The sequence below is a fragment of the Bubalus kerabau genome, chromosome 3, assembly GCF_029407905.1.
Source record: "Bubalus kerabau isolate K-KA32 ecotype Philippines breed swamp buffalo chromosome 3, PCC_UOA_SB_1v2, whole genome shotgun sequence".
Classification (NCBI taxonomy): domain Eukaryota; kingdom Metazoa; phylum Chordata; class Mammalia; order Artiodactyla; family Bovidae; genus Bubalus; species Bubalus kerabau.
In genome coordinates, this window is record NC_073626.1 from 132,904,471 (window position 1) to 132,976,559 (window position 72,089).

At 42.8% G+C, this 72,089-nt stretch overlaps 1 long non-coding RNA gene across 3 annotated transcripts; it reads right to left on the minus strand.

Moving 5' to 3' along the window:
* Nucleotides 1–12,713: 12,713 nt before the first annotated feature.
* Nucleotides 12,714–53,498, minus strand: LOC129646567 (uncharacterized). 3 transcript variants are annotated; one of them, XR_008712031.1, is made up of 5 exons: nucleotides 52,929–53,491; nucleotides 52,131–52,327; nucleotides 35,885–36,015; nucleotides 34,626–34,872; nucleotides 12,714–12,959 (listed from the first exon to the last, which is right to left on the minus strand). It is a non-coding gene; the product is annotated as an uncharacterized LOC129646567 (long non-coding RNA). The 3 variants fall into 3 exon arrangements; XR_008712030.1 differs by lacking the exon at nucleotides 12,714–12,959 and adding an exon at nucleotides 37,413–37,505 and having other exon boundaries at nucleotides 32,979–34,872; nucleotides 52,929–53,498; XR_008712029.1 differs by lacking the exon at nucleotides 12,714–12,959 and having other exon boundaries at nucleotides 32,983–34,872; nucleotides 52,929–53,493.
* Between the last annotated feature and the right edge of the window lie 18,591 nt (nucleotides 53,499–72,089).

A 72,089-nucleotide genomic window follows, 5' to 3' on the forward strand; every position in this document is an offset into this window, starting at 1 on the left:
CCAACCCAGGGATCAAACCCAGGTCTCCTGCACTGCATGTGGATTCTTTACCAGCTGAGCCACAAGGGAAGCTAACAAAGGATAGTAAAGAAAAAGTCTTCTCAAGTGGCAAATCTAGTAAGTATAATTCCTGGCACTAGGAAAGGTTGTTTTCAGCAATTAGTTGATGGTCAAGGAAATGGCAGGACTGACTCTCCTAAGGAGTCTAGTTTGCCTGTAGCAGTATTGCAGCCAGTTTGACCGCTGTAACAACCTATCACAGACCAGGGACTCAGACGACATTTATTGCACACAGTTCTGAAGGCTGGGAAGTCTGAAATCTGGGTGCCAGCCCAGTTAAGACCTGCTTCCAGGATGGCAGATACCAGCGTCCTGCTGTGTCCTTCCAGATGGAGGAACAGCAGGAGAGCTGGAGAGGGTGAGGGCATCCTATAAGGGTGCCCATCCTGTCATGAAGGCCTCACCTTGATGGCCTTGAAGGAATGGTCAGAACGCATCACCCCAAAGGATGCTCCCTTGGTAGATTGAATGTTTTGAGCTGAAGACATGTGAAAAGTAGCAAATGTAGCCATAGGCTTTCTCCGAATCCTTTTGATCTGTCCAAAAACCAAGCCTCCTCCAAAAGGAACACAATTGTCACAGATCCCCTCCCTGGAAGTTTCATCAACTAGGGAGAGTTGAATTCTTACAGAGGAGGGAACCAAAAGTTACACCATACCAAGGCAGACTGTGACAAACCATCACACCTCCATCAGTGCTTCCAGGGCCTCGTTCTTCTCCCCTGAAAATCACTTGCTCTCCTCTCAGTGGCTTCCATCCTTCCTCCCCTTCCCCTATTAAAATAGTATATAAACTCTCAAACCACACTGCTCTTTTTGTTTTCCTGTGATGCTTGAAGCACATAGTATTAAAAATTAATAAGCTTGCATACCTTTTATGCCTGTTGTAAGTTTATTTTGTAGACCCAGCTCTCAAACCCAGGAGGATAGAAAAAAAATCCTTCTTCCCCTATAGCCTCAGTTCAGTTCAGTTCAGTTCAGTCGCTCAGTCATGTCCAACTCTTTGCGACCCCATGAATCGCAGCACGCCAGTCCTCCCTGTCCATCAGCAACTCCCGGAGTTCACTCAGACTCACGTCCATCGAGTCACTCCCAATGACCCTCTTTCCAAATGCCACTACATGGGGTGTTACGGCTTCAACATATAAATTTTAATGGGATACAACATCCAAATCATGGCAGGCAGAGTCCCTCTCTTACTTACCTTCAGGGATTTGCCAGACCCTCCCACCCCGACACCTCTACCACACTCATGGTCTGTTTTATAAGTGAAATTTATGGAGGACTAGAGTAAAATTCTGTAGAGGACACGTATAGGTGGCACAGGTTCCATCCTTGTGGATAACACAAGAAAAAGTACTGAGAGGCACTTGACAAGCCTTCACCTCTGACCCCCCATAACAGAGTTCCACGATCCACTGTGGATCTTCCAGTGCAATCCTGCACAGTGTTTCTTAAAACTTTGAATGACTTGCCCATATTTAAAAATCAGAAGACATAACAGAAGTACCTGGATTTCTAGATTTGCTTGAAAAATTAGGAAAGCCAGAAACTCTGGGCATTTGTCCCTCCTGACCTGCCAGAAGCAAGCGATGGCTGCCATCTTATGGGGTTCATTCCCCTATCTGACTCCAGCCTGCCCTCCCCCGATCACTTTCCTCACTGACACCCTGTGTCACCTGTTTGTTTGTTTTATTGGAGTATCATTGTTTGACAATGTTGTGCTAGGTTCTGCTGTACACGAAGTGAATCAGCCATATCTATAGACATATCCCCTCCCTTCTGGATTTCCCTCCCATCTAAGTTACCACAGACTTCTGCAATATATAGCAGGTTCTCATTATTTATTTACTTTATACATAGTAGGGTATATATGTCAATCCCAATCTCCCACTTCATCCCACCTCCTCTCCTGCTTGGTGTCCATATATTTGTTCTCTATGCCTGTGTCTCTATTTCTGCTTTGCAAGTAAGCTCATCTCTACCATTTTTTTTCTAGATTTCAAATACATGCATTAATGGATGATATTTCTCTTTCTACTTTTGACTTGTTTCACTTTGTATGAGAGTCTTCAGGATCCATCTACATCTCTTAAAATGACCCAATTTTGTTCCTTTTTAATGGTTGAGTAATATTCTGTTGATTATATGTGTCACATTTTCTTTATCCATTATTCTATCAATGGACATTTAGATTGCTTCCATGTCCTGACTGTTATAAATAGTACTTCAATGAAATTTGGACTGAAGTGTCTTTTGAATTATGGTTTTCTCAGGATATATGCCCAGGAATGGAACTGCTGGGTTGTATGATAGATCTTCCCCTTCACGGATCACTCTTGTCGGGGCAAAAGGGCTTGCATAATTCAATGAAGCTATGAGCTCTGCTGTGCAGGGCCACCCAAGATAGATAAGTCATTGTGGAGAGTTCTGACAAAACCTGGTCCACTGGAGGAAAGAATGGCAAATCACTTTAGTATCCTTGCTTTGAGAACTCTATGGACAGTATGAAAAGACTCCAATATGCTACTGGGGAAGAATGGATAATTATCTCCAGAAAGAATGAAGAGGCTGGGCTAAAGCAGAAACAAAGCTCAGTTGTGGATGTGTCTGGTGGTGAAAATAGTCTGATGCTGTAAAGAAAATTATTGCATAAGAACCTGGAATGTTAGGTCTATGTGCATGCTAAGTCGTTTCAGTTGTGTCTGACTCTTTTCAACCCCATGGACTGTAGCCTGCCAGGATGCTCTGTCCTGGTAATCAAGGTAAATTGTAAGTGGCTAAGCAGGAGATGGCAAGAGTAAACATTGACATCTTAGGAATCAGCAAACTAAAATGTATGGAATGGGTGAATTTAATTCAGATGAACATAATTTCTATTACTGTGGGCAAGAATCCCTTAGAAGAAATGGAGTAGCCCTCAGAGTCAACCAAAGAGTCTGAAATGCAATACTTGGATGCAATCTCAAAAATGATAGAATGATCTCTGTTCATTTCCAAGGCAAACCATTCAATGTCATAGTAATCCAATTCTATACTCCAACCACTAATGCCGAAGAAGCTGAAGCTGACCAGTTCTATGAAGACCTACAAAATCTTCTAGAACTAACACAAAAAGATGTCCTTTTCATCATAGGGAATTGGAATGCAAAGTAGGAAGTCAAAAGATACCTAGAGTAACAGACAAGTTTGGCCTTGGAGTACAAAATGAAGCAGGGCAAAGGCTAACAGAGTTTTGCCAAGAGAACACACTGGTCACAGCAAACATCATTTTCCAACTATATGAGAGACGATGCTACACAAGAACATTATCAGATGGTAAATACTGAAATCAGATTGATTATATTCTTTGCAGCTGAAGATGCAGAAGCTGTATATAGTCAGCAAAAACAAAACCAGGAGCTGACTGTAGCTCAGATCATCAGCTCCTTATTGCAAAATTCAGGTTTAAGTTGAGGAATGTAGGAAAACCATGTGACCATTCAGGTATGACCTAAATCAAATCTATTATGATTATACAGTAGAAGTCACGAATAGATTCAAGGAATTAGATCTGGTAGACAGAGTAGCTAAAGAACTATAGACAGAGGATCATAACACTATAGGTGGCAATGACCAAAACCATCCCAAAGGAAAAGAAATGCAAGAAGGCAAAGCGGTTGTCTGAGGAGGCTTTACAAGTAACTGAGAAAAGAAGAGAAGTAAAAGGCAAAGGAGAAAGGGAAAGATACACCCATCTGAATGCAGAGTTCCAGAGAATAGTGAGAAGAGAAGAGAAGTCTTTCTTAAGTGAACAGTACAAAGAAATAGAAGAAAACAACAGATTAGGAAAGACTAGTGATCTCTTCAAGAAAATTGTAGATACCAAGGGAAAATTTCATGCAAAAATGGGCACAATAAAGAACAGAAATGGTAAGGACTTAACAGAAACAGAAGAGATGACAAGAATACACAGAAGAACTTATACAAATAAGATCTTAATGACCCAGAAAATCACAATGATGTGGTCACTTAGACATCCTGGAGCATGAAGTCAAGTGAGCCTTAGGAAGCATTACTATGAACAAAACTAGTGGAGATGACAAAATCCTACATGAGCTATTTAAAATTCTAAAGATGATGCTGTTAAAGTGCTGCACTCAATATGCCAGCAAATTTGGAAAACTCAACAGTGGTCACAGGACTGGAAAAATTCCAATCCCAAAGAAAGGTAATGCCAAACAATCTTCAAACTATTGCACAATTGCACTCATTTTACATGCCAGTAAGGTAATGCTCAAAATTCTTCAAGCTAAGCTTTAGAAGCATGCAACCTGAGAATTTCCAGATGTACAAGCTGGATTTAGAAAAGGCAGAGGAACCAGAGATCAAATTGCCAACATTCATTGGATCATAGACAAAGCAAGAGAATTTCCCCCAAAAATCTATTTTATTGACCATGCTAAAGTCTTTGACTGCATGGATCACAACAAACTGTAGAAATTTTTTCAAGAGATGGGAATACCAAACCAACTCACCTGTCTCCTGAGACACCTATATGCAGATCAAGAAGCAACAGTTAGAACTAGACATGGAATAGTGGACTGGTACCAGATTGGGAAAGGATTATGTCAAGGCTGTATATTGTCACTCTGCTTATTTAACTTATATGCAGAGCACATCATGTGACATGCCAGGCTAGATGAATCATAAGCTGGAATCAAGAATGCCCCGGAGAAATATCAACAACCACAGATATGCAGATGACACCACTCTAGTCGCAGAAAGTGAAGAGGAAATAAAGAACCTCTTGATGAAAGTGAAAGAGGAGAGTGAAAAACCTGACTTAAAACTCAACATTAAAAAAACAAAGATCATGGGATCTGGTCCCATCAATTCATGGCAAATAGATGGGGAAAAAATGGAAAGAGTGACAGATTTTATTTCCTTGGGCTCCAAAATCACTGCAAAATGAACAATGACTGCAGCCATAAAATTAAAAGATGCTTACTTCTTGGAAGAAAAGCTATGAAAAATCTAGACAGTGTATTAGAAAGCAGAGACATCATTTTGCCAGCAATGGTCCTTATAGTCAAAGCTATGGTTTTTCCAGTAGTTATGTACAGATGTGAGAATTGGATCATAAAGAAGGCTCAATGTCGAAGAACTGATGCTTTTGAATTGTGGTGCTGAAAAAGACTCTTGAGAGTTCCTTGGACTGCAAGGAGATCAAACCAGTCAATCCTAAAGGAAATCAACTCTGAATATTCATTAAAAAGGCTGATGATGAAGTTTAAGTTCGAATTCTTTGGCCACCTAATGTGAAGTGTATACTCATTGGAAAAGAACCAGATGCTGGGAAAGATTGAGGGCAGGATTAAAAGGGGGCAACCGAGGATGAGGTGGTTGGATCATATCACCAACTCAATGGACATGAGCTTGAGCAAACTCTGGGAGATAGTGAAAGACAGAGAAGCCTGGCGTGCTGCAATCCATGAGCTCACAACTTCGCAACTAAACAACAACAACAGATGGTAGTTCTCAGGATTTCCCAGGCAGCACAGTGGTAAAGAATATGCCTGCTAATGCAGGAGCTGCAAGAAATGTGGATTTAATCCTTTGGTCGAGAAGATCCTCTGGAGAAAGAAATGACAACCCACTCCAGCATTCTTGCCTGGAAAATGCCATGGACAGAGGAGCCCGGCAGGCTTCAGTCCCTGGGATCTTAAAGAGTCAAACACTACTGTGCATGCACACAAGCAGTCAGCACAAGCATGGTAGGTCTTATCTCTGCCTCTACACTGTTTCTTGTTTAAAATAGAGTTAGACCAGGAGGTCTATGCATTTCAAGAAGTTTGGAAGAGATTATGTTACTTCACGGAAGGAAAGATTGCTCCTAGGTGATTAACAAGCAAATAAAATCTGAGCCAAAAGTGTACAGGTGAAAATGCCATTGTAATGTGAATAGTGTTTGGCTCTTGTATTCTACCCAGGTCACTCAGTTTGATGCTGACTTGGCTCTGAGGGGTGTTTGGTCCTGCATGAGCTGTTCTAGAATGTTTATTATCCTGGCCACCAATAATTCAAACTCAAGGTCAGCATTTAGTACCCAAATCAGGGGATTCTGTACTTTTTTTCACAGAAGTTGAACCCTTGGATCTATGTTCTACATATGGAAAATTAAAACATGAAGATTTTTATGCAAAGTAAAGATCCTGCTTTGTGTGGCTTGGAAGTATATGGCAAGGAATGTCTAATTCTCTGTTCTAAGAACTGAAACAAAAAGTTTCTCCAGGAGGTAGAAACACAAAATATTGTAGAAAACAGTAAATATCCTAGAGGTACATTTTCACTAGTAGGATCTGGTAGGACTGAATACAAATTCATGCATCTTATTTATCAAGCAGTGTTGACCTTCTCACCTCAATGTGATCTCTCTCCATTTCTAAACAAATGAAGTGTATTCATTTTATTTTCACCTACTAACCTGTGCTTTCCCAACACCACTCAACTACTTCATAAAAATAAGTACATCCCCCCAAACCAGCCATGAACTGCCAGGAGGAGGTGGAGGAGGCAAGAGATAAAAGTTTCTAAAAGGTCCAGAGTGTAGTAACAGCTAGGTCTGGTGTTTAGTATGCACAAAGTGTGTGCTAAGTAACACAGCATGTGCTGAGGACGTATTACGTAACTTAACCCTTGTAATGTCTTATTTCACTCTTTAGTAAAAGAGGAGGCACCAACCCAAATAGGCCATCAGTGCCTCCCTATTCCTCAAGGAAGTTCAGCTCTGCAACACCTCAGGGCCTTTGCACCTGCCACCTCTTCTCTTGGGAACACTCTTTGCTCAATCTTCAAATGACTGGTTCCTTCCCTACTCAAATGTCACCTCCTCTTAGTCTGTCTTGCCCATTGTGCCTGCCTCCCCATGCCCACCTTCCTCAGATCACCATGTTACTCTTCACAGGTGTCCAATGAGTGTCCATTGGTTTGAATGACTCTTGACTCTCAATCTCCACTGGTTTGGGGGATTTTCATGTAACTTTCTGCTCAGGAAGTTCTCTGAACTAAAATAATAACAATAATAACCTGAACATCAAGTTCATATTTACCAGTTCAAAATTCAAGGTTTTTGTTACTGTTCAATTGCTAAGTTGTGTCCAGCTCTTTGCAACCTTATGGACTGCAGCATGCCAGACCTCCCTGTCCTTCACTATCTCTCAGAGTTTGCTCAAACTCAAGGCCATTGAGTCTTCTCTGACACCACAGTTCAAAAGTATCAATTCTTCAGCAATCGGCCTTCATTATTATCCAACTCTGTACATGACTACAATGGCACCCCACTCCAGTACTCTTGCCTGGAAAATGCCATGGATAGAGGAGCCTCGTAGGCTGTAGTTCATGGGGTCGCTAAGAGTCAGACACAGCTGAGCAACTTCCCTTTCACTTTTCACTTTCATGCATTGGAGAAGGAAATGGCAACCCACTCCCGTGTTCTTGCCTGGAGAATCCCAGGGACGGGGGAGCCTGGTGGGCTTCCGTCAATGGGGTCGCACAGAGTCGGACACGACTGAAGCGAATTAGCAGCAGTAGCAGCAGCAGTACATGACTACTAGAAAATCCATAGCTTTACCTACATGGACCTTTGCCAGCAAAGTGATGCCTCTGCTTTTTAATATGCTGTCTAGGTTTGTCATAGCTTTTCTCCCAAGGAGTAAGCGTCTTTTAATTTTATGGCTGCAGTCACCATCCACACTGATTTTGGAGCCCAAGAAAATCAAATCTTTCACTGTTTCCACTTTTCCCCCCAAATATTTGCCATGAAGTGATGGGACTGGATGCCATGATCTTAGCTTTTTGAATGTTGAGTTTTAAGCCAGCTTTTTCTCTCTCCTCTTTCACCTTTATCAAGAGACTCTTTAGTTCCTCTTTATATTCTGCCATTAGACTGTTATCATCTGCCTATCTGAGGTTGTTGATATTTCTCCTGGCAAGAATATCATTTCTCCTGATATTTCTCCTTGATTCCAGCTTGTGATTCATTCAGCTCAGCATTTTGCATGATGTATTCTGCAAAGTTAAATAAGCAGGATGAATTCAAGGTACTCTGCTGTCTAGGGTGAGTAGGTTCTTCCAATGTTATTATCCACCTGAATCTACCTCATTAGTCCACCCACCCCAACTATACAAGTGAAAGTGAAAGTGAAGTCGTTCAGTCATGTCTGACTCTTTGCGACCCCATGGACTGTAGCCCACCAGGCTCCTCCGTCCATAGGATTCTCCAGGCAAGAATACTGGAGTGGGTTGCCATTTCCTTCTCCAGGGGAATCTTCCCGACCCAGGGATCGAACCCAGGTCTCCCGCATTGCAGGCAGACACTTTAACCTCTGAGCCACCAGGGAAGCCCATACAAGTGAAATTGGCCTTAAATATGCCTCCCAGGGATGGAGGAGCCTGGTGGGCTGCCATCTATGGGGTCGCACAGAGTCCGACACAACTGAAGTGACTTAGCAGCAGCATGCCTCCAGGACAATACAGAAAGAATAGTGAAGTCTAGGCAGGTATATGGTATGGGAAAGGGTCCCTCAGCTCTTCAGCCACAGGGATTTGGGTAAAGACAGCTGAGCTAACTATGAAAATGAGGGTAGTGGTGATGTAGTAGTCTTGGAGTTGGGGTGGGGGCAGGGGTGCTGATGGTTATGGTGGTAGCAATAGCCTTGGTGTTGGTGTAGGTGTTGCTGCTGATGATGGCAAAGTGGTGACTTGCCCAGCTTGGGGCTGGAATAGGGTATTGACAATGGTGGTAGCAGTGGTGATGGTTGGAGTCTTGGAGTTGGTATGAGTTATAATAGAGGTGATAGTGGTGCATGAAGTCAGCAAAGGAGGCAGTGGGACAGGCATGGGAGGGATAAGGGTGATGGGCTTCAAATTTGGACTGTTTGCACCAATCCCCATGTTTTTGAGCCACCTGGTTCTCCCACCCCCACAAGTTGCCACCTAGATCACTATCCAGTCAAGACAACCCAGGGGTACCCCCCCAATTCAAAGGCCTTTAGTGATCACTTCGATGCCTTGGTATACTTGAAATGACTCAGGATGTATTGGTCAAGGAACACACATAATTTAGATGTGAAAAACCTATGACTTTCTGGAGGTGCTGACCAACACACAGCATTACAGATACAGGTGCCAATCCTCAGGGCTCCACAAACCCCACCTCCTCTCAAGCTTACTTCCATCAGGCAGTGTATAGAGAAGTCAGCCAAGGCATGAAACTGCTTGCTGTGCACTATTCCATGGCAACTGAACAGCAAAGTATAAATAGCTCAGCTAGCATGGGTAACAGCTGACCGGAAAAAGCAGCAGAAGTGGTTGGTAATCTGGTGGTGGAATCTTAGGCCTGAGAATGTCACCCCAAGTGCCCTTAAGAGAAGGAGATGCCCAGATATATAACGAGGGAATCTGCTGGGCAACAGAAGGAGGTGAACATGATAAAAAGTGGGGCTTTAAGGGACCTATCTGAGATGACTAGATTCAGTCAGGAAGTACTAAGCAGATCAAATCAAATCAAATTAAGTTACACCCACACCTATGGTCAATTAATCTTCAATAAAGAAAGCAAGAGTTACACAATGAAGAAAAGACAGTTTCTTTGGCGTGTAGTGTTGGAAAAGCAGACAGCCATATGTAAATCAATAAAGTTCAAACACACACTCACACCATACACAAAAATAAATGTCATGTCTTAAAGACTCAATTATAAGACATGACACCATAAAATTCCTAGAAAAGAATATAGGAAAAACATTCTGTAACATAAATCTTAGCAATATTTTCTTAGGTCAGTCCCCAAGGCTATAGAAATAAAAGCAAAAATAAACAAATGTGACCTAATCAAACTTGCAAGCTTTTGCACAGCAAAGGAAACCATAAACAAAACAGAAAGACAATCTACAGAATGGGAGAAAATACTTGCAAACAATGCAACAGACAAGGGATTAATTTCCGAAATATACAAACATCCCATACAACAACAACAACAAAAACAACCCAATCAAAAAATGATCAGAAGACCTAAATAGACATTTATTCAAAGAGACATACAGATGATCAATAAACACATGAAAAGATGCTTGACACTGCTAATTATCAAGGAAATGCAAATTAAAATTACAGTGAGGTGTAACTTCACAAGGTCAGGATAACCATCATTTAAAAGTCTACAAATAACAAATGCTGGAATGGGTATGGTGGGAATGCACACTGGTGCAGCCACCATGGAAACAATACTGAATTTCCTCAGAAAACTAAAAATAGAACTACCACGTGATCTTTCAATCCCAGACCTGGGCATACAACCAGAGAAAATTCTAATTCAAAAAAATACACACACCTCGATGTTCACAGCAGCACTATTTACAGTAGCCAAGACTTGGAAACAATCTATATGTCTATCAGCAAATGAATGAATAAAGAAGATATGTATGTATATACAATGGAATATTACTCTATCATAAAAAATAATGAAATACTGTCATTCAGAGCAACATGAATGGAGGCCTAGAGATTATCATACTAAGTGAGTAAGTTAGACACAGAAAGACAAATGTGATATCACTTATATGTGGAACCTAAAAAATGATACAAGTGAGTTTATTTACAAAACATAGACAGATTCACATAGAAAACAAATCCATGGTTATCAAAGAGGAAGGTGGGTGGAATGATAAATTAGGAGTTTTGGACTAACAGATGCACACTACCATATACAAAATGGATAAACATCAAGGACCTACTGTATAGCACAGGGAACTATAGTCAGTATCTTGCAATAACTTATAATGAAAAAGAATATGAAAAAGAGTATGTGTATATATAACTGAATCACTTTGCCATATATTAGAATTTAAGGCAATATCGTAAATCAAATTTCCATAATAAAATAAAATTTAAAAAAATTAAATCACTGCCAACCTCAACCACTTAATGAAGAGGGAAGAAGTGTAGGAAAGAATATGAGTGATCAAGTTTTAGACATTTTTTGGCAGGGGTGTGCAGAGTCTGCAATCATTTATTCATTCTTTAATTGATTTATTTGTTCTTTCCACCTACATTTCATTCTCACAGACATTTTCTTATTTCAGTTGCTCAATAAATTTAGCCCTTGGCTACCTGTTCTAGGAAATGGAAACAGGACCTAGTAAGAGGCAAGAGCATCTGACTTTAAACTGTGAAGCAGATGTAGAGAATGTCCACCCAGGGGTGCAGTTTGTGAACACGGTAGGAAGTCAGGGGCTTGGGAAAAAGCTACTAGGTAGGTTTCCTAAAGCTGAAAAGCATCAGACGTTCCAGCTGAATGTTGAAAACACAAAGAGGCGAACACGGATGTGAGCAGGGAGTTCAAGGTAAATGGCAGGGGCTCAGGTAGGACCTTGAGAGCAGCTGGCACTCTGGGCAGAGGAAAGGGGATAAAGGCTAGAGATTCACGTCCTGAGCCCGGGGTCTGAGCTCCGCCCATTCGGCCCTGCCAATCACCCCCTCTGCCCTTCCCTTTCCGGATCCCTGCCCCCTCGCTGATGGGTCGTGCTGAGGAGGCAGGGTCTGGGAATCATGGGCTCACAGGGAAATTTTCAAAATTGTCACCCCAGATTCTAGTATCAGAATCCCTGAAGTGGGCTTTGGCAGGTCAGTTTTGGGGAACGACCTTAGGGCAGAATGGTTCTTAAGACTCGGGTGATTAAGAAGTACTGCGCTAAAGAAACATGGAAACACCTAAAAAGACAGATGGAGGTCGTCTCAGGACGCAGTCCCGGTGCTTATCACCCTTGACTCTCAGATCGTCACCTAGACCCATGCCTGACTGTGTGGGTTTCAGCCTCGGCAAGGACCACCGGTGTGCCTTCTGAACTCCTTGGCTGGGCCTGGTTTCTTACAGAGAAGCAGCCTCCATCTGAGAGGCCATAGGATCGGCCATTGGCTACAGCTCCCCACCTCTAAGAGCTTCTACTTTTGCCCCCTCCGAGCTGGTACCCACCACAGACACACCACAGCCTCCATGTAGGTAAGGTCTGCGGGGCTGCATGCAGTATCTTGCAGTTGTCACACCTCTGCCCAGGTCACACTTGGATCTTGTCCCTTGCGACCTCAGGAATATTCTGCCCTGGAGCCCACTCTGGACTCAGTTACATGTCCTAGGAGACCCTGGAGGTGGAACCAGAGGGCAGGAAGTGTCAGTGCCCAGAGCCTTGCTCTTGATGGAGCCAACAGGACTTTCTGGGAGGAGTAAAATTCAAGTTCCACCCCATCTCCCCTGTAACCCTCAAGGTCTTCAGTAAAATGGGCTGGTTTCACATTGAGATCTCCAGTGTCCCCCAACTCCAGAATCCCTGGTGAAATGCAAAAAAAACTGCAGTCGTCGGGGCTGTCAGCACTTTTTCAGTTGGCTTTTGGCCACTGAGTGAAAGTGTTAGTCACTCAGTCCTGTCTGACTTTTAGTGATCCCATGGACTATAGGCTTTGCAGGCAGATTCTTTACTGTCTGAACCTCTCCAAACAGAGGCAGGCTCTTCAGTGGTATTTTTAGCTATGCTGTAAAGCCTAAATCCTCTTTTAAAAAAAGAGAGAGAGAGACAGAGATGAGCCAACCAGAGGTTTACTGCAGAGTTGTGTAGAGACCATCTGCCCCAGGGTCAAGGACATCATAGGGGACACCCAGGACATGTATGAGAGGAGCCAGGATTGGACATCAGGACAGAGGGCCTCAGCTTTTCTTCCTGACATTGCATTGGGGCCCTGGAGACTCAGGGAGGGGCCTCAGAGCCGCAAGGACAATCTGTAGCAGCAAACAGTGCACATCGGAGAAGACCCCAGGGAAGGGCTTCTGGAGCATAGAAACTACTGTCTGTTGGTTTCTTGATTGAGCTGGAAAAAAGAATATATGCACATTGTTAAAAATTTTAAGCTATTAATTGTGCCCAATGGCTCAATACAGCAGGAGACACGGGTTTGATTCCTGAGTCAGGAAGATCCCCTGGAGAAGGAAATGGCAATCCACTCCAGTATTCTTGCCTGGGAAATCCCACAGACAGAGGAACCTGGCATGCTGCAGTCCATGGAGTCGAAAAGAGTTGGACATGACTTAGCGACTCAACAACAACAAAATGACTCAGCACTGCCACCTGAGAACACTGCCTGATAGCTGATTAAGCCCCTGATTCACCCATGATCCCAGGGAAGCACCTGGGGGACCCTTTCTTCCATCCATGGAACCAGTGGCCTTCTCTGTCTCAGTGGACCAGACAGTCAGTGTTGCAGCAGTTCCCAGATTCCCATGGAGTCTGGCTGTGATGGAGAATGCTGAGTTCTCAGTACCCCTATTCCCATAAAAGGATGTTCCCCGTTGTTGTGAGAACTCCATTCTGAATCCCAATATACAGGACACAGAAATGAACCTTGCAGGGCTGCAGGTATGTGGGATGTGACTGGGGGCCTGTTGTCCACCCATCCTCCCCACCTTGGTCTCCACAAGCACAGTCCTCTTGGCTCCAGTGGCAGAGAATGGCACACCCCACCTTCCCATGCTGTCCATAGAGTCCTGGGTGCTAGAACCAGACTTGACCAATGACATGTGTTGGGACTTCTGCTGGGGCCTCCTGGGGAAGGAGGTTTTCTCTACTAATTAAGAGTGGCTGAAAAGGAGCCCTCTCTGCTGCTGCGTGGAAAGGCTGTCATCTTCCCTCAACCACTGGGGAAGCATCATTGGCAGGGAGAGGATGGCTGAGGGGGAAGATGAAAAAGGTCTCCAAGCACATCTGGAGCCATTGCACAAACCCTGGGGCCACTCTTGGCTGTGTTTCTGTCAAGGCATAAGGTACAAATCCTTCTTAAAGCCGCTTGTAGTCGGGCTTCTTTGCTTTCAGCCCAAATCATCCTGAGAAATGTTTTTGTCTTTTTTTTTTAATTTGTGCCTTCAGATCCATCCTCCTGGCCTTTGTTTCCATCCCCAAGGCCAGGTCCAATCCCTCACAAAGGCTCAGGACACAAAGTGTTGGATCAGGGCAAGAAGTAAGAGTTAGCCAGTTCTCTAAGCCTCCAGTGTAATATTCCCCCAAAGAAAAATCATTGTAACACAAAATCTGACCATGTCCCTGTTATCCTGAAAACTTGGTTGGCCTCTTGGTGGTTGTCAAGCCAAAAGACAAAGCCAAGACAAAGATTAGAAGAAGGGAGGACTTATTACTTGCAGCAAGAAAGAACACCTAGGAAATTTCCTAAAGCAGTGTCTCCCCAAATGGCAAAATTGGGAAAGTATTAAGTTAAGAGAACATGCATATTCATGATGGGGGCTTGAAGCAGAGTTAAAAATTAAGCATAAAATTGGGGCCAAGGTCAACAGAGTCCAAGCTCTAGTTGAAGTCACAAAGGTCAATATTAATATTCCATTGTCCACCCAGGTGGGGGCCTTAGATCCTGCAGACCTCAATGACTGTATCAGATTGTGATGTATAGCCTTTGAGGAGGAACTAGAACCCTGTTTTATCACAGAAGTATTGTTTCTTGATTGCTTTCCGTTAGTTCCTGCATTCCTTCACTTCCATTAATATCATCAGTTACTGAGATCCGTTCAACAGCAAGCACTGTGGCCAGACTTAGATCCCAAAACAGCTTAGGCCAAAACTGTTTACCTTAGGTAGGTAAAGAGTCTGGCTGCAATGCAGGAGACATGGGTTCGATCCCTGGGTCTGGAAGATCCCCTGGAGTTGGGCATGGCAACTCACTCCAGTACTCATGCCTAGAGAATCCCATTGACAGAGGAACCTGGTGGGTTATAGTCCACTGGGTCACAAAGAGTTGGACACAATTGAAGTGACTGAGTATGCACACACATGTCTAGAGCTCTTTCTCTTTGGACCCCCTACCCTATCTGCTTACACCCCTTTCCCACGTAATCTACAGCAACTCCCTACTTTCCACACACACACACACACAAAAGCCCAAACTCAAGTTCCTTATTTGAGATCACTGTGATCTGATCCTGCAAGTAACCCTACCACATGTGGACCTGCATTCTATGCAGGCTGAGAACTCAGAGTCCAGCAGGATGTGGTCACCTGTCCCAGGAACAACACTCTTGTTCCATTTAGTGCACTATGTAGGTTATGGTACCCTGGGACCTAGAGGAAAATCACAGGAACCTTCAGACAAGGGCAGCCTGGGGATGAGTCATGAAGGATGAAGGTTTCCAAGCCAGCCATAAGAATGCCTGAACCTCGGGATGTACCCCATCATCCTGCCTTCGCATCTCCTGGATCTTCTGCCAAGAATCATGGTTCTCCAGGCCCACATGCCCAGCACTTGCTCTTCCTAAGTCACCCACAGGAGCCCCTTCCCACCTTGAAGGCTTCTCTGGCCCACTCAAACCACAACCCTCATGCCCTCCTTGTTCTGCCAGAGGTCTGAGGGTTACTCTCCTGCTCTAGGTATTATGCATTATTATTCAGAAGACTATCATTCAGATAACTGTCTGTGACCCACAACTTAAGGGACATGTTTTTGTTTACTTTTAACCCCCCAGAGTTATTAACATAGGGGTTGCTGGAGCCTTAACATGCCGTATAGGTTTGAGGAGAAAGAGAAGGAGGGAGGGAAGAAGAGGGTAGGCCCAAAATCTGGTTCCATTTGATGGGTTTCCTAGCCCTTTTGAAACAGGAGGAAAGGAAGCAGGGCACAAGCTTTAAGGGAATGAATGACATAGCCCTTGAGGATATGGCATAAACTGGTTAGAAAAAACTAGGTCCATGATGGTGAAAGATTCAACTTCCAGTAGACCTTGAGCCTCATTATACGCCTATTGTAATTAGCATCTAAGTGACACACCCACAAGTGCCATGACAGTTCCAAGGTCAACCATCAAAGGCCAAAAGTGGGCAGTGGTGCAATTTTTGAAAATCTCCACTCGTTTCCCTGAAATAGTTGGAATAATCCTCCCCCTCATTAGCTTATGAAATTACCCAGCCCCTAAAAACCAACCACCCCATATTTTGGGGCCTCTTGCCTTCTGAGGTGGTCCATACTCTGTCTGTGGAATGTGTTTCTCCCTTGGCTGCTCTGTTTCCCAGATAACCCCATGTCCTGGGGCTGCTCTTGCCCTTTGAGCCAGACTGCATACTGTCTATGGAATATGTATCTCTCTGAACCAAAAACACTTTTTACCTGTCACTTTGTCATTCACTGAATTCTTTCTGCAAAAGACGTAAAAGAACCTGAGTTTCACTAAGTCCTAAGACCAGGTATATATATGATCTCAATTAAAAGACAGTGGGTTCAAGTCCATACTGGCTTGTGGGATTTCACTATTAGGAATTTGAGAACTTTTTGACCAGATATTAACATGTCAAGACCTTCACACATTTTGGTGAAACTGAGTGTTGCACTTTCTCTTTTTTGGTGACAAGAGGCAGCAACTGCAGTCAAGCTCAAGCTCTTAGCTGCCAGGAGGCAGCCTGGGTGAGGAGGCAGCACAGCTTACATGGGCCCTGGGGGTCCCCATGGAACCCCCCTCCATGTTCTCCTGGTTCAGGGCTACAGCAGGGCTAGGTCAGATTAACTGTTTCATACACCGAGGGCAGAAAGGATGTCACTGAACTGGAGGGGCCACAACTGGGTGGGGCTCTGGTAGGGAAAGATGTGGCCAAGGCAGGCACTCATTTAACTGAAAGTCCTGATGGAAGAGCCTGTAACAAACTCCTGAATGCCCATCCTCACCCACGACACTTCCCCAAAAGCCTCCAGGAGCCTCTGTGCATGGATGAGGATGCCCATGCCAGGCTGGCACCACGATCAAGAGGGAATGGCCAGAGATGGGGTCCATGGTCAGCACGAACCAGAAACTTGCCCTCTGGGTTTTGAAAGAGCTGTTCAGAGAAATAAGGTAGTGCAAGCAGGCATGATGATAACAGTGTTAACAGAGATGGGGGGTTGTGGATGAGAAAAATGTCACCTGCCATATCAGTAAACAAAGGATGTTGCAGCCATCAAGCCATCACACTACAGCCACCCTACAGTAAGCACAGAGGGAACTCAGGATAGAAACAGGATGCTCACCTTCAAGCAGTCAGTCATTGCAGCAACCTCCTCCCCTGGTGGTGCACCCCAAGGAGACTCAGGATGAGAAAGCACAGGATACTGGCCCTGCACAGCTGAGGTACACATCAAATCAATGATTCCAGTAAGATCAGACTCTTGCATCCTCCCATACACATAACAGCACTAAATTCTTTAACTTCAGATATCTTATTTTGTTTGATGAACAATAATGTTTTGATGTTCCAAGAACCTAGTCTTTGCTGCCAAAACTCCTAGATTCTGGCTCCTCCCTTGCCTCCTTGGAGCAATCTCTCAGAGCATCTGAGATGTGGTGTTCCAGGCTTGAAGTCCTCAGAATGTCTGCCAAAAAACTCCCTGGACCTCTCAACTTTTAGGTTGTGCTTTTTTTTTTTTTTTCAGTCAACATGATAACAACACTAACCATGAAGAGGGTTCAGCCTCAGGCTAAGTCTCTAATGACACTTAAAACAGTCCCACCAAGGTGCACTATCCCCATTTTACAGATGAAAACTAAACAAGCTGGAAATTAAGCAGCTCAGCCAGATCCAGGCAGCCCCAGGACTTGGATCTCACCAAGGGAGCCACAGCTGATTCTATACTCTACCATGGCCCAGCCCCAGCAGCTGGGGACTGAGCAGACTGGTCCCCACTGGGAATTCTGACCCCAAAGAGAATGGGGAAGAATGACACCTGGAGGACTCCAGGTGTTCCCCACTGTTGATTTGCCATGGGGAGTTTCCCATAAGCTAGTGTTCAGAAACAGTGTGTAATAGATGTGAAATGGGTAGTTTGTCTGAATTGCCAAGGTATGTAAAAACAAGCAGTCAAATGATGGCAAGACTGACCACCATGCTGCAGCTGGTCCCTGGAAATATCTGAAAACCAGTTACATGAGTCATGAACTTTTTACTCATATTTTTTAAACTGTTGAAAGTTCAGAGGGGATTTAATGATGGGGAGAGCACAGTAAGCCTAGGGAGGCAGGAAGGAGACTGAGTTTTTATTTAGAAGAGTTAATCAGACATTTTAACACAGGGCTTCCCTGGTGGCTCAGATGATAAAGAATCTGCCTGCAATGTGAGAGACCCAGGTTCAATCCCTGGGTTAGGAAGCTCCCCTGGAGAAGGAGAAGGCTATCTAGTCCAGTATTCTTGCCTGGAGGATTCCATGGACAGAGGAGCCTGAGAGGCCACCATCCATCACATTGCAGAGTCAGACATGACTGAGTGACTAACACTTTCACTTAAGTGGCCAGAGGGTTTTCTTTTGCTTGCAAGTGACCAGAAAGGGAATCAGTGAGCTCAGCAGGGAAAGGCTGATCTTATCTGAGTAGGAGTAAAGGGCAGCAGGAGAGCCAGCTAAAGGGACTTTTTAATTCTCTCCAGGTTGATAGGCAGACACGAGCGGATCCTGCCCCATCCTGAATGGTTCATCTTTCCTTCCAGGGGGTCGGAGCAAACCCAGATATCCTCCCTCTGTGGTCAAGGACCACCCCTAGGTCTCCAGCCATATCAGAAAACCGCCAGCACAGCTGGACAGGTGCATCAAGACCTAAAAGGTGATTCAAGGTAACCCAGGGTTTATCATGCTCAATTTGTAACAAATTAGCTTTGTGGTTTTGGCCTCCACCCCTCCCCCTTGTGTTTCAATTGTCAGTCAAATGGCACAGGACACAGGGAGGGACCACCACTGTAAAAAGTCCAGCCCCACCCTATTGAAGGGCTGCTCTTGGTTTCCAGACAGCCCACTCTCATTTGTTCTCAGGAGTGTTCTTTCACTCTACTTAATAAAACTTTTGCTACATAAAACTGTTCTATGCCTCTCAACTGAATTCTTTCCCATGAGAAGGGCAAGAGCCAAGGAAAGTTCCATTCTGCCAGTGAGATTGGTGTAAATATCATGCCTATGAGCCTTGGAGTGTGCCTTGGTTCCAGATCTGGCCTGGCTCTCTAAAATACGATCTCATCCAACTCTGACAACACTCGGGACTGGAAGTTAGGAAACTATGCCTCAGAGAGGTTTAGCAGCTCTCTCCAGGTGGCCCAGCCAGGGAAGAGTAGAGTCTTTCTGACCCCAGGGCCGTATGTTCAAGGCATGGCACACTAGCTGTCTCTGGGTGGACATCCGCATTCATATTTTAGACAGCCAGGCTCTGAGGGGTCCTCCGCTGTCACCAGTTCCTCCCATCCTGATGCAGTCTCATTCTTGGCTACACTGCCTGCTTCATCCTCTCTTCTGCAAAGCAGGGTTTACTCTTCTGTCCAGAGCACCACCGGTATGAGAAGACAAACATGAGCCAGACCCTCGGTGCAAATGGCTGGCGTGGACAGGTTCTAGAAGCCCAGCGTGCACTGCCATCTGGAGGGGGGACTTCTGAAAATGCAGACATTAGAAACAGGCCATGATTCTAAACAGGTCCCATGAAGCACATGTCTAATAAGAAACACTTGCCCTGGATGCTAGTTTTGCTTCCCCCTTTCATTAGGGCTGCAAAAGCTTTGTTCTACAAAGGCTATGAAGTGAATTTCTTGAATAAAGAGTTTTCCTTATGTGACAGCCACAGGATCCCAAAGGATGAAGAGGAGTCAAAGAGGGGAGATGCAGTAGCGGATACGAGCTCCATGAATAAATACAGAGACTGTTGATGTGGCGACCCTTTATGGAACTGGCAATGTTCAAAATCACGCCTGTGTCTTCAACTGCCACTCCAAAAACCCCACCCCCTTCACCCTAATCCCAAGGAGGCAGAAAACTTGCAAATGGAGCCACTTTGCAGAGAAACTGGGGACCTGGACACAGCACCTTCACTACAAGAGCCAGGAAGATGATGAGGGAGCCAGGAAGGAAGAGTTGCACAACCCATTCAGGCAAGAACTTGCCTTCTAAGCCCTCCCTCAGGAAAAATGGAAGACTGACAAGGCATTCTGTCAGCAGTAGCTGAGCATGAGTCAGGACAGATACTGGTTAAGACTATGGTCTCTCAAGCCAGACCCAGCTCTGCCTCTTACTAGCTGTGTGACCTCGGATAAGTTATCCAACATCTATGTACCTGGGTTTCTTCACTTGTAAAATAACAGATTTAGATGTATGAATATAAGCACAGCATCTAGTAGCCATTATTGCTTTTTTAGAGTCAAGGTGCAGGAGAGGTTATAAACTAGAAGCTCCTGTGAAATATCTCATTCTCTTCCTATGAGCCCTCCACTAAAGATTCCAGAAGAAACCAGGTCCAAAGAAGGGTCCCAGGCTGAGCCTTTCTGGGAAAAGGTGAAATGAAGCTGGGGATACCACCAAGCTAGCATCCCAAGAGACTCAGTTTGTACAAACAGAATTTAAAACCAACCTCCCTGGGGGAAAATGCCTAGTTTAGACACATGTGAAACAAGCAAGAGTGTCACGGGGAAGAGAGTGGGCAGGGCTGGAGGAGAGGGCTCTTCTGTGTTCTGAGTCCTTCCAGAGGACCATCTCAGGAGGAAGGGGAGGAAAGACAGTGGTCATGAACAGGGCCTGGAGTCTGCATGGAGGTAGTGCAGGTCGTGGTCGCAGCCAGGCCCCAAAAGAGGCCATCTGGCTGCCAATCCTGGCTTCACTACGTGCCCTTGGGCTCAGCACAGTGCTCTGGAAAGCGGGAGGAGATAAACAGGCAAAGATCATAGGGTACTGAGGATTAGTGACAAAACATACGTTTACAGCAGTGGCTCCTGCTAAGTGAGGTTGATCAGTAGCTGCTGTAATTTGCATGCCTAGCCTGTTGCAGAGGGTTGGTGATAGACTTTCTTATCATTTGAAAGTCAGGCAGTGGTTGGAAGAACTTCCTTATCTTCACTTCTCCTTTCCTTCTCTTTTCCTGAAGACATTGTGGCCCTGTGAGGAGGACCCGAGGCATCTATGGTGCACCTTGGGGATGTGGGTACTGCAGGGATATGAGGATGTGGACACAGAGGGCACACTTGCCTGGGGACCAAAAGTGAATCCCCATCACTGCTGCCTTCTCTGTCCCTCTAGAAACAATGGCGTGAGACAGGTGTGGGCATCCCCACTGTAGAAATGTGGAGAGTGAGCCCACGGAGCTCCTGGCTCTTACCCAAGACCACACAGTTAGAGAGTAGCAGGGCCAAGACCCCACTCCAGCAGGCCTTGGCTCTCCCTCTGCACTGGTGGTTCTCACGGTATCCCCGTCCCCACCGCCACATCACCAGCAGCAGCAAAGGCAAAGTACACCTGCTTTGCCCCAGACCTCCTGAATGTGCACCTCTGGATAATTTTGAGGCAACTCCAACTCAAAACCCACTAGAGATGGGCTAGCACACTGATGATGACAAGTGCTAGCTAATGACAAGAACAAGAAAATCCAACAGCACAGGAATCTAAAGATTCATGCTCTGGATTTCCCTGGTAGTCCAGTGACTGGGACTCCACACTCCCAATGCAGGGGTCTGGATTCAATCACAGGTTGGCAGACTGGATCCTACAGGTCACAATTAAAGACCCCACATGCTGCAACTTGACAAAAGGGTCTCATATGCCTTAGAAAGGATTGAAGATCCCATGTGCCACAAATAAGACCTATCGGTTCAGTTCAGTTCAGTTACTTAGTTGTGTCTGACTCTTTGCGACTCCATGAACCCCAGCAGGCCAAGCCTTCCTGTCTATCACCAACTCCCAGAGTCTACCCAAACCCATGTCCATCAAGTCGGTGATGCTATCCAACCATCTCATCCTCTGTCGTCCCCTTCTCCTCCTGCTCTCAATCTTTCCCAGCATCAGGGTCTTTTCAAATGAGTCAGCTCTTCACATCAGGTGGCCAAAGTATTGGAGTTTCAGCTTCAACATCAGTCCTTCCAATGAACACCCAGGACTGATCTTATTTAGGATGGACTGGTTGGATTTCCTCGCAGTCCAAGGGACTCTCAAGAGTCTTCTCCTACACCACAGCTCAAAAGCATCAATTCTTCGGCACTCAGCTTTCTTTATAGTCCAACTCTCACATCCATACATGACCACTGGAAAAACCATAGCCTTGACTAGATGGACCTTTGTTGGCAAAGTAATGTCTCTGCTTTTTAATATGCTGTCTAGGTTGGGCATAACTTTCCTTTCAAGGAGTAAGTGTCTTTTAATTTCATAGGTGCAATCACCATCTGCAGTGATTTTGGAGCCCAGAAAAATAAAGTCTGACACTGTTTCCACTGTATCCCCATCTACTTGCCATGAAGTGATGGGACCAGATGCCATGATCTTAGCTTTCTGAATGTTGAGCTTTAAGCCAACTTTTTCACTCTCCCTTTCACTTTCATCAAGAGGCTTTTGAATTCCTCTTCACTTTCTGCCATAAGGGTGGTGTCATCTGCATATCTGAGGTTATTGATATTTCTCCTGGAAATCTTGATTCCACTTTGTGTTTCTTTCAATCCAGCGTTTCTCATGATGTACTCTACATATAAGTTACATAAACAGGGTGACAATATACAGCCTTGACGAACTCCTTTTCCTATTTGGAACCAGTCTGTTGTTCCATGTCCAGTTCTAACTGTTGCTTCCTGACGTGCATACAAATTTCTCAAGAGGCAGATCAGGTGGTCTGGTATTCCCATCTCTTTCAGAATTTTCCACAGTTTATTGTGATCCACACAGTCAAAGGCTTTGGCATAGTCAATAAAGCAGAAATAGATGTTTTTCTGGAACTCTTTTGCTTTTTTGATGATCCAGCGGATGTTGGCAATTTGATCTCTGGCTCCTCTGCCTTTCTAAAACCAGCTTGAACATCTGGAAGTTCACAGTTCATGTATTGCTGAAGCCTGGCTTGGAGAATTTTGAGCATTACTTTACTAGCGTGTGAGATGAGTGCAATTGTGTGGTAGTTTGAGCATTCTTTGGCATTGCCTTTCTTTGGGATTGGAATGAAAACTGACCTTTTCCAGTCCTGTGGGCACTGATGAGTTTTCCAAATTTGCTGGCATATTGAGTACAGCACTTTCACAGCATCATCTTTCAGGACTTGAAATAGCTCAACTGGAATTCCATCACCTTCATTAGCTTTGTTCATAGTGATGCTTCCTAAGGCCCACTTGACTTCACATTCCAGGATGCCTAGCTCTAGGTGAGTGATCACACCATCATGATTATCCAGGTCATGAAGATCTTTTTTGTACAGCTCTTCTGTGTATTATTGCCACCTCTTCTTATATGACCTATCACCAGCAAATAAATAAATAAATATTTTTTTCAAAAAAGACCCAGGCTCAAGGATAGATTCCTTGGGAGTTTTCCTAGGTGCATGGGGGCCAAATATGCAGGCTCAGAGTTGAGGGGGTAGGAGGGCAGGAAAAAAATGGCAGGGTTGAGTGATGCTAGGAAGGTGGCACCCTCATTCAGCCTCAGTGGGTTTTCCCAGTGGCTGGACTAGAACACGAGGGCTGAGTGGACATCAGCTGAACTGAGATCTGGCTTGGGTGGGTGGTTTCTGGGATTCAACTCTGACTCTCCCTCATTGCCTGTGGGTAGATCACTTCTCTACAAGAGGGCAGGTAACAGAGAGGGTTGCCAGGGATATTATCATAAAGCATATAGGACCTGCTTAGACATTAGAGGCCACTGCACCTGGAAAAGGACACTACAGTGAGTTCCCTACATATGAACCTTTAAGTTGAGAACTTTCAAAGATGTGAAAGTGCATTTCATCAACATCAGGCATGAATGAAATTGAGCTTGCCCTCCATCTCCTATTACTGATGATCCTTCAGCTCTACCATCTCCCAGCTCTTCTCCCTCCTCCAGTCAGTAATTCTTCTTGCTTGTTCATTCAATATGAGCTATTACACTATACTTTTCAAAGTACTGTATTGTAAGATTAAAAATATTGTCTTTATTATTTTATGTTTTTGTTTCTTATGTATTAATTCTGTGAAAAGTATTATGGTCCTATTACAGTATAATATTATATTGCTTATTGTGTTATTGGTTACCTAGGTTAACTTTGTTGGACTTAAGAACAAATTGGACTTAGGAATGCACTCTCAGAACACAACTTGTTTGCTCATAGGGGACTTACTGTATCGAGTTTTCAAATGGGCATCACAGTGGCAGTGGCCTGCTGGGCTGAGGGCTTAAAACATGAGCACTCCAGAGAAATCAAGGTGGTCAAGGATGAGAGATGAGTTCTCCTCTCCTCACAAACACATTAAAAATAAAACTACATGTAAAACAACTCTCACTGAAATCAACCTGAAAACTAGCAGGACATCTCTTCCACAACCAGGCCTATGTATAAAGGTCCAGGTGGAATCTGGTAGGAAGAGAGGAGAAGCTCACCCCTGATGAGAAACCCAGAAGAGGAGGGGATATCATTGGTGCTGAAATGCTCCCTTGGGAGTGAGGGGTTTGCACCCCATATTAGGCACCCTAAACCAGAGTTTAACACTAGGAAGATTAGCCCTTTAGCTGGTTTGAAAAGAACCTGTAAGAAACCCAGACACAGCTCTTGAAGAGCACACATGTAGATTTGCTCACTCCTGGTCACAGCATGAAGGCAGCAGATAAAAAACTGCCGAAGCCTCTGACAGACTTGCCATGATCACCCCAGTGCATCCTCCAGCCCATACCTGGCTCCTTCTTCAGCCCCTCTTGATCCAGAGCTGCTCTCCACTAGGGCAAGGCTACCATTGTCAATGAGAGGGAACAAAGTCAGCTTGGATCTCAGCCTTGCCTCTGACCAGGGCAGAGGTAGCCCTCACCAGGGCACATAGCCCTGCACACATGTGGAAGGAGTGAAACTAGCTCTGGGGTGGAGACGGACATCACTAGCAGCAGTGAAACCAATGCATCCAGGCCTGACCCAGCCTCTAAAGTAAAAAAGTGAAGGTATACACACCAAGTAAAAAAGTGAAACCAACATAGAAGTGCAGCCCCAAGCCCTCAGGCCCTGGCCATAACCAAAACCAAAGCAGAGACTGCTGTCACAGCCAGGAGGAAAGCAGCTCCCTCAAGGCTCCTGCTCCAACATCTTGGACCCTGACTTCACCCCTGACAGGCAGTCATGGCCACTGATAGTAGGAGAAGCCCAGCTCATACCTAGATCTGATTATAGTGCACCTCCCATCAAGGTAGTAGCTACCAGCAAACCCCAAGGAAAGATGCAGCCTGTGCTCACTCCAGATCCAGTTCTCCCACCAAAGCCATCAGGCACATGCAGACTGCACAGTGATGCTCCTACTCAAGGACACAGGGTAGATCACTCTTCCACCTAATTTCATAGAGACAAGAAAAGTCAAAATGAGAAGACAGAAGAATATGTTTCAATTACAAGGAAAGAAACTTTAAAAAACCTAATAAAACAAAGATTAAAAAATTAACCTGATAAAGAGTTCAAAGTAGTAATAAGAAGAATGCCAACTGAACTAGGGAAAAGAAGAGATGAACACAGTAAGAATTTTAATAAAGCACAAGACCATAATATAAAACAGAAATGACAAATACAATAACTAAAATAAAAAATACACTAGAAAGAGTTAACAGCAGATTAGGTGATACAGAAGAACATATAAGTGATGCCCTTATAGAATAAGAATAGAATAATGAAAATTGCCCATTCAGAACAACAACAACAATAATAATAAAATTTAAAATAAGATAGTTTAGGAATTTGGTCATGATTCATTGGTTAGGATGTTGTGCTTCCACTGCATGGGTCATGGGTTCAGTCCCTGATCGGGAACTAAGATCCTGCATGCCATGTAATGCAGCTAAAAATAATAATAATGATGATAGTTTAAGGAACCACTGGGACAACATCAAATGTACTAACATTTACATTAGAAGGGTCTCAGAAGGTGAAGAGTGAGAAAAGGAATAAAAAAAATGTATTTGATGAAATTATGGCTGAAAAATTCTTAAGCCTGAAGAAAAAACCAAAAGATTACCAGGTACAGAAAACAAAGGATCCCCAAACAAGATGAACCCAAGAGATCCAAACCAAGACATCATAATTCAAATGGCAAAAGTTAAAAAGAGAATTCTAAAGGCAGCAAGAGAAAAACAGCCCTATATAAGCCCATAAAGCTATCATCTGATTTTCTGAAGAAACTTTGCAAACCAGAAGGGAGAGGTATAATAGATTCAAGTCCTAAAAAGGAAACACCTACAACCAAGAATACTCTGTCCAGCAAAGTTATTATTCACAAGGAAAGATAAAGAACTTCTCAGACAAGCAAAAATTTAAAAAGTTTATCAACACTAAATTTTTATTACAAGAAATGTTTAAGGGTCTTCTTTATGTGAAAATTAAAAATCTCCAGCAAGAAATAAAAAGTTATAAGAGAGAAAAATTTCACAGGTAAAGGCAAACACATTTTTAAAAAACCTGTGACTCAACCACTTAAGTAAGCTAATATGAAGGCTAAAAGACAAAATATCGTAAAAATCAACTAAAACTACAATAAACTGTTAAGGGATAGATATGAAGTTGTAAAATATGACATAAAAACACAAAATGTGGGGGGAGGGGAGTAAAAAATCTAGATCTTTTAGAATGTGTTTAAACTTAAATGACTATCAGTTTAAATCAAGTAGCTATAGATCAACATATAGGAACTCCATGGTAACCATAAATAAAAAAACTTTAATGGATACACAAAAACTAGAGAGAAAGGAATATAATCATAGCACTAAAGAAAATCACCAAGCCACAGGGAAGAGACAAAAAGAAGAATAAAAGGACAGAGAACTACAAAAACAACCAGAAAACAATTAACAATAAGCAACAAAATGGCAACAACCAGATACTTATCAATAATCGCTTTAAATGTCAATGGACTAAAAGGCATAGAATGGCTCATTGGATTAAAAATAAAACCACCAATCTATATGCTGCCTACAAGAGATTCACTTCAGAGATAAAGACAAACACAGACTGAAAAGGGAGAAAATGGAAAACGATATTTCATGCAAATGGAAGTTACGGGAAAGCTGGGTTAGCAATACTTCTATCAGATAAAATAGACTTTAAAAAAAGAATAGTTATATAATGATAAATGGATCAATACAAGAAGAGTTCATAACATTCATAAACATATATATACATAATATAGAAGCACACAAGTTTACAACATAAATATTAAAAGATATAAAGGGAGAATTTGACAGTAATTCAATAGTAGTAGGGACCATTAATACCCCACTTACATCAATGGACAGATTATCCAGACAGAAAAGCAATTAACACTGTCTTTAAATGACATATTAGTCGAGCTGGACTTAATAGTTATCTGTAGGACACTCCCAGAGAAGGCAATGGCACCCCACTCCAGTACTCTTGCCTGGAAAATCCCATGGACGGAGGAGCCTGGTAGGCTGTAGTCCATGAGGTCACTAAGAGTCGGACATGACTGAGCGACTTCACTTTCACTTTTCACTTTCATGCATTGGAGAAGGAAATGGCAACCCACTCCAGTGTTCTTGCCTGGAGAATCCCAGGGAGGGGGGAGCCTGGTGGGCTGCCATTTATGGGTTCGCACAGAGTCAGACATGACTGAAGCAACTTAGCAGCAGCAGCAGCAGTAGCATAGGACAGTCCATCCAAGTTTACATGGAATATGCCTCAGGATAAATTACAAGATAGACAAAAGAAAAAACAAAAAACCTTAAAAAATGTAAGAGGATAGAAAACATATCAAACATCTTTTCTGACCATAACAGTATGAAACTAGAAGTAGATTATAGGAAGAAAAACAGGAAGAACACAAACACTTGGGGACCAAACAACATTTTAGTTAAAAAAAAAAAAATGGGGGTCAATAAAGCAATCAAAAATAAAATCATAAAGTTCTTTGAGATAAATAAAAATGAAAACATAACAATCTAAAATCTGTGGGATGCAGCAAAAGCAGGTCTAAGTGGAAAGCTGATACTGATACAGGCCTACCTAAAGAAGCACGAAAAATCTTAAATAAATAACCTAACCTGTTATTTAAAGGAATTAGAGAAAGAAGAACAAAGGGCAAGATAAATGGAAGGAATGAAATAATAAAGATCAGAATGGAAACAAATTAGAGACAACAGAAAAGATCAATAAAATCAAAACCTGTTTTTTGGTTTTTGGGGTTTTTTTTTTTTTTAAGATAAACTTGACAAGACTTTAGCCAGGTTCATTAAGAAAAAAGAGAGGACCCAAATAGGAAAGAATAAGACATAAAATGTGAAAAATTGCAACCAATGTCATAAAAATACAGTTATAAAGGAATATTACAAACAGTTATGTGCCAACAAATTGAACAACCTAGAAGAAATGGCTAAATTCCTGAAATATACAATCTTCTAATACTGAATCAAGAAGAAATGGGCTATTTGAACAGACCAATTACTAGTATTGAAATTGAATCAGTAATAAAAAAAAATAAAAAACTTACAGCAAATAAAAGTCAAGGCCTAGTCAGCTCCACAGGGGAATTCTAGCAAATATATCAGCAAACCATTATTTATTCTTCCCAAACTATTCCAAAAAACTGAAGAGGATAGAATACTCCTAAATTCATTCTACAAGGCCACCACTACTTTGACACCAAAACCAAAGACACTACAAAAATACCATAAAAGAAAATTGCAGGCCAATATCTCTGGCAAATATAGATTCAAAATTCCTCAACGAATATTAGCAAACCAAATTCATCAGTATGCAAAAAGATCATACACCATGATCAAGTGGGATTTATTCTAGGAATGTAAGCATGGTTCAGTGTTCATAAATCAATCAATGTGACACACCACATTAACAAAACAAATGATAAAAATCAAATGATAATCTCAATAGATGCAGAAAAACCATTTGAAAAAGCTCTTCATCCATTCATGATTTAAAAAAAAAAACTTTCAACAACATTAATATAGAGGGAACATATCTCAACATAAAAAAGATCATTAATGACAAACCTACAGCTAACATCATATTCAATGGTGAAAAGTTGAAAACTTTTCCTTTAAAGTTAGAAACAAGACAACAATCCCCACTCTTGCTGTTTCTATTTAATAGCAGTAGTTCAAGATACAATAATCAGGTAAGATAAAGAAATGAAAGTCATCCAAATTGAAAGGGAAGAAGTAAAATTGTTACTATTTGCTGATGTTGTGATAATATATATAAAACCCTGACATCTCTGATCACATGGACCATAGCCTTGTCTAACTCAATGAAACTGTGAGATGAGCCATGGCATGTGGGGCCACCCAAGATGGACGGGTGGGTCATGGTACAGAATTCTGACAAAACGTGGTCCACTAGAGAAGGAATGGCAAACCATTTCAGTGTTCTTACCTTGAGAACAGCATGACAAATGAAAAGGCAAAAAGATAGGACACTGAAAGATGAACTCCCCAGGTCAGTAGGTACCCAATATGCTACTGGAGATCAGTGGAAAAATAACTCGAGAAACAATGAAGAGAGGGAGCCAAAGCAAAAAAAACACCCAGTTGTAGATGTGACTGGTGATGGAAGTAAAGTCCAAAGCTGTAAAGAGAAATATTGCATAGGAACCTGGAACGTTAGGTCCATGAATCAAGGCAAATTGGAAGTGGTCCAACAGGAGATGGCAAGAGTAACCGACATTTTAGGAATCAGCGAACTAAGATGGACTGGAATGGGTGAATTTAACTCAGATGACCATTATACCTACTACTGTGGGCAAGAATCCCTTAGAAGACATGCAGTAGCCCTAATAGGCAACAAAAAAAGTCTGAAATGCAGTGCTTGGATACAATCTCAAAAATGACAGAATGATCTCTGTTTGTTTCCAACGTAAAGCATTCAATATCACAGTAATGCTGAAAAAGCTGAAACTGAACGGTTCTATGAAGACCTACAAGACTTTCTAGAACTAACACCCAAAAAAGATGTCCTTTTCTTTATAGGGGACTGGAATGCAAAAGTAGGAAGTCAAGAAAAAAACACCTGGGGCAACAGGCAAATTTGGCCTTGGAATACAGAATGAAGCAGGGCAAAGACTGATAGAGTTTTGCCAAGAGAAAACACTGGTCATAGCAAACACCCTCTTCCAACAACACAAGAGAAGACTCTACACATGGACATCACCAGATGGTCAATACCAAAATCAGATTGATTATATTCTTTGCAGCCAAAGATGGAGAAGCTCTATACAGTCAGCAAAACCAAGAGCGGGAGCTGACTGTGGCTCAGATCATGAACTCCTTAGTGCCAAATTCAGACTTAAATTGAAGAAAGTGGGGAAAACCACTAGATCACTCAGGTATGACCGAAATCAAATCCCTTATGATTACACAGTGGAAGTGAAATAGATGCAAGGGATTAGACATGATAGACAGAGTGCCTGAAGAACTATGGATGGAGGTTCATGACATTGTACAGGAGGCAGGGATCAAGACCATCCCCAAGAAAAAGAAATGCAAAAAGGCAAAATGGTTGTCTGAGGAGGGCTTACAAAAAGCTGTGAAAAGAAGAGAAGTGAAAAGCAAAGAAGAAAAGGAAAGATACACCTATTGGAATGCAGAGTTCCAAAGAATAGTAAGGAGAGATAAGAAAGCCTCAGTGATCAATGCAAAGAAATAGAGGAAAACAATAGAATTGGAAAGACTAGAGATGTCTTCAAGAAAATTACAGATACCAAGGGAACATTTCATGCAAAGATGTGCTCAATAAAGGGTAGAAATGGTATGGAGATAACAGAAGTAGAAGATATTAAGAAGAAGTGGCAAGAATACACAGAAGAACTGTACAAAAAAGATTTTCATGACCCAGATAATCACAATGATGTGATCACTCACCTAGAGCCAGACATCTTGAAATGCGAAGTCAAGTGGGCCTTAGGAAGCATCACTACGAACAAAGCTAGTGGAGGTGATGGAATTCCAGTTCAGCTATTTCAAATCCTAAAAGATGATGCTGTGAAAGTGCTGCACTCAATATGCCAGCAAATTTGGAAAACTCAGCAGTGGCCACAGGACTTGAAAAGGTCAGTTTACTCCAATCCCAAAGAAAGGCAATGTCAAAGAATGCTCAAACTATTACACAATAGCACTCATCTCCATGCTAGCAAAGTAATGCTCAAAATTCTGCAAGCCAGGCTTTAACAGTACACGAACTGTCAGCTTCCAGATGTTCAAGCTGGATTTAGAAAAGGCAGAGGAGCCAGAGATCAAATTACCAACATCCGCTGGATCATCAAAAAAGCAAGAGAGTTCCAGAAAAACATCTACTTCTGTTTTATTGACTATGCCAAAGCCTTTGACTGTGTGGATCACAACAAACTGTGGAAAATTCTTAAAGTGATGGGAATACCAGACCACCTGACCTGCCTCCTGAGAAATCTGTATGCAGGTCGGGAAGCAACTGGAAGTTAAAACTGGACACGAAACATCATACTGGTTCCAAATTGGGAAAGGAGTATATCAAGGCTGTATATTGTCACCCTGCTTATTTAACTTATATGCAGAGTACATAATGAGAAACGCTGGACTGGATGAAGCACAAGCTGGAATCAAGATTGCTGGGAGAAATATCAATAACCTCAGATACGCAGATGACACCACCCTTATGGCAGAAAGTGAAGAGGAACTAAAGAGCCTCTTGATGAAAGTTGAAGAGGAGAGTGAAAAAGTTGGCTTAAAGCTCAACATTCAGAAAATGAAGATCACGGCATCTGGTCCCATCACTTCATGGCAAATAGATGGAGAAACAGTGGAAACAGTGACAAACTTTTTTTTTTTTTTGGCTCCAAATCACTGCAAATATTGACTGCAGGCCATGAAATTACGCTCACTCCTTGGAAGGACGTATATGACCAACCTAGAGAGCATATTAAAAAACAGAGACATTACTTTGCCAAGTAGTCGGTCTAGTCAAGGCTATGGTTTTTCCAGTAGTCATGTATGGATGTGAGATTTGGACTATAAAGAAAGCTGAGTGCTGAAGTATTGATGCCTTGAACTGTGGTGTTGGAGAAGACTCTTGAGAGTCCCTTGGACTGCAAGGAGAGCCAACCAGTCCATCCTAAAGGAAATCAGCCCTGAATATTTATTGGAAGGACTGATGTTGAAGCTGAAACTCCAATATTTTGGCCACCTGATGTGAAGAACTGACTCATTTGAAAACACCCTGATCCTGGGAAAGATTGAAGGTGGGAGGAAAAGGGGATGACAGAGGATGAAATGGTTGGATGGCATCACCGACTCAATGAACATGAGTATGAATAAACTCTGAGAGTTAGTGATGGACAGGGAGGCCTGCTGTGCTGCAGTCCATGGAGTCACCAAGAGTTGGACACGACTGAGTGACTTAACTGAACTGAACATCTCCCCCCAAAGCTATTAGAACTACTAAATGAAATTAAATTGAAGGATACCAGATTAAATACAAAAAAACTGTTGTCTTTCTATATGCCAGTAATGAACATCAGGAAGAGAAGGGGAGAAAACAACTCCATTTACAACTTCATTGGAAAGATTAAAATACCTAGGAATAAGCTTTACCAAGAAGGTGAATGACCTATACTCTGAAAACTATAAGACATCAAGGAAGGAAACTGAAGATGATACAAAGAAATAGAAAGATATTCCATGATCTTGGATCAGAATAATTAATATTGTTAAAACTGACTTACTATCCAAAGCAATCTACAGATTTAATGTTCTCAAAATATAACTAGAAAAAAACAATAATCCTAAAATTTGTTTCAAACCACAAAAGAGCTGGTATAACCAAATCAATTTTGAGAAAGAGGAACAGAGGTGTAGAAATCACCTTCCCTGACTTCAGACTGTACTAAAAGCTAGATTAATCACAGCTGTATAGTAACTGGAACAAAAACAGACACATAGTTCAATGAGAAAGAGTAGAGATCCCAGAAATAAACCCACAGCACATATGGTCAATTAGCCTATGACAAAGGAGACAAAATATGCGATGAGGAAAAGACAATTTCTACATTAAGTGGTGCTGGGAAAACTGGGCAAGTATGTACAACAGAACGAAATTCGAACGTTATCTCATACACATACAAAAATAATCTCCAAACAAATTAAAGACCTAAATGTAAGACCAGAAACCATAAACTTCTAGAAGAAAACATAAGCAATATCCTCTTTGACATAAATCTTAGTAATATTTTTTTTGGATCTATATCCTCAGATAAAGAAAACAAAAGAAAAAATAAACAAATAGGACTTAGGTAAAATTAAAAGCTTTTGCACAATGAAAAAAACCACTGACAAAATGAAAATATCTACTGAACGGGAGAGTATATTTGCAAATGATGTCTGATAAAGGATTAGTATCCAAAATATATAAAGGGTTTATACAATTCAATATCAAAAATAAAACAACCTAATCAACACATGGGCAGAAGAATGAATAGACATTTTTCCAAAGAAGATACACAGATAACAAACAAGCACATGAATACAGAGCACAAGCTCAACATTACTAATCATGAGGAAATGCAGATCAAACCCAAAATGGAATGTCACCTCACACCTGTCAGGATGACTCTTAGCAGAAAGACAATGAATGACAAACGTGGTGAGGATGTGGAGAAAAGCGAACCCTAGTACACTGCTGGTGGAAATATAAATTGATACAGCCACTATGGAAAACAGTATGGAGGTTCCTCAAAAAACTAAAAATAGAACCACTCTATGATTCCACAATTCTGTCTCCAGGTATATATCTGAAGAAAACAAAAACACTAATTTGAAAAGATACATATACCCCAGTGTTTATAGCAGTGTTATTTAGATAGCCATGATATTCACACAATCCAAGGTGCATCACTGACTCAATGGACCTGAGTTTGGGTGAACTCTGGGAGTTGGTGGTGGACAGGGAGGCCTGGCATGCTACAGTCCATGGGGTGGCAAAGAGTCGGACATGACTGAGCAACTAAACTGAACTGAAGGTGCATCAATCCATTTATGAATGGGTAAAGAATATGTAGTATATGTATACAATGGAATGTCAACCTAAATATGGCTATTGAGTGGGGGTCTGCTACCTGGAAGGCCCAATGCCGGCGGGGCCCAGGACACAGCCTGTCACAGACTTGCAGACAAGCAATGCAATTGCATGTGATATGCTCTACAGCTATTCCACACACACACATACAAATGAAACAATGCCATCTGCAGCAACATGGACGGACCTGGAGTGTACCATGCTTAGTGAAGGAAGTCATACAGGGAAGGACAAATACTGAATGTTTTCACTTGTATGTTGAAATAAAAACTAAAACAAATGAACAAATGTAACAAGACAGAAACAGGGAACAACCTAATGGTTACCAGTGGGGAGAGGCATGGGGGGAAAAGCACCATAGGCGAAGGGGATTAAGAGGCACAAACTACTATGTATAAAGTAAATAAGATACAAGGAGATAAAGCACAGCACAGGGAACATAGTCAATATTTTATAATAACTTCAAATGAGTATAATCTATTAAAACATTGAATCACTCTGTTGTATACCTGAAACTAATATTGTAGATCAGCTACACGTCCATTAAAAAAGAAAAAACATAAGCGTTCCACTTCACCATAGTATGTGTTGGGACTGAACCCCACTTCTGCCACGTGCTTTGCCAGAAAAGCTGCAACTGTCTGCTCTCTGACGCCCAGGAAGTCTCTGGCTCCTCCAGCCTTCATGTGCACAGTTCACACCTGCGGGTTGACTGCTCCATAGCTGGCAGGATTCAATTTTCTTTCCCCACAAGAGCTATGGAGATATAAAGAGAATAGCATGTTGGATACCATCCATGTGCCAGGCTGGGAACATTGGGGTGAATATGACTCAGTCCCTGCCTCCAAAAGCAGCCAGTCAGGAAATGGAGATACAAAAGCCAATCAGTCCTCTCAAGATGGTCTTTTTCAATCTGAATGCATATGACTACTGAGTGGGGGTCTAACTACATGGCAGGCCCAGTGCTGGGGGGCCAGAACACAGGCTGTCACAGACTTGCAGACAAGCAATGGGATTGGATGTGATACACTCTACAGCTGCTGTGCACAAAAGCTACAGTGACAAGTTCGGGTTCCCAGGGACAGAGGCATTGGACCCCAGCCCCCTTCTGGGCCTTATTTTCCCATTCATGGAAATAGAGTGGACTCAGACTGTTAGTTCTGAGGGCCTGGTACCGGTTCTCCAAAGCTCCCCAGGCCTTTTCTGCAGATGGCATTAATATATCCCAAAGCCTGCAGCAAGCTCTCCACCTGAAGCAGATGCTCTCAACAGTAACCACTAATGCCCAGTAAAAGCTTAATTGCACACTTTTTTTTTTCCTACCACTGAATAAATAATCAAATCAAGTTAACTCAACCTCACTGGCTGGTCTCTATTTTCCCCCTGTTCAAGGCTGTCTCTCCTCTAATTAGCTGTCTTTCATAATGTCATCTTAAGAGTTCAATAAAAGTGCATAGTGGAGGCACTGGGGATGGGCAGGGAAGCAGTGGTCCTCCGGGCAGTCAGCTGCCTACCACAGGCCAGCTGCTGCTGGGCTGCCAGGTCTGAGCTGAATGGCCACCAGGGGAGCCATCGCCGACGTGCACTCAGCCAGCAATGTGGAACTGCATCTCACTTGAAGGAGCTGCCTTGGCAGGCAGGAGGCACAGAGCTGGTTGGAAGGACCCCAGGAACAGGATGGGAGGTTTACAGGGTGAAACAAGGTCACCTTGGGGAAGGGTTGCAAGAGGTATGAGTCTTGAGAGGCCCCTGCAAAGGCCAAACTCACTTCATTCCAAGGGAGGAATCAGAAGGATGGGCAGGGACTGCAGTGAGCAGAGGAGTGGGCTTGACAAGGGCTGGCTTCAGGAGGACCCAGTCCAGCATTCTTCCACCAGCAGCCTTCCACCAACACCACCCCTGAGGGAAAGACAAGACACCTGCTCTTCACACTGCCACCTTTCCATCCCAACCTTGCACCACTTTGGGAGAGGAGCACAGCTCTGTCCCATGCTCAGTGTGAGTAGGTGGGGGGGATGGGGGGCGGGTGTGGAATGAGGGGGAAGAGGAGCAGAAGCACATGAACCAAGGTTCATTTCCACACCAGTGGGGACAGGATGGAAGGGACACGTAAAGGATTGTCCTTCATTTTGAAACATGTTCTCTCTCTCAGTGCCAAAATGTCCTTGGGGAAATATTAGCTACAGTTAGTAATAGTCAATATTTCTGAAGTTTTATTTTATATTGGAGTATGTAACAATTGCCTGAAATGCAGAGACCTGGATTTGATCCCTGGGTTTGGAAGATCCCCTGAAGAAGGGAATGGCTACCCATTCCTGTATTCTTGCCTAGAGACTTCTATGGACAGAAGAACCTGGTGGGCTACAGTCCATGGGGTTGCAGAGTCAGATGTAACTGAGTGACTAACACTTTCACTTTCATAGTTGATTTACAATGTTGTGTTAGTTTCAAGTGCACACCACGGTTATTCTTTTATGCATATGCTGCTGCTGCTGCTAAGTCGCTTCAGTCGTGTCTGACTCCATGTGACCCCACAGACGGCAGCCCACCAGGCTCCTCTGTCCTTGGGATTCTCCAGGCAAGACTACTGGAGTGGGTTCCCATTTCCTTCTCCAATGCATGAAAGTGAAAAGTCAAAGTGAAGTCGCTCAGTCGTGTCTGACTCTTCGCGACTGCATGGACTGCAGCCTACCAGGCTCCTCTGTCCATGGGAATTTCCAGGCAAGAGTACTGGAGTAGGTTGCCATTTCCTTCTCCATTTATGCATATAAATATATCTAATTTTTTCAAATAAGGACCTGCTGTATAGCACAGGGAACTCTACTTAGTACTCTATAATAAACTAAATCAGAAAAGAATGTGAAAGAGTCAACTTTTTTTTAAGCCCTACTTTGGCAAAATTAAAACTTGGAAATCCTTTTGATCCACCCATTTTTCACTGGCCCCCTCAATAAATACAAAGTCTGGGACCTCAATACCAGATTGAACTCCCCCTCGTATGAGGGTTCTGGCTCTAGGTGGTGGGTATGTCAACAGCAGAGTCATTGGGCTCAGGTATGAATGCAAATACCTGTCACAGTGGAGAAGCAGAGTATCTGTACCCAAGGAGGATGGGGCAGTAAAGGCCTGGAGGCTTCCTACGAGTGAGAGCTGGGCCCCTGGGAAGGCTCACCACCTTTGTAATTCTTCCCGTTTCATCCACAGTGCTATTTACCCTAGCACCGTGGCCTGTGCCCTGCAACAGAGCAAACTCCATTCCCCAGATGAACTCATTCACCTCTGAAAATGCACTTTACCTCTGGTCAGCAGGTGTTGAATTTGGCTAATGATGGAGCCTTGGACTTCTGTATTTTACAGCTTGTCTCCTCCCAGATTGTGCCCTGGAGTTTCTGCTCATAAAAGGAATTCTTGTCAACCCATCCCTGTCCTGTGTTCACCTGTGACCTGTTTTATCTCCTGGGATATCCAAGTCTTGCTCCTTTGGTTTCCTAGGACCCTGCAGCACCAGCTTCTCACACACACACATGTGCACACACACTCAGAGTCTGATCCAGGTCAGAGGATGGCTCTGCTCAGTGGTGTGGTTCCCTGGACTAAAGGACAGCTCTGGGATCCAGCCATGAGGACAAAGCTCTATAGTCTCATTAAGAAGCCCACAGGTTCTAATATTGCAAATGAAGCTCATAGTAGCTTCTGTAAAGTCAAATATGGCCTAGTAGAAGCTAAATAATAAAAAATGATTTCTTGATGATTCAAAATTTCTTCTCTTTTTTACTTGTGCGAATGGAAATATACCCATATCACCCTGCCTTCTGGCATCCTATACACAACTGCACACATCACCATGACTGGGGATCATTTTTCCAGTGCTATGCTCTCCCTAGACATTTTAGGGGGTCGTGAAGGGCACTCTTGACCCTCTCCAGGGATGACTGACAGGCTGTCTCATGGCTGGCCTTACCTGGGGAACCAGAGAAACCTGGAGGTGGAGTTACACAAGGAGATTCTTGCTTATGGTGAGTAGAACTAAACAGCAAACCCCAAAGTGTTGTGCAAAAAGAATATGAATTAAGAGCCTGGTAAACACAAGATTGTGTGGCAATGAAGGTAGGATTTGAGACGGGCTCTGATGAGGAAAAACACTAGAACTACTGAAGCAGGTAAGCAGCCAACCCAGGGATGCTCTGAGGCCAAGGGGCCGCAGCAGCTTTTTGAGATTTCCCACTCCAGGCAATGTGGATGTGCTGAGTGCATTCAAAGGAGCAGAGTCATGGCCAGGGCCTTGGGCACAGGGACTTTCTTTTCTTTTTTTTCTTTTTTGCTCTTTTTCTTTTTCCAACCCTCAGCTAAAGTTGCCCACTGCTGTCTGAATATCTGTGGATGGTAGACTCCTTCACATAATGACCACCACCATCATCGTCATCATGCCTTCTCTAATTGATTGTGAATTGGGGATGAAAGAAAGAGGAACTTCTTAGGACTTGGAGTAAAATAGGAAGGACTGGGCTATGAAGGTGAACTTCAGAGCCTTTACAAGCTTAAGTGCCTGGGTTTTGGACATAGCCTTTATGAGAGCAGTTTTTACCACTTGCACACCTGCAATTTTAACTTCAAGCCCTTCTCACTTCCTAAGTCACCACCTGCAAAAAGCATTTAAAATATGACTAACAGCAGCCATTTACTGCCCACTCACCATATATTAGGTGCTCCTTCAGGCCCACTATACACACAACTTCATTTAACTCCTTTCAACAGCTGAATGATATCAGTTCAGTTCAGTTCAGTTCAGCTGCTCAGTCGTGTCTGACTCCTTAGGACCCCATGGACTGCAGCACGGCAGGCCTCCCTGTCCATTACAAACTCCTGGAGTTTACCCAAACTCGTGTCCATTGAGTCAGTGATGCCATCCAACCATCTCATCCTCTGTCATCCCCTTCTCCTCCTGCCCTCAATCTTTCCCAGCATCAAGGTCTTTTCAAATCAGTCAGCTTTTCACATCAGGTGGCCAAAGTATTGAAGTTTCAGCTTCAACATCAGTCCTTCCAATGAACACCCAGGATGATCTCCTTTAGGATGGACTGGTTGGATCTCCTTGCAGTCCAAGGGACTCTCAAGAGTCTTCTCCAACACCACAGCTCAAAAGCAACAGTTCTTTGGTGCTCAGCTTTCTTTACAGTCCAACTCTCACATCCAAACATGACTGGAAAAACCATAGCCTTGACTAAACGGACCTTTGTTGGCAAAGTAATGTCTCTGCTTTTTAATATACTGTCTAGGTTGGTCATAACTTTCCTTCCAAGGAGTAAGTGTCTTTTAATTTCATGGCTTCAGTCACCATCTGTGGTGATTTTGGAACCCTCTCCCCCCAAATAAAGTCAGCCACTGTTTCCATTTTTTCCCCATCTATTTCCCATGAAGTGATGAGACCAGATGCCATGATCTTAGTTTTCTGAATGTTGAGCTTTAAGCCAACTTTTTCACTCTCTTCTTTCACTTTCATCAAGAGGCTCATTAGTTCTTCTTCACTTTCTGCCATAAGGGTGGTGTCATCTGCATATTTGTGGTTATTGATGTTTCTCCTGGCAATCTTTATTTCAGCTTGTGCTTCATCCAATCCAGCATATAAATTAAATAAGCATGGTGACAGTATATAGCCTTGATGTACTCCTTTTTCTATTTGTAACCAGTCTGCTCTTCCATGTCCAGTTCTAACTGTTGCTTCCTGATCTACATACAGATTTCTCAAGAGGCAGGCAAGGTGGTGTGGTATGTCCATCTCTGTCAGAATTTTCCACAGTTTATTGTGATCCACATAGTCAAAGGCTTTGGCATAGTCAATAAAGCAGAAATAGATGTTTTTATGGAACTCTCTTGCGTTTTTAATGATCCAGTAGATGTTGGCAATTTGATCTCTGGTTCCTCTGCCTTTTCTAAAACCAGCTTGAACATCTGGAATTTCATGGTTCACGTATTGCTGAAGCCTGGATTGGAGAATTTTGAGCATTACTTTACTAGCGCGTGAGATGAGTGTAATTGTGCAGTAGTTTGAGCTTTCTTTGGCATTGCCTTTCTTTGGGATTGGAATAAAAACTGACCTTTTCCAGTCCTGTGGCCACTGCTGAGTTTTCCAAATTTGCTGGCAGATTGAGTGCAGCACTTTCACAGCATCATCTTTCAGGATTTGAAATAGCTCCACTGGAATTCCATTGCCTCCACTAGCTTTGTTCGTAGTTATTCTTCTTAAGGCCCACTTGACTTCACATTCCAGGATGTCTGGCTCTAGGTGAGTGATCACATCTCGTGATTATCTGGGTCATGAAGATATTTTTTGTACAGTTCTTCTGTGTATTCTTGCCACTTCTTCTTAATATCTTCTGCTTCTGATAGCTCCATACAATTTCTGGCCTTTATTGAGCCCATCTTTGCATGAAATGTTCCCTTGGAATCTCTAATTTTATGGAAGAATTCTCTAGTTTTTCACATTCTATTATTTTCCTTTATTTCTTTGCACTGATCACTGAGGAAGCCTTTCTTATCTCTCCTTCTATTCTTTGGAACTCTACATTCAAATGAGGATATCTTTCCTTTTCTGCTTTGCTTTTCTCTTCTCTTATTTTCACAGCTATTTGTAAGGCCTCCTCAAACAGGCATTTGGCTTTTTGCATTTCTTTTTCTTGGGGATGGTCTTGATCCCTGTCACCTGTACAATGTCACGAACCTCCATCCATAGTTCATCAGGCACTCTGTCTATCAGATCTAGTTGCTTAAATCTATTTCTCACTTCCACTGTATAATCGTAAGGGATTGATTTTGGTCATACCTGAATGGTCTAGTGGTTTTCCCCACTTTCTTCAATTTAAGTCTGAATTTGGCAATAAGGAGTTCATGATCTGAGCCACAGTCAGCTCCCACTCTTGGTTTTGCTGACTGTATAGAGCTTCTCCATCTTTGGCTGCAAAGAATATAATCAACCTGATTTTGGTATTGACCATCTGGTGATGTCCATGTGTAGAGTCTTCTCTTGTGTTGTTGGAAGAGGGTGTTTGCTATGACCAGTGTGTTCTTTTGGCAAAACTCTATTAGCCTTTGCCCTGCTTCATTCTGTACTCCAAGGCCAAATTTGCCTGTTACTCCAGGTGTTTCTTGACTTCCTACTTTTGCATTCCAGCCCACTTAATGAAACGGGCATCTTTTTTGGGTGTTAGTTCTGAAAGGTCTTGTAGTTCTTCATAGAACCATTCAACTTCAGCTTCTTCAGCATTAGTGGTCGGGGCATAGACTTGGATTACCGTGATATGAAATGGTTTCCTTTGGAAATGAACAAAGATCATTCTGTCATTTTTGAGATTGCACCCAAGTACTGCATTTCGGACTCTTTTGTTGACCATGATGGCTACTCCATTTCTTCTAAGGGATTCCTGCCCACAGTAGTAGATATAATGGTCATCTGAGTTAAATTCACCCATTCCAGTCCATTTTAGTTCACTGATTCCTAGAATGTCGATGTTCACTCTTGCCATCTCCTGTTTGATCACTTCCAATTTGCCTTAATTCATGGATCTAACATTCCAGGTTCCTATGCAATATTGCTCTTTACATCATCAGACCTTGCTTCTATCACCAGTCACATCCACAACTGGGTGTTGTTTTTGCTTTGGCTCTGTCCCTTCATTCTTTCTGGAGTTATTTCTCCACTGATCTCCAGTAGCATATTGGGCACCTACCGACCTGGGTAATTCATCTTTCATGTCCTATCTTTTTGTCTTTTCATACTGTTCATGGGATTCTCAAGGCAAGAATACTGAAGTGGTTTGCCATTCCCTTCTGCAGGGAATGATATCAGGCCTCACTAAACTCGGCCTTATCATAAGGGAACAAATTCAGGACCATTGTGTGACTTGCTCAGGGCCCCACAGCTAGTCAGTGACAGAGGCAGGATTCAACAACAGACATTTCTGACCCCAAGGCCCTTTCATGAGCCTTCCAATATTTTGTGTGGCCTTCACCTGCCCACTATGCTGATTTGGGGGCTGGTAAACAGCTTCATCAAGATCACTTGAGAACTGAGGAAACTGGATCAATTCACCAATACATATGCTCTGCTAAGTCACTTCAGTCATGTCCTGCTCTTTTGTGACCCTATGGACTGCAGCCCTCCAGGCTTCTCTGTCCATGGGATTCTCCATTCAAGAATAATGGAATGGGTTTGCAATGCCCTCCTCCAGGGGATCTGATTTCAGTGTTGACCATCTGGTGATGTCCATGTGTAGAGTCTTCTCTTGTGTTGTTGGAAGAGGGTGTTTGCTATGACCCAGGGATCAAACCCCACAGCTTCTGTGCCTCCTGCATTGCATGCAGATTCTTTACCACTGAGCAACCAGGGATGCCCATTCACCAATATATAAATATATATATACCCTGCTTTGAAAGACTGGTAGTATCTACTCAGGCTAAACACATAAAGTCCGGTTATCGGCATATTCCTAAGAGAAATGTGTATATACACTCACAAAGGATGTATTCAAATGTGGTCATTCCAGTATTGTCTGTAGTATCTCCAAACTAGAACAACTAAATTTTTGTCACAGGAGCCTGGATATTATAGATTGTGCTTGGTCCTACAATGGCATATTGCCATCTGTGAGGGTCAACAGACCACAGCTCCACACAAGAGCATGCATTGGGACCATGGGGCCTTGTGCTGAGATCAGGATCCTAATCTCCCCATGTTTTTCCAGATTTGTGCCATGTTTTCCCCATCAGCCTGGGATCTCCTTGTGAGTGGAGAACTGTCCCTTTCTTTCCTGTTTCATTCTGAACTCACCCAGGTAAACATCACCTTTGGGAACATTGTTGACTATCTACTCTGGAGATCAATGAAATAGAGGATAGAAAAACAAAATAATCCATGAAACCAAAAGTGAGTTCTTTGAAAAGATTATCAAAATTGACAAATCATGTAAGTAGACTGGAAAAAGAAAAAAGAGAGAAAGACACAGATAACTAAAATCAGAAATGCAAGTGGGGAATTTATTTCCAACCTTATGGAAATTAAAAGGTATGTAAGAGAATACCATGAATAATTATACAACAGCAAATTAGATAACTTAGATGAGTAGACAAATTCCTAGAAATACACAGACTATCAAAGTGACTCAAGAAGAAATAGAAAATCCAAATAGACCCAGGTTGTGTATTGAATTGTGTTCCTCCTCAAAATTCACATGTTGAAGGCCCAGTGGACTAATTCACCTGTAACAAGTAAATAAGATGAAAAACAGTCTCTCAAAGTGTTGCCACATGGTGCTAGTGGTAAAGAATCCACATACCAATGCAGCAGACAAGAGACCATGGGTCTATCCCTGGGTTGGGAAAATCCCATGGAGAAGGAAATGGCAACCCACTTCAGTATTCTTGCCTGGAAAATCCCATGGCAAGAGCCTGGTGGGCTACAGTTCATGGGGTTGCAAAGAATGGAAATGACTGAGCACTTATCAGCAAAATATTGCTAAAAATGTGGAAAAATTGGGACCTTCATGTATTTGAGAGAGTCATTTCCTAGGCAGGTTGATAGGGAGTCTAGGGGTCCCCAAGGAGAGAGGGGTCTGGAATTCTCAAGGAGGAAGAAAGGACAAACTTTTTTGTCTTTCTCTACATTCCTTAGGATTATATAACAATAATGTATCCTGCCTAAGGACAGTCTTTGGATTCAACCTTTTGTTATCTTAAAATGTTAATTATGGGAGTAGACCTGGTCTTTACAAGGATGTATCTTGCCTGAGGACAGTGTTACCTTAAGATGTAAATTATGGGAGTGGGTCTGATGAGGTCTTTGCAACCTCCAGACATTCTTTGGATTATATAACCTCATTGTTAACACTAGCAAGCGGGTACTCTTTCTGCCCCCTTCTGATGCCTATGTCAGAAGCTTTCTCTATCTCCTTTGTACTTTAATAAAACTTTATTACAAAAAAGCTCTGAGCGATCAAGCCTCATCTCTGGTCCCAGATTGAATTCTTCTCCTCCAGGGGCCAAGAATCCCGGTGTATTTGCGTGATTCAACAACAACCTTTCATATTGCTGGTGGGAATGTAAACTGGTTCAGGCACTGTGAAAAATGATTTGGCTTTTCCTAAAATTTTTAAACATTAAATTAATATATCATCCACAATTTCATTCCCCAGTATATACCACTACCCCCAGCCCCAAGAGAATTCTAAACAGATACTGTTGCATATTTATGCATGTTCATAGCACCACTATCCACATAACTGAAAAATGGAAACTGCACAAATGTCCATCATCAGATGACTGGGTAAATGAATCATGGTCTATAGATACAATGGAATATTATTCAGTCATAAAAATGAATGGAATATTGATAAATGCTACAATGTTAATAAATGTTGAAAACATATGGTAAGGGAAAGGAGAGAGACACAAAATGTCACATATTGTGTGAATCCATTTATATAAATATCTAGAATAAATAAATCCATAGTGACAGAAGACATATTGATTCTTGTCAGGGTCTAAGAAAAAAGTATAAGGAGAAACTGATTAATGGGCAAGAAATTTTACTTTGGAGTGATGAAATTGTTTTTATAGAGGTGGTAGTTACAAAACATTGTAAATGCATTAAATGCTACTGAATTATTCACTTTAAAATGGTTAATTTACTTTTTCTCATTTTTAATTGAAGTATAGTTGATATACAATGTTATGTTAATTTCTGCTATACAGCAAAGTGGTTCAGTCATATATATGTATACATTCTTTTTCATATTTTTCCCATTATGGTTTATCCCAGGATATTGAATATAGTTCCCTGTGCTATGTAGTAGGACCTAGCTCTTTATCCATTCTATATATACTGTTTTGCATCTACTGATCCCAAACTCCCAATCGATTCATTTTATATGAATTCCAGCTCAATAAACTATTTTTTAAAAGGGTAACCCAGGAGTTCCTGGGGCTGATGGAATTTGTTCTACACCTAAACTGTGGTGATGGCTATATGAACCTACACATGAGATAACATTGTTATCTAAATGTGCATGTACACACACTCACATTCATATACACTCATGTACTCACATGGGTATAAGTAGAACTGGGGAAATCTAATTAAGACCTTTAGATTGTATCAGTGCCAATGCCTCGGTTAGAATACTGTACTCTAGTTTTCCAAGGGGGCTACCTTACAGCAAACCGGGTAAAACATCCATGGATATCTCTATATTATTTCTAAAGCTACATGTAAATCTACAATTATATTAAAATTAAAAGCTTAATTTTCAAAAAAGCTCCCTCTTCCAAGCTTTCATGACCCACATCCTTGGGGGCTGGTGAGAAACTCTCAGGTGGCCTGACCATCTCTTTCACTGAAAATGAAAGTTGCTCAGTTGCGCCTGACTCCTTGCAATCTCGTGGACTATACAGTCCATGGAATTCTCCAGGCCAGCATACTGGAGTGGGTAGCCTTTCCATTCTCCAGGGGATATTCCCAACCCAGGGATCGAGCACAGGTCTCCCGTATTGCAGGCGGATTCTTTACCAGCTGAGTCACAGGGAAGCCCTCTCTCTCACTGTGAAAGGCCAGCAACTTGAAAAGATGCGTGATTTACCACCCCACATGTTAGTTCCAGTTAACTAGATGCTGCCATAGTTTTTCTCAAGTTGACTGATTTTACATTTTTCTCTATGCCTGGGTTTTTTCCCCCAGACTCAAGACATAATTTCCTCTTTCAAAATCAAGTATTTTAGTACAGCTCAATATTGTAGTTTAATGCTGCCCATCTCAGGCGAGTGACAACTCATCTACCATATTCATGCCTTTAGTTTGGAGAGGGAAAGGAGAAATATCATTTTATTGTATGGTCTTGATTCCTCACCCAGCAAAAATAAAGTAATGAGAAGCAGCCATTTTTAGGAATAAATCTTTTTTGAAAAGACAAGAACAGAAAGGCTAGTTACTCAGTAACCGGTTCAGTTTCTGCTCTGATAGGTCAGCAATTTAACTCACAGTGAGCTCCTGGGAAGCTGCTTCCTCTCTCCTGATTTCAGTTTTTTTCTACTGAGAAGAAAAAACTGTTTTTTTCTATTGCTACTCTGTGAAGTTAAATTAGTACCTTTAAAAAGTCCCTTCTGGTTCTAAAATCCTCTGATTCCTTTTATCTGCTGTTATAAACCATAGGTCTGTCACTCACTATTTTAGAAATTTAACCCTATGAACTCCAAACAGTTGTGTATCTCTACAAAATAAAACTAATGTATGAATGAGTTTTTATATGTATGTCATGAATTTATAGATCTATTTGAAGAGAACTGACATATTATTCAATCTTCTGACTGATGCTCAACATTTATGTCTCCATTTATTTAGATCTTTAATTTCTCTTAGCAATGTTTCTTACTTTGTTTTCAAGGTATGTGTCTTGCATTCTTTTGGTTAAATTTATCCCAAAGTATTTAATTTTTTGTTGTTCAAAGGTAGTTTATTCTAATTTCTGCTTGTTCATTTTTAATATATAGAAATGCAGTTGATTTTGTACATTGACTTTATGGACTGAAAACTTGCAGTCTCACTTATTCTAGTGTTCATTTGAAGATTCTTTAGGATTTTTTGGATAGATGATATGTTCCCTCAAATAAGGTAGTTTTACTTTTTCCTTTCCAATAGTGGTGCCATTTTTATGATTCTCCTGCCTTACTGCACTTGAACTAACTAGATGGAAGAAGCTTTCCCCTGTGTCTAAATCAGGCAGGGATTCCCTTCCCAACTGGAGACTTGGGGATATCTCCCTTAAAGAAGAGTTAAAGAGAGACCTTAAAGTCTATGAGAATTTTATTTAGGGCTTCCTGTATGAGTAAACTGGTGACTGATGATGACAAGAAAGATAACATTTAAGGCACAGGCATCCAGACCAATTCAAGTTTTGTGAAAATGCTTACTGGGGTCCTGGAGTTTAATTCAAGGAGCCAGGTTAGGGTCCAAGCAACCCAGGTTATTAGTTTATAACAATACCTGAATGTGTTCTTTAATTCAGAATTTTATGAAGATAACAATGAGAGTTGACTGCAAATAATAAACCCACATTTTAAAAGGTAAGTATATGGAATTTACTTTATGCAGTTAATGTTGCTTTTCCAAGATGGGTTCAACTACATGGCTTTCCATGGAATAAATAGGCTACATGCCCAGATAATGAGGTGGCCCAAACTTATGTGGCAGTCTCTTTCACCTTGAGATCTCTTTTTTTCATATTGAAACCAAGCAGGACCCTGAGGGGCTCCTGAGCACAGAAATTTTCTGTGTTCCCTGTTTCTTATTTGTTAAGGAACAGACTCCAGCCTCCCTGAACTTCCTTGAGTCTGAAAGGGCAGGTTCAAACAACTGCTAATCAGGGAAGGGAGGAGATGTAAAGATAAGGAAGGAGCAGCCAAGAAACAATAGTACAACCTTAGGGCTTCCCTGGTGGCTCAGTGGTAAAGAATATGTCTGCCAATGCAGGAGACATAGGTTCCATCCCTGATCTGTGATGATCCCACACGTCCTGGAGCAACACATTCCAGGGGCCACAACTATTGAGCCTGTGCTCTTGAGCCCAGAAGCCACAACTATGGTGTCTATGAATCTTAACATGAAGCCAGTGTGTGGTAGGGCCTGTGCTCCACAACAAGAGAAGCCTCCACAATGAGAATCCCACACACCACAACTGGCGAGTAGCTCCTGCTCTCCACAATTAGAGAAAGCCTATGCAGCAACAAAGACCTAGCACAGTCAAAAATATATAATTAATAAAATTATATGTAAAAAAATAGTGCAGTCTTGGGGCAGGGTTCCAGTTCCCCCCTCAAAGTATACACATAACAATATCTTTTTTTACAGAACCAAAACCCCCAACAAATGGAGTTATCATTCCTCATTCTAGAGAAGACCACTTGAGGCCATATTAAAGGAACCAGAGAAGCTCATCAAGACATTACCTGAGGCCAGATTAAAGGAATGTAGGCCCTGCACACAGCCTGATCTTATCAGCAATGCCAACCTTGAACTATTGCTATAAAACTCTTCGTCAAATCCTCCCAGACTGGGACACACAGTTTTCAAGGGCAGGAGTCTACCCTGTCCCCCTTTGCCTGGCAAAGAAATTAAGTCACTCTTTTCTACTTCACCCAAAACTCTGTCTCTGACATTGGATTCCCTACCGGTGCACAGAGGGCAAGTTTTCAGTATCAATATCCCAGAAACCAGAGCTGATCCCTCACATATAAAAGTCAAAGCCTGGCCATTATAACCTATCCCTGAAGCAGAATGTAGAGGCACATCCTCAGACCTAAGACTTCCCCAAGCCTCGTCAAATGCTCACCAACTCAGAGCTTTGCTGCTGCCAGTATACATTCTGGGGTGCACACCCACTCAGATCCCAGTAGAGTTCCTCAGGCTGTGAAGGGACCTTCATTCATTCAGGGAGTTATTCAACTTTGCCTTCCAAACCCAAGTAGGCTTGAGATTCCTATGTGACAGGTTTAGGGCAAATAACCTTTTTAAAGGGCACACACTTTCTCTTGTCATAGCTTGGACTTCCCCAATCCTTGTGCTCCAGCCCTGCTAACAAAAGCATTGTGCATTTGGGGAAATAGAGGCAAATAGTGGGGTAAGGGGGCTGTCCAGCTAATAATTAAATGTTTGATTTTCCACTTAGCTTTGATTCTTCTGTGTATAGAAGAATCTTTACAGAGAAGATGGAGATTGAGATGAGATGAGATGGCTGGAACCAGAAGAGAATTGGTAGAAACATACAACCCCGCAACAAAGCATTTAGTCCCTTTCCAGCAAAGAGAATCCCCTACCCTATCTTTGAATTCCATTTCATGCAGTAAAGGAAGGGTTTTGTTCGTGCATGTTAAGGCACCTCAGTCATGTCCAGCTCTTTGCGACCCTGATGAACTTGAGCCTGACAGGCTCCTCTGTCCATGGGATTCTCCAGGCAAGAATTCTGGAATGTGTTGCTGCCGGGAGCCAGCATGAGGAACTCCACCCGTGGCAAAGGTCATGAGGAAGGAGGCTCGGCATACACAAAGGTGGGATCGAGCCTCAGGAGTCCCCCTGGAAATTCTCAAGCATCTACCCCCAAAACCAGAATCTGCCTACTTTCTGCTTTGTGCTCTCACCTACACCTCTGACTTTACAGGGGGCTGTCCCCCATTACCTCTTTCTGAAAAAAGAGTTAACTTACAGCTCCAGTTAATAAAGTTCCTGGGTGTGATAGTGTTTCAACCTACAAACTCCTTTGGAAGTCCTCTAGCCTGCCTGAATAGGTTTTTCCGGCCACATGTGATTGTTCAGAGCCTCCTAACTGTGAGAGGCATGAGATGTTCTAAACTGTCTAAATACAGATTCCTTTGAGCAGTTAAAAGATTGATTAGAAATTGTATTGGTGAAGGGTTTTTCACTTGTTGGGCCAATGTTCGCTGCTAAGTCTCCATGTCACTTACCTACTGTGTCCCTGGCAGTGTATTGATTGATATAATTGGTGTATAGAAATGTAAGTAGTAGCTTTAACGTTTGTAACCTTGGACCCTTGAGTTAATTCTTTTTCTTGTTATAGCCCACCACACCTTTGCCCTATAGGAATGCAACTTTATCTAATGCTTTTGGAGGGTGGTGCCTGACTAATCACCCTTAGAGAAAAATAAGTTTTCTGAAGAAAGGGTCTTAAAATATTAACAGGCCTCCGGGCCAGAAGATGATGCAAATCATCTAAACTTTTGCATATGATAAGTTTGCAGGAAGAAAGCCTGGCTTACTGCATGACTACCCCTTCCCCCATTATCCTCTATGCATAACTTAAGGTATAAAAACTACTTTGGAAAATAAAGTGCAGGCCTTGTTCACCGAAACTTGGTCTCCCTATGTCGTTCTTTCTCTTTGGAATTTTATTAGCTTTCCACGTAAACCAAGTTATTCAGCCTCTTTTCCCCACTGAATTTTCTCACTGAGCTATCCTTATTTAACCACTCTTTATATCTTTAATTCTATCGTATCCTGATCGCTGAAGCCGTCTCCCCTTCGAAATCCCTGACTCCACCGGGGCTGGACCCCAGCATGTTGCCATGCCCTCCTCCAGGGGATCTCCCCAGTCCAGAGATCAAACCCATGTCTCTTATGTCTCCCAGGTCTTTTACATCTTTTGCATTGGCTGGAGGGTTCTTTACCACTAGAGCCACCTGAGAGGTCCAAACGAAGGGTTACAAAATATTTTCTATGAAAAGGGGATTGGGTCTGACAGTGGTGAGAAGTACTGCTGTATATTACTTAACCCGCCAAAGCATTCTGCTCTGTAAGAAAGCCCCTTTAACAAAGGAAAGTTGGAATTAGAATGTGATGCAGGATAAACCAACTGGAAGTGGAAGAGATAAAATGAACTGCTGCTACTGCTGCTGCTAAGTCGCTTCAGTCGTGTCCAACTCTTTGTGACCCCATAGACGGCAGCCCACCAGGCTCCCCTGTCCCTGGGATTCTCCAGGCAAGAATATTAGAGTGGGTTGCCATTTCCTTCTCCAATGCATGAAGGTGAAAAGTGAAAGTGAGGTCTCTCAGTCCTGTCCGACTCTGAGCGACCCCATGGACTGCAGCCTACCAGGCTCCTCTATCCATGGGATTTTCCAGGCAAGAGTATTGGAGTGGGGTGCCATCGCCTTCTCCGAAAATGAACTGGACACACATTAAATATTTAGCTGAATTAGAAGAGCTGAGTTAGCAGAAGCCCAGGTCTTACCCCAGGTAACTGACGAGATCACATTTCCATCAACTGGATGTGGGGGTTGTCAATTCTCAAGCAAAAGGGAGAAAAGAATACTCATCCAAATTAGCATTACTGTTACCTAAAGTGGAATTTGGCTGCTTGCCACTCTAAAGCCAATAAAGAGGCAAGGTTGGTGGAAAGGAAAGTTTGCTTTATTTTGTAGGCTGGCTATTGGGGGGTGGGTGAGGAGGGGAGGACAGACTCATGTCCAAAGGCTGACTCTCTCTCCTCCCAACAATCAGGGGGCAAGAGCTTTTATAGACAGAGGAAGGAGGCTATATACAGAAACTGCACAGTCAGCTCTGACAGTCATCTTGAAATTGGTCATGTGTCTATCAGTATCATCTTGATTGCTGTAAGTACAGTTAATCTTCAGTTCCAGATTTCTTTCCTATTTCTTTGAGGCCAGTTCTCGGAATTGTGGCAGCTTATGTCATGGCTACAGTCTTGTTCCCATTTCTTTGAGGCCATTTCTTAGAACTGTGGCAGGTTAAGTCATGGCTACAGTCTGATCATCACATAGTTAATGTCTTCCACCTGGTGGGGGTTTCAGTATCTATAAAAGAGCTCAAAGGATATAGCTTAGAATGTATCCTACAGCCCTTGAGGAGGAACTAAAGGTCCTTGACTTTGCTTAATGACTAAATTATTATTATTTCGTCCTGTTTACTTGTTTTCCTTTGCTTCTGCATTTTCTCACTTCTCTGATTAAATGTGTTTTTGACTAAAGTTTTTCTACAGAAAAAAAGGCAGGCAGAGGACATGGAATGGGGATGGTGGGGGGAAGAACCAAAAGGTCTGGTTCTTTCTATTACTTGTAAAGCAGTTGTCTTGATGAATATAATTCATCCCTCTTGGCCATATAATTGATATTCAAGAAGGAATGAAACTATAAATAGCAAAATAAATGAATGAATGCATGATAACACAAGTACTGAAGACTACTAGGATAAGAATGAATGGTTGCTCAGGTGGTTAAGGGTCAGGGGAACCCTTAATCACCTGAGCTGAGCAGAATCTGGAGTGTGCCTGCATGGGTCCTAGGTCTGAGCCCACCCCCCTCACTTGTAACTGCACCCTCAACAGGTCACAGGTGAGTTGCTCCCAAGGGAGCAGTACTCAGGTGAAGGACTTTCCCATGCCAGGGCCCTTCTGCCATCACTGGCAGCCAGAAGCCAACCCCAATGCCCTCTGAAAGCCTACCTGTCAGAAGGGCAGGTTAGCCATTCATCTCTCAAAATCTTCTCTCCTGGGCCTCATTGCCTTGAGGCTTTGCCAGTTAATGAATGCAGCAGGTACGCCTAGTGCAGCTATTCTTTTGCCAGGTGTTGGAGACAGGTGGTGAGCAAAGCAGACTGGTGCCTGGCCTCACGGAGCTCACAGCTGACAGAGACCAGTCACTGGAGGAAAAAACAAGCTGTAAATAGTGTGTGATTATAATAAGACATAAGTGCTATTAAGGATGGAATGAGGAGGAGTGCTTCAAAAAAGTTCCATGGAAAGCAATGCCTGAGCTAAGAGTTGAAGGTTGGGAAGGCACTCCCTGGGGGAAGTGGAAGGGAAGCAGGTGGTGGAGAGTTATCAGGAGCAGGACTAGCACATGCAAAGGCCCTGGGGTGGGACTTCACCAGAAACACCTGGTCCACAGGCCAGCATGGAGGAATGAGGAACATGAGAGGAGGGGCAATGTGAGGCTTTTAAGAGTGATAAAAAGCCATGCAAAGATGGAGGGAGATGAGGGAGGGGCACTGACAGTTTCACATTTTGAAGCAATCATCCTGGCTGCAGGCTGGAGAAAGATGGCTAAAGGGCCAAATAGAAAGCTGGGAGATCAATTAGAAAGCCTTGGCCACAGTAGTCTGGCACTTGGAGCATATGATTGTGGAGGTGAAGAAGAGTGGACAGACTCCAGAGACGTTTCAGAGGAAAAACTGGCAGGACTGCCGATCTGAGAAGCAAATTCTCACTAAAATACAAAGAACTGAGTGTCTGGCCTCCTACCTTTCAGATTCAGGGGCTCTGAAAGTCCAGCCTTCAGTTAATGCTACTCGTTGTGCACCCCTCACACTGACCAGCCAGACGCTGGCCAGCAATCTTGTTGGAGGGGGAAGTCACTGCTTAAGGAAGTTCCAACTGTAGGAAGCATCTTTCTTACTGCAAGCTGAATGCCTCCCATCTCTTGGGTTTCCTGCAGTCTCCAGATATTGAGGAAACCTGGCAAGTACCATTCTCCCCACACACCTTCCAAACCCAACCAGTCTCTGTGGTCCCCGTACTAATGAATGGCCTTAGGCAGACCACATCAGGTGTCTGAACCCCAGTCTCCTGTATGAAGACTTGGAGGAGCAGCTGGCCCCCAGCAGGATGGGGGATCACCATAGCTGGCATTATTTATAAGTATTTGGTACACACAACAGCTCTTGGGAAGCAAAAATGCAGGCTGATCCCCTGAACATCACTTGGCTAGCTCAATTGCTAGACCCTGGGTGTAAATCTCCTCACCCTTAAGGAATATCCTCAAAGTCTTCAAGTAAAGGAGCAAACTCCTTGGAGATTCTGGAATGCTCCTCCCCTGGCCCTGACTCTGCCCCAGCCTGAGCCAGCTCTGAGAAACAACAGCAGGGACACTAATCCCAAAGAAGCCAGGAACACTGAGGGTAGTGTGAGGAGGGGCAGCCTTGGGCAATTTAATTAACTTCTCTAAACCTTAAGGGTCTTAGTCTAAAATTGAGATAATGATAGTACCTACCTCAAAGATTTGTTTTGAGGATTAGATGATAATTCACCCCAAATGCCTGGCACATTCAGGGTGTTTAGCATTTTCCATAAATGCATGCATGCATGCTAAGTCACTTCAGTCATGTCTGATTCTTTGCGACCCTATTGACTGTAGCCCGCCTGGCTCGTCTGTCCATGGGATTCTCCAGGCAAGAATACTGGAGTCGGTTGCCATGCCCTCCTCCAGGGGATCTTCCCAACCCAGAGATGGAGTCCATGTCTCTTACATCTCCTGCATTAGCAGGCAGGTTCTTTACCACTAGCACCACCTGGGAAGCCCTTTCCCTAAATATTGCTTGATAATTATTTGCTACAGTGAAAACTTAGAGAAAGGGATTATAACCCCTCTTGTCTGTGGTGAAATTGAAGCTCAGAGGAGTCAGTTAACAAGTCGAAAGTCACCTGCTAGACAGTGGCAGACTCAAAGGCAGTCAGGGCCCTTGCCTGTGCTGCCAAGGCGTGAGTGCCATAGGATAATGACAGAGCCTGGGTCGAGGGACATTAAGTGCCTCTCCCTCCAGAGCATTGCATCCTCATTCTGAGAGTCTCAGGAGAAATCCCTGCCTCACCTTCCTAGTTGCCATGATTTTCTATCTTAGATACAAACAACAGCAACCACCATTAGTCCACAGTTTGCCAGGTGCCAGCCATTCAAGTACTTTACATATATTAGCTCATCACAACCCTGAAGAAGGCAGTATTATTATTCTCATGTTAGAGATGGAGAAGGCAAGGTCCAGAGAGGTTAAGTAACTTGCCCACAGACACACAGCTAGTCAGTAGCAAGCAGTGCTTGGATTCACACCAGGCAATCTGACACCAAAGGCTGGAATTTTTTAGTAATTTCAAATTCACAGAAAAAAATGAAAGAATATTTAAAAGAACCTATATATACCAACTGCTGCTGCTGCTGTTGCTAAGTCGCTTCAGTCGTGTCCGACTCTGTGTGACCCCATAGATGGCAGCCCACCAGGCTCCCCCATCCCTGGGATTCTCCAGGCAAGAACTGGAGTGGGTTGCCATTTCCTTCTCCAATGCATGGAAGTGAAAAGTGAAAGTGAAGTTGCTCAGTCGTGTCCGACTCTGTGCGACCCCATAGATGACAGCCCAGCAGGCTCCTCCATCCATGGGATTCTCCAGGCAAGAATACTGGAGTGGGGTGCCATTGCCTTCTCCGATATACCAACTACTAACACCTTAATCTGTTTTTGCTTTATCATTCTCTCTCTCTTAGCTATTTGAATATTTGGGAGTATATTGCTGACACATCCATTAATCCCTTTTCAGCACACATGAAAATCCTAAGAATAATAACATTCACTTACACACCCAAAATATGATTATCTAAATCAGGAAGTTTAACATCAATACAAAATGGTATCCTCTATTCTACAGATCTTATTAAAATTTCACAAATTTCCTAACAATATTTTTCTTGGCTACTTTTTTTTTGGTGCAGAATTTTCATACCTCTTTAATTTCTTTTAATATGAAATGATTTATTGGCCTTTCCTTGTCTTTTATTATACTGACATTTAAAATAGTGTAGCGTGGAAGTTTTTGGCTCAGAATTTCCCTCATTTGGGTCTTTCCAATGTTTTCTCATAATAAAATTCAGAGCATGCATTTTAGTTAGGGATCCTTGGAGGTGACATTTTCTCAATGCATAATTTCAGGAAGCACATGATGCTGAATTGTCTCTTTTCTTGTGCTGTTACTTTGATGATTTGGTTAAGGCAATACCTGCCAGCTTTCTCCACTCAGCTTTTTTTCCCATTGTAATTGATAAGTAATTTGTGGGGAGATGCTTTCAAAGTATGTAAATGCCCAGTTGCCACCAAACTTTCATCCATCCTTTTAGCATCCATTGTTGCTTCTTACCTGAATCATCAGCTGGGGTCAAGGTGCCCTGTCATTTCTATCACTCCTTCCACACCTGTGAGTTGAGCTTCTACTATAGCCGCTTTTCTTTTTTCCCCCATCTAATCACGTATTCGGAGAAGGAAATGGCAACCCACTCCAGTGTTCTTGCCTGGAAAATCCCATGGACGGAGGCATCTGGTAGGCTGCAGTCCATGTGGTTGCTAGGAGTCGGATACGACTGAGTGACTTCACTTTCACTTTTCACTTTCATGCATTGGAGAAGGCAATGGCAACCCACTCCAGTGTTCTTGCCTGGAGAATCCCAGGGACAGGGGGGCCTGGTGGGCTGCAGTCCATGGGGTTGCTAGGAGTCTGACATGACTGCGTGACTTCACTTTCACTTTTCACTTTCATGCATTGGAGAAGGCAATGGCAACCCACTCCAGTGTTCTTGCCTGGAGAATCCCAGGGACGGGGAGCCTGGTGGGCTGCTGTCTATGGGGTCGCACAGAGTCGGATACGACTGAAGCAACTTAGCAGCAGCAATCACATATTACCAGTAGGAACTCGGGAATCATTATTTTTTCATATCCAATAATCTGTCACTATTACCATTCATTTTGATGCTCAGATGGTCCTAGATGTGGCAAGCAGGCAATTGCTCATGCTGGCTCCTGTTCTCTTGACCAGACCCTATTATTCTTTGGATACTCCCTCTCTAGCACAAGAATTTTCCAGGCTCATCTTGTATTTTCCCTGTCCTAGCCCTTGGGTTGTCTATCTCCAAGAAATGCAGCTTCCTCTTAGTGGAGAAGGGCATTTAGAAACCATAGTCTGTGTCCAAGTGTGCTCATTTGATGCTGGAGTGACACAGGTTCTATTTAAAAGCCATGCTTCTAACCACAGTATGCTCCTTGCACTCATGCTGTGCAGCTGCCCAGGCTCCACTCTCATAGTCTAAGTTGTCTACTTAGACTACCAGCAGTCAAGCTTATGGTAAAACTGCAGAGTATTTTCATCACCATGGCTTGCATTTAAGGACCTGTTTTCTGGCTTGGTTTTTCCTGGCCCTGTCTTTCTTCTTTGCTCCTTTTCAACGCAGGCTACACTGTTATTTTTAACCAGCCCATCATCCTATCCCAAAGACAGCCAAAGATATGCCTCAAAGCTCCTGTCAGCCTTGCTCTGGCCAAGAGACAGGTCATTAAGAAGATATTAAGAGACTGAGTGAACACAATGTGAAGAAAAAGAGAGAAAAAGAACATGAATACTCATTGCCAACTCCACTGCAGGTGTGGAGCTTTCACCTTAGGTGTGTAGACTGCAATCTCTCCAGAACTTAGTTTTTGTCCTAGAGGGATATGCATGTTATCCAGTAGCTACACACTAAGAAGAATATCTCACCTAGAGGGAAGTCCTTAGCAAGGGTAAAACTAGGAGCTCCCAATCTCACCCCAGACCAGCACACTTGAGGTCCACCCTCCAGGTCTCCCAGGGGTTACTTCAGACATGCATGGTCCAATACAGTAGCCATTAGTCTTATGTGGCTATTTCTATTTTAATTTTTTTAACTTTAAATTTGATTTAAAATGTAGATCCTCAGTCACACCAGCTGTATTTGCAACACTCTACAAGTTTCTATAGAAACTTCCCCACACCCTAACTCCACCACCCCTCCATGACACACTCTCATCACAGATTGTCTGATTGTACAGGACTGTTCTGGGCCAAGCAACTCAGCCAGCTAAGAGAACCACATGTGGACCCTGAGGGGATCAAGTCCTGTAGGTCAGGAAGTGCTTTCCTCACTGTATGTGGAACATCATGGAGATTTGAAGGCATACATCCTCCTATAATGGCCACCACCCTGAGGACAAGAGAAGCAGCAGCCTTCAGACAGTGGCAGGAAGCTTGGTAATCTAGCCAGGTGAATCCTTACATTGCCCTCTGTTTTAGTGAACTTTGTCACACAGAGAAAAGCTGGTTGTTTGGTGAGAGAATCTGCAGTGCTGGTCTTATGGGGGTGGAATTTCATTCGCACATCCAACATCAGACAAGTACCTTACAGCATCACCTCTTTCAGCTCTCGACTCCAATGTCACTCAAGGAGGGCTTCCTTGGTCACCTGGTTGAAAGTAACAGTCCCAGCCCATCCTTCACATCTTCTATCTTTTGTCCTGCTTTGCTTTTCTTCTTAGCCCTGGTCACTCTCAGACTCTCAATACAAGATTTTTCTAACTTGTATTGTTTCTTGTCTGGTTTTGTATGAAAGGTAGGCCCATTGCAGGTAGGGGTTTTCATGTGTTTTGCCCACTTTTGTGTTCCTGGCACCAAGAGGAAGGCTTTGCATATGACAGCCACATGAAAACTGTGTGCTGGGAAGTGAAAGTACCACATATGATCTACCTTTATGAGCCCCAGGCAAGCCCTTCCAGAACCAGTGGGAGATGAATAAGGAGTGCAGTGCTCTTTGAGAGTAAATACTATCCAACAAAACTAAACTATCCCTAAGTCCTCAGATGAACCATCTTCTCTCTCCCTACCACCTTGGCCTCCCCATGAGTGCACGTACACACACACATATGTGGGCACACACACTTTCTGACTTATCCTGTACTGTTCTCTATTCCAAGGATGTCTTTCTCCAGCAAATGCTAGTCTTTCCAGCAAACTCTTATTTCCCTTTCAACTCTCAACCTAGATGCTGCCGCTTCTGGGAAGTCAGCTCAAACTCCCACAGGCTGGCTCAGGACTCCAGAACCCAGGACACACTGCATGGCCCTGTAGTCATTCAACCACTTAGAACTTCCTGTTACCACATCTGCCTCCCTTCCTAAGCCAACCTTCCCTTAACCAGTTTGTTTTTTATTCATGAAGTCTTTGCTAAATCTATTCTAATTATGAGTAAATTTTATATTTCTGTGGCATTCTCCATAGCCACCCCTCCTGAAACAGGAGGAAAGAGGGCAAGGCAAAACCTCTAGAAGACTGACGTAGTCATAAAACATGACAAAAACTGGTTAGAATCAGCCAGGTCCATGATAGTGGAAGCTTTGACTTCCAGTGGACCTTGCACCTCATCACACTCTCATTGCAATACATTATTGTGTGCAATACACACCTACCATGACAGTTCTGAAAGTAAAGTGAAAGTGTTAGTAGCTTAGTCATGTTCAACTCTTTGTGACCCCATAGACTGTAGCCTGCTTGGAATTCTCCAGGCAAGAATACTGGAGTGGGTAGCCATTCCTTTCTCCAGGGGAATCTTCCCGACCCAGGGATCGAACCTGCGTCTCCTGCATTGCAAGCAGATTCTTTACCATCTGAGCCAACAGGGAAGCCCTTCAAGACAGTTCTGAGGCCAATCATAAAAGGCCAAAAAGTAGGCAGTAGCCTGATTCCTGGAAATCTCCACCCCTTCCTCAAAATAATTGGAATACTCCTCCCACTCATAGCCTATGAGATTGCCCAGTCCATAAAAACTAACCATACCATATTTTGGGTCTCTCATCTTCTGAGATGGCCCACATTCTGTAGAGTATGTTTCTTTCTAAATCTTACCTATCTTCCTATCATTTGTCTCTCACTAAATTCTTTCTGCAATGAGACATCAAGAACCTCAAATTCTCCAGGAACACCCCCAACACCTTGCAAATGTCATTTAGTGCATACAGTGTCTGGTTTGTGCTTAGTCTTTTGCTCCTGTGTAAAACCTGCGTGACTGAGGCACCTGTCTGACTTCACACTCTTTCCCTGATACTCAGGTTCCAAAATGTCCTATAACAAGCCTTGGGCAAAGCCAAAGCACTCATTTTCCATATCTCCATATAATGCTTTCTTTACACATTCAACAAATGGTGGTCAGATAAAAGGCTCTTTTCATAATAGAAAATGTTGCTTATTCCTTGCAAATTAATAAATATGCCAGTGCCTGTTCCTTGTCTCTGAGCTAACTGTTAGGCTAAAAATAAATATGTAACAGATAGCATTTTTTATAGGATATTAAGATCAGAGATCCTATTCATTCATTTGCTCACTCAATCATTAAACATAGATAAGCCATCTGTTTATTATCATTAGCAATAATTATGCTAGTCTTGTGAAGACCAGTCACAGTTCCTGCAGTCAGATAGCTTGCGGTCTAGAGAGATAAAGGATGTAAATAAAAGAATACAAATACAGAAGAAAATGAGATTAATGGAGATAAAGGGTGTAAGATGAAATTAAGGTGCCTAAGAAAAGACTATTTCTAATTGAAAGGATATGTTTGCTACAGAGCCTTGGAAGGAGAGCCAGTTGTATGATGGACAGTACAATGTTAAAGGGAAGAGTGATGGGAATTCTATTTTAAGTGATGGGAATTCAACAGAGAAACTTAAGATAACCAAAGAGGTATATTGTCCTCTGCCCTTTCCTTAAGAGATAACTTAATGACTCTTCTTTGGGATGTGGACTAAGAATGCTGCTTTACATATCAGTAAACAAAGGATATTGCATCCATCAGATACTACACTCACCCCCAGCTATGTACCTTGATGTACTCAGGATGAGAAAACACAGGATGCTGGCCCCAGAGAGCTGAGGTACACATCCAGCAAATGATTTCAGTGAGCCCAGGTTCTTGCACCTTCCCACACTTAGAGAAGTGCTAAATGCATGACTCCATATGTCTGGTTCCTTTAATTAACAGTAATCTTTTGATGTTCCAACTACTTGGTCTTTGTTGTAAAAACACCTATAGATCATAGCTCCTCCCTTACCTCTTCAGAGCAATCTCACAGAGCTATCTGAGCATCTGTGTCTCTGGGCTTACGTTCTCAGAATGTTTGCTGAATAACACATAATTCTCAAGTTTTAGATTATGTATTTTTTTCATTCCACAAGGGCATCACTCACATCCTCTATGGCTGGGTCAGCAAAGCCCCCAGTCTCCTAGAGGACTTGGACAAGGACAAGACAAGGGTGGAGATGAAACAGAAGGGAAAGTGGCAGGGCACAACCTTTAAAAGAATGACACATAGCCATAGGACATGACAAAAGCTGGTTAGAACCAACTAGGTCCAAGATGGTGGAAGACTTGACTTCCAGTGGACCTTGAGCTCATCATATGCTCACTGTAATACCCACAAGCACCATAGTTCCAAGGCTGAACACAAAAGGCCAAAAAGTGGGTGGTGGCCCAATTCCTGGAAATCTCCATCCCTTCCCTTAAGTAATTGAAATAATCCTCCCGATTACTGGCCTATGATATTACTCAGTCCACAAAATGAACCATATCATATTTTGGGACCTCTCACCTTCTGAGATGGCCCACACTCTACAGAGTATGTTTCTCTCTAAATAAATCCACGTCTTACTTATCACTTCGTCTTTCATTGAATTCTTTCTGTGATGAGACATCAAGAACTTCCAATTCACTGGGAACAGAGGAAAGAGGCATAGTCTGAAAACAGACCCCACTCTCAATATTTTAATATATCTCCTTATAGAAATGATCACAGGGAAAATAAATTCCCTATTGTTTTTTTTTTTTAAAACTCTGAAATAAGAATATAAAATTCCCCCCAAAAAGGCCCATGATAATGGATTCCTCCAACTTTGACATAACTTTTAAATATTGAAACAACTTCTTCATAAGATAAATGAATATTATAAAGTTTAATTTCTGGGCAAATACGTAAATAAAGTCCCATGGGTTTTTGTGAAATGACATGGAACTTATAACCTTAAAAATAACAGCAAATCACAGAATCTCAAAGAACAAACAAACAAATAAATACATATGCTACAAGAGTGGACCCCAATGAGGATAGACAGATAAATAAATCAGTAGGGTAACAAAAGTAGTAGGAAAAATGTGCATTGATTTTTTTTTTTTTGCTTCTGGTTGGATATGGCTGGTTAAGAATCATTTGCATTGTAAATATTTTTGTTTCTGCACTAAGTGTCTGCTTCTTGCCACTGTGGAGTCTCTGCTCACCTGCATGCTTGCATGCTGGGGCTAAGGTGAATAACTTCTGCTCTTTGTTTGCCTGCCTTGTCCTGTTGAATAATTCACTACTTGATGCAGGAATTTCCAGGGATGCAGAACTGGGAGTTAGGGGCAGTGGTAAAGCCCAGGAATGCCAACTTCTTGCCTCTAACTAACTACAGCTCCTGCTCAGTGCTAATCTCAGGCCCCAGCCCAGGGGGCAGCCACTCCCCAGTATTCTATTTGAACACAAGCAGTCTTACAAGCCTCAGAGCTTGGCCTCCCCACCTCCACTCCACTCCCCATGCTCCTGCCAGCCTTATATAGTGTGAAATGCCTTAAAAATTAGAACAATTTATAGGGAATCATGTTGACAGACAGGAAAGGCTGTCAAAAGCAACAACAACAACAACAACAAAAAATCGTGCAGAGTATGCCAAGTCCCCAGCACCACCAACTGCATATGCAGAATGGAAACAGTCTTCAGTGAAATTTGGGAATGTGCCTTTTATGTTTCAGTTAAACACATGAGGATGCACTGAAATGTCTGCACCTCTCACCTGGACAGGTCAGTCAGAGAGGGATCAGGTGACACTTGGGCACCAGAATTTAAATCAGGACTTCTGTTGAAGAAGCATTTGCCAACAGCTGGCTGAGTGCCAAGCTGGGGACTGTATGGAGATGCAGTGATGAATCCTTGGGAACTTCCCAGCTCACTAGGGAAGAGGCAAGCAGACAGGCAAGCACCAAACATCGGGGTCAAGTGTAGGGTCAGAGGAATGTATGAGAGGTCTGAGGGTCACAGTGGAATCACAGAGTGGTGGACAGAGAGGGCAGCACCTTGAGATGAATGGGGGAGAAAGAAGGGTACATGCTCTGCAGTGTGGGTGGAACCCAGAGCTCAGGGCAAGAAGAGAAGGAAACTGAGAGGCAGGCTGGAGGCCAGATCACGGGCAGCCGCTGATACTCAGCTAGTGACCACCATGGACAACTGAGGCAAAGCAGTGATCAGAAAGGTCTAACTCACAGAGACCTATGATCATGATGTCCCTAAAAAAGAAGCAGATGGGAAGCCTGCTAAATTCTGACCTGATCTGTGTGAGCATAAGCCTCAGGAAATCAACTATACGCCAATAAAATTTTTTTCAAAAAGTGAACGGGTTCAAATAGGGACAACAGATAAACGGCCGCCTGTCACTCTGGCAGGATTATCTCTACAGCTCTTGCCCTTCAGAGTCTATCACAGCATCTAATCTTAAAGACTAGAATATGTGTCCATAAAAAAAAAAAAAAAAAAAAAAAAGAACTCTAGGTCTACTAAACAAAGTCTGCCTTGAATGACCCAAGCAGAAAGTCCCCCACCAATCAACCAATTCCCAGATATGTCACGTAACAGACTCAGAACCCCTCAAATGAAGGAGAATCTGAGTGCTCTTGAGGAAGGATTCCTCTATCCTGCCAAAAATTTATACTGTTCATCTCTCTCCCAGCCGGCCCTATAGGAACCCATGGCCACTTACCAGGGTGACTGTGAACTGGATAAAGGGAAATATTCAGACCTTGGGAGATTATTGGACACTGGTTCTAATCTAACATTCATTCCAGGAGACCCAAAATGTCACTCTGGGTCACCAGCAGAGTAACCACTTATGGAGGTCAAGCAAACACTGGATCTTGGCTAAGTGCCAAGCCCTGAACTGCTCAGGTTCACCTCACAAGGAGCCCAGTGGGCTTACAACCTTGTGGTCTGGTTACTTTCCCAGTTCCAGAATGCATAATTGGAATAGACATACCCAGGATCTGACAGGATTCCCAAATTGATTCCCTGATCCATGGAGTAGTTCAGTTCAGTTCAGTTCAGTCACGTCCGACTCTTTGCGACCGCATGGACGGAAGCACATCAGGCCTCCCTGTCCATCACCAACTCCCGGAGTTTACTCAAAGTCATGTCCATTGAGTTGGTGATGCCATCCAACCATCTTATCCTCTGTCATCCCTTTCTCCTCCCACCTTCAATCTTTCACAGCATCAGGGTCTTTTCCAATGAGTCAGCTCTTCGCATCAGGTGGTCAAAGTATTGGAGTTTCAGCTTCAACATCAGTCCTTCCAATGAATATTCAGGACTGATTGCCTTTAGGATGGACTAGTTGGATCTCCTTGTAAGGTCTTTAATTATGGGAAAGACCAAATGGAAGCCACTAAAAGTGCCTCTATCCAGGAAAACAGTACACCAAAAGCAATGCCACATGCCTTGATAGGCCTCAAGAGATTGCAGAGATTAGTGCCACTGCCAAGGACTTGAAATACACTGGGGGTGATGATTCCCACCAAATTTCCATCCAGCTCTCCCATGAGGCCTAGGCAGAGGGCAGATGGATCTTAGAGAATGACAGTGGATTATCACAAGCTTAGCCAGGTGGGTGACTCTAACTTCATCTGCTGAACCAGATGCGGTTTCATTGCTTGAGCAAATTAGCTCATCTCCTGGTTCCTGGTATGCAACCATTGCTCTGGAAGGTGCTTTTTGTACATCTCTGATAATGAAGACCACGAGACGTAGTTAGCTTTCAGCTGGCAAGGTCAGAAATACACCTTCACTGTCCCACCTCAAGGATGTAACAACTCTCCAGCCCTACATTACAATTTAGTCCCAGGGACCCTGATCATCTTTCTCTTCCATAGGACACACTGGTCTATTACCCTGATGACATTATGCTGACTGGACCCAATGAGCAAGATGTAGAAACCAATCCAGACACATTGGTAAAACACTTACATGCTACAGAGTGATAAATAAATCCCACGAAAATTCAGGGTCTGTCCACTTCAACAACAGGTGTAGGGATGCAGTGATTGAGGGCATGGTGAGCTGTCCTTCTAAAGTGAGGGGATACACTGTTGCATCCAGTGCCCCTACTAACAAAGAAAAGGTGCCATACCTGGAGGGACCTCTTTGGATTTCGGAGGCAGCAAAGGTGTGTTACTGTAGTTCAGTGACCCCAAGGCTGCTAGTTTTGAGTGCAGCTTTGAACAAAGAAGGTGCTGCAACAGGTCTGGCTCCTGGGCAAGCTGCTCTGACATTTGGGCCACATAACCCAGTGAATCAATCATTCTAGAGTGTCACTGGTGGATAGAGATGCTGTTTGGAGACTTTGTTAGGACCCTTTATGTGAATCACAGGTCAGGCCTTTAAGATTGTGGAGTAAGGCTCTGCCATCACCTATGGATAACTACCCTCCTTTCAAGTAATGGCTTTTGGACCACTACTGAGTCAGTGGAGACTGAATACTTGACTAGGCCACCAAACTACCATCTGACCTAAGCTGCCAATCACAGCCTGGGTGTTGTCGGACTCACAAAAATGTGAAGTAGGATGTATACAGTAGGATTCGATCATCAAGTTTTCAACTACAAATTGGCACATACCAAGAGCATTGACAATGACTGAACAACAAGGCATTTGCCATCTGCCTCTACTGAGATTGCTGCTATAGCTGGTTACCTTCAACAGCCCCTGAGGGAGTTCAGGATGGAGTGAGGCACTCTGTGCTCCAGGGAATCTGGTGGGACAGGTCTTTAGATAGTTGGATGTTTTTCAGTTCCGTTCAGTCGCTCAGTCCTGTCTGACTCTTTGTGACCCATGAATCGCAGCACGCTAGGCCTCCCTGTCCATCACCAACTCACAGAGTTTTCTCAAACTCATGTCCATGAGTCGGTGATGCCATCCAGCCATCTCATCCTCTGTTGTCCCCTTCTCCTCCTGCCCCCAAACCCTCCCACCATCAGTCTTTTCCAATGAGTCAGCTTTTCTCATGAGGTGGCCAAAGTATCAGAGTTTCAGCTTTAGCATCATTCCTTCCAAAGAAATCCCAGGGCTAATCTCCTTTAGAATGGACTGGTTGGATCTCCTTGCAGTCCAAGGGACTATCAAGAGTCTTCTCCAACACCACAGTTCAAAAGCATCAATTCTTCAGTGCTCAGCCTTCTTCACAGTCCAACTCTCACATCTATACATGACCACAGGAAAAACGATAGCCTTGACTAGACGGACCTTTGTTGGCAAAATAATGTCTCTGCTTTTCAATATGCTATCTAGGTTGGTCATAACTTTCCTTCCAAGGAGTAAGCATCTTTTAATTTCATGGCTGCAGTCATCATCTGCAGTGATTTTGGAGCCCAAAAAAATAAAGTCTGACACTGTTTCCACTGTTTCCCCATCTATTTCCCATGAAGTGATGGGACCAGATGCCATGATCTTCATTTTCTGAATGTTGAGCTTTAAGCCAACTTTTTCACTCTCCACTTTCACCTTCATCAACAGGCTTTTTAGTTTCTCTTCACTTTCTGTCATAAGGGTGGTGTCATCTGCATATCTGAGGTTATTGATATTTCTCCCAGCAATCTTGATTCCAGCTTGTGCTTCTTCCAGCCCAGCGTTTCTCATGATGTACTCTGCATATAAGTTAAAGAAGCAGGGTGACAATATACAGCCTTGATGTACTCCTTTTCCTATTTGTATCCAGTCTGTTGTCCCATGTCCAATTCTAACTGTTGCTTCCTGACCTGCATATAGGTTTCTCAAGAGGCAGGTCAGGTGCTCTGGTAATCCCATCGTTTTCAGAATTTTCCACAGTTTATTGTGATCCACACAGTCAAAGGCTTTGGCAAAGTCAATAAAGCAGAAATAGATGTTTTTCTGGAACTCTCTTACTTTTTCCATAATCCAGCGGATGTGGGCAATTTGACCTCTGGTTCCTCTGCCTTTTCTAAAACCAGCTTGAACATCTGAAAGTTCATGGTTCACGTATTGCTGAAGCCTGGCTTGGAGAATTTTGAGCATTACTTTACTAGCATGTGAGATGAGTGCAATTGTGCGGTAGTTTGAGCATTCTTTGGCATTGCCTTTTTTTGGGATTGGAATGAAAACTGACCTTTTCCAGTCCTGTGGCCACTGCTGAGTTTTCCAAATTTGCTGGCATATTGAGTGCAGCATTTTCACAGCATCATCTTTCAGGATTTGAAATACCTCAACTGGAATTCCATCACCTCCACTAGCTTTGTTCATAGTGATGCTTTCTAAGGCCCACTTGACTTCACATTCCAGGATGTCTGGCTCTAGGTGAGTGAGCACACCATCGTGATTATCGTGGTCGTGAAGATCTTTTTTGTGCAGTTCTTCTGTGTATTCTTGCCACCTCTTCTTAATATCTTCTGCTTCTGTTAGGTCCATACCATTTCTGTCCTTTATGAAGCCCATCTTTGCATGAAGTGTTCCCTTGGTATCTCTAATTTTCTTGAAGAGATCTCTAGACTTTCCTATTCTGTTGTTTTCCTCTATTTCTTTGCATTGATCGCTGAGGAAGGCTTTCTTATCTCTTCTTGCTATTCTTTGGAACTCTGCATTCAGATGCTTATATCTTTCCTTTTCTCCTTTGCTTTTCCCTTCTCTTCTTTTCACAGCTATTTGTAAGGCCTCCTCAGACAGCCATTTTTCTTTTTTGCATTTCTTTTCCATGGGGATGGTCTTGATCCCTGTCTCCTGTACAATGTCGTGAACCTCAGTCCATAGTTCATCAGGCACTCTATCTATCAGATCTAGTCACTTAAATCTATTTGTCACTTCCACTGTATAATCATAAGGGATTTGATTTAGGTCATACCTGAATGGTCTAGTGGTTTCTCTACTTTCTTCAATTTAAGTCTGAATTTGGCAATAAGGAGTTCATGATCTGAGCCACAGTCAGCTCCTGATCTTGTTTTTGTTGACTGTATAGTGCTTCTCCATCTTTGGCTGCAAAGAATATAATCAATCTGATTTCGGTGTTGACCATCTGGTGATGTCCATGTGTAGAGTCTTCTCATGTGTTGTTGGAAGAGGGTGTTTGCTATGACCAGTGCATTTTCTTGGCAAAACTCTAAATAGTCTTTGCCCTGCTTCATTCTGTATTCCAAGGCCAAATTTGCCTGTTACTCCAGGTGTTTCTTGACTTCCTACTTTTGCATTCCAGTCTCCTATAATGAAAAGGACATCTTTTTTGGGTGTTAGTTCTAAAAGGTCTTGTAGGTCTTCATAGAACCGTTCAACTTCAGCTTCTTCAGTGTTACTGGTTGGGGCATAGACTTGGATTACTGTGATATTGAATGGTTTGCCTTGGAAACGAACAGAGATCATTCTGTCGTTTTTGAGATAGCATCCAAGTACTGCATTTCGGACTCTTTTGTTGACCATGATGGCTACTCCATTTCTTCTAAGGGATTCCTGTCCGCAGTAATAGATATAATGGTCATCTGAGTTAAATTCACCCATTCCAGTCCATTTTAGTTGCTGATTCCTAGAACGTCGACGTTCATTCTTGCCATCTCTTGTTTGGCCACTTCCAATTTGCCTTGATTCATGGACCTGACATTCCAGGTTCCTATGCAATATTGCTCTTTACAGCATCGGACCTTGCTTCTATCACCAGTCACAGCCACAACTGGGTATTGTTTTTGCTTTGGCTTCATCCCTTCATTCTTTCTGGAGTTATTTCTCCACTGATCTCCAGTAGCATATTGGGCACCTACTGACCTGGGGAGTTCCTCTTTCAATATCCTATCATTTTGCCTTTTCATACTGTTCATGGGGTTCTCAAGGAAAGAATACTGAAGTGGCTTGCCATCCCTTCTCCAGTGGACCATGTTTTTAGGAACAGATTTTATGATCTCAATCCTTGCATCTCCTCATATCTGAAAGTGAAAAGTGAAAGTGAAATTGCTCAGTCGTGTCCAACTCTTTACAACCCCATGGACTGTAGCTACCAGGCTCCTCTGTCCATGGGATTTTCCAGGCAAGAGTACTGGAGTGGGTTGCCATTTCTTTCTCCAGGGGATCTTCCCAACCCAGGATTCGAACCCGGATCTCCTGCATTGCAAGCAGATGCTTTACAGTCTGAGCCACCAGGGAAGTCTCATATCTATTTCACATCTAGAGAAGCACTAGCGCCCTTCATGGTGACATCAGACTGTCATGACTAACAAAAAAACCTATGTAAATTGAGTGCTTCATGGTATTGAACTCCCTCTTCACCAAAACCTTATATATTGACTTTCCCCCACTGCTGCTTTGGAGCAGTCTCTCAGAGCTATCTGAGATGCTGCCTCCCGGGCTGCAGTCCTCATTTTGCCCCAAATAAAACTTAACTCACAATTCTCAAGTTGTACATCTTTTTTAGTGGACAAAGTGCAAGTGGTATAGACAAGATTTGGCTCCTTACCTGCCACACCTTAATCCCAGGCCTGATCAAACTCTTAATTCAATGTAATATATCACTCCTACAACAAAAGGATCACCTCATCTCTGAAAGCATGATGCCCCTGGATAGGGAGAACTTAGCATCCACCCTCGGGGGCACGGGTGGGTGGACAGCTGTGCAAAAGCCAAGGGTACAATGGGCTGAATTCATACCTAGCAAATTACCATTGCTCACGGTCACACACATGGACACTGGGACTTGAGGGCCCCTTTAATGGCAGATTAATACAGTGAAATTGAAATACTCAAGCTTCTGGGAGTTTGCCCTGTTCCACACAGCACTCCCTGCATAGTTGATTTAATGCTGTGGCTGGAAGGCCTTCGGCATGATATATTAATTTATTGGCATTTAGATTTATGGGCTTCAAGACATGCTAAGTGAATATAATTAAAATTAGCCAACCTGACCCTTGCTGTTCTCAAGCCTATAAGACAGTTGAGAGAATTTATATTTCTCTGCAAGCATGGGAGTGTGTTGGAACCAACTCAGTTTTGGGGAGACTGTTTTGCTTCCTTCAGCCAGGCGGGAAGAAGGAAACAGCATATATTAGCCACATTGTAAAGCCCTTATTTAAGTTCAGAGGCACTTTCCTGGCTTACTCCGTAGGTTGGGTAATGTAGTGAGCTTTTAAAGATTGCCAGATAGGCAATGATAAAAAAGAACAATTAATCAAAAGACAGTCAGGTTTCCAGCTGAATTGGCTGGCGGAAACTGCATCACTAAACCGCTGATAGCAACTACTTTAAGAACTTTAAAGGGCCTAAAGCATAAAACAAGAGGACTCACAAACAGGATAAAATTTAAAAAGGGAAGGTAGACATACAGAAGTAAGTTAACAACAAAACAACATCATTACAAAACTAATAGTACATTAGAAACCCTGAGAAATGAATAAAACCACTGATTTTTATTGCTCATTTGCAGGAAAAGCTTGAGAAGATGTTTATTTAACAACACACAAACTATTTCTATGTGCCAGCACTGTTCTAAGCCCTTTATCAAAATCAACCCTTCATCTTCATTACAGTCATATGAGATAAAGACAACTATTACTTCTGCTTATCAAAGATGGAAAATAAGGCACAGGGAGGTTTAGCATCTTGTCCAAGGTCACACAGCTAATATGTGGCTGTCTGGCTTCAAGAGTAAACAACTCCATTATGACGAACAATAATAACATCAAACAAAAATTCATAAAAATAATAATCAGTGTCATCTGCATATGACTTGCTCTGGGCCAAGCACTGTTTTAAGAGTTCTGCCTATATTAAGATTTTTATTTCTAGAAACAAGCGTGCCATCCTGACGTTATAATGGGGCTCAGGGAGGTTAAGCAACTGGATAGTGAAAACAGATGAAAAGCAGAAATATAACAAAAGAAATAATCATGAGGGAAAAGACAAAAGCAATCAAAACACTTCCCAAAATATGGGCCATGTAATTATTCCAAAAGAGTCTCTGAAATTCAGGGGGAAAACAATCTATATATTAAAAAGCACATTTTAACACAGGAAATACAAACAAAGCACAAAATGTTGAAATATCTTATATTCTAGTTAACTATTACAACTAAAGGGAAAAAAGAAAGATTTTTTTCAAGCATCCTGACAGACAATAAATAATCTAGAAAGATAAAAAAAATATACATCTGGTATCAAGTTTATCCATGGTAACAATAATGTCAAGTTAACAGAGCAACATCTACAAGTCCTGAAATAAAAAAGCGTAGGCTACTCAGCCAAGATACCACATAGGGTTAAAAGCCAAGACATCTTTTTAAATCACTTAGGCAATAGGTTAACATATGCGAGCATGATAACCTCAGAGATTATCAAATCCAAAAATCTTTATTCAAGAAAACATTTTACAAAAAAATCTAGACAATTAAGACAGAGAATTAAAGAATCTGGACCCAGTGTTCACAACAGTATTATTCAAAATAGCCAGATGTGGAAGCAACCTAAGTGTCCATCAACAAATGAATGGATAAAGAAGATGTTATACACACACACATTGCTGCTGCTGCTGCTGCTAAGTCACTTCAGTCATGTCCGACTCTGTGCGACCCCAGAGACAGAAGCCCACCAGGCTCCCCCATCCCTGGGATTCTCCAGGCAAGAACATTGGAGTAGGTTGCCATTTCCTTCTCCAATGCATGAAAGTGAAAAGTGAAAGGGAAGTCGCTCAGTCGTGTCCGACTCTTAGCGACCCCATGGACTGTAGCCTACCAGGCTCCTCCATCCATGGGATTTTCCAGGCAAGAGTGCTGGAGTGGGGTGCCATTGCCTTCTCCGACACACACACATTACACATACACAATAGAATATTACTCAGCCACAAGAAAGAATGAAATCCTGCCATGTGCAACAATATGGATGGACTTAAAGGCATTGTGTGTGCTTAGTCACTCAGTTGTGTCAACTCTTTGCAACCCCCATAGACTAGCCCACCAGGCTCCTCTGTCCATGGAGATTCTCCTGGCAAGAATACTGGAGTGGGTTGCCATGCCCTCATCCAGGGCATCTTCCCAACTCAGGGATCAAAGCCAGGTCTCCCACATTGCCACCAGGGAACCATAAAGGGCATTATGCTAAGTGAAATACATCAGGCAGAGAAAGATAAATACAGTATGATATAACTTCCATGTGGAATCTATAAAATTCAACAAACTAGAAAATATTAACAGAAAAGAAACAGACTCAGAACAAACTAGTGGCTACCCTGTGAAAGGAGGGAAGGAAGAGGGGCAATACAGGGTAAGGGATGAAGAGGTACATACTATTGTGTATAAAATAAGCTACAAGGATGTATTGTACAACATGGGGAATACATGGATTATAACCTTTAAAAACTGTGAATCATTATACTGTACATCTATAACAAACAATATTGTACATCACATGGAACAACAGACTGGTTCAAAATTGGGAAAGGAGTATGTCAAGGCTACATATTGTCATCCTGTTTATTTAACTTCTATGCAGAGTACATCATATGAAATGTCTGGCTGGATGAAGCACAAGCTGGAATCAGATTGCTGGGAGAAATATCAATAACCTCAGATATGCAGATGACATCACCCTTATTGCAGAAAGAAAAGAGGAACTAAAGAGCCTCTAGATGAAGGTGAAAGAGGAGAATGAAAAAGCTGGCTTAAAACTCAACCTTCAAAAAATGAAGATCATAGTATCCTGTCCATCACTTCATGGCAAATAGATGGGGAAACAATGGAAACAATGACAGACTTTATTTTCTTGG